Genomic DNA, 56934 nt, shown 5'->3' with positions numbered 1-56934 from the left:
GGGAGGAAATAGACCAGAGATCTGCGTGTTGTAGCTGCCAGAGGTCATGACACCAACAGGCCAACTCCCAAGGCTCAGCTACTGGCATGGAGCCACAGCAGGTGAGCATATCGATATTCAGGCTGGAGGAGGGCTGGGATGCTGGCCCTCCAATGCAGCAGGCTAATCAGGAGGATATAGCCCCAAAGGGAATGTAAAATGTACATGCGACTGAATTCACACTCCAGCTATCTGTGCACCCCGAGAGTAAAATACAGCCAGATCCCCAATAGAACAAATGTCCCTGAGTCAGATGGGGAGGAAGCATGTGTTTCCAGAGGGGACCCTGACCCCACTCAGGAGATGGGCAGAGACTGGAACTCAGCTCAGGGGAAGGTTTGAGGGTTCACACTTAGCAAGAGTTGGGGACCCCTCATTTACAAAAGGCATTGCTTGGCTAAGGCCTGTCCTGCAGGGGGACAAGGCCCTCATGGCTGCCCCAACTGATGAGAAATACAGGGGTGACAAGAACATGTAAAGAGCAGGGCCGAGGGGGCAGTTAGCTCTGTAACCATGCCAGTATAATTTACTATATTTCCATTTTCCTTATGCAGCTTAATCAGCATCTGATCCCTTATATTGTCCTGTTAGTTTAAGTACCTTGTATGAAGTGGCACTGTTAAAAGACCACTTCCCCAGACACTTCATTCAATCCTTGGTTTCACTGGCAAACCTGGGCTAGTTTAAGGACTGAATTTTAAGCACTGCTGGTTTTTCAGCCCGCGTACAGAGAGAAACACACACATAAAGGGATGCATTTGCTATGAGCTAGACTAGAGAAGTTAAATTTAACATTTAATTCAGATCATTTATACAGTCTAGGGCCATTTGTCCTCTATTCTAGTCCAAGCGGAAAGAGAAACTGCCCTGTCCTCGTGCATTTGGATTATCCCCCTGACTAACTCCGCATCACTTCCTAACCTCACTGCTCACCCTTGTTCCATTCACTGCCTCCTGTCGTCCTCTCTGGCCCCAGCGATCGCTTTTCTCTGCTAGCATTTAGCAGCAGCAGCTTGTGTTATTCTGCTCTTGCTATGCTTTGCTCCCTTCTAGTACATCTCCCCCTGCTGGGCAAATGCTAGCAAGACACACCCAGCATTTACATTTACTATCAAGACGCAGCCTGCTCTAAAGGGGACCTGCAAGAAGGGTGGGAAATTGGGCTTACATCCATTACTTATGCTTCCTTGTGGGGGCTGAAGAAGGCCTGACAAGCAGTCATCTCCCCCCACGCCCAATGGGGTTTTCTGTCTTAGAAATTTAGGTTTCATCAGTGGTGAATGTCATGAATGACAGTGAAATGAGCACATCACAACAGCTGAGAGGGCAAGGGATTGTTAGTCAGATTGCTTAACACTCTGGTGTGCTAGTTTTTGTTCATGCCTGCTTTACTTCAATGACTAACATACATTCTGGAGGAACTCTCTCTCTCTCAGATTGAGCAGCCCCACCCCTCTGGAGTGAAAGAACTCACTGTACAGATACACTCACTCACTCTCACACCCATACCCTCCCCAAGAGGTCCTCCAGCAAAACAAGGGAAGAGCAGCTTTGAGAGTCCCAATATTTCTAAGGCTACAGCTACATTAGGAGATAGGGGTGTGATCCCTTCCTCATGTACTCTCACTGATGCCAGCTCTCATGGAGCCAGCACAAGTATAAATAGCAGCGTAGCTGTGGGAGGCACATACCCATACGGCTCAGCCATGGTTCCCCTGCTGCTACCCGCTCTGCTGTGGCTTCACTATTATTTATACTCATGCTAACACATGCGTACATGAGCAGGGGAATCATACCCCCAGCGCATAGATTAGACATCGCCTGAAAGTAAAAACAAAACGAAGTCCAGCCCTAAACAAAACCGTCAAGCCTTTTTCAGACACCGCAGAATAAAAAGGCCCAAGCTCTATTTTTAAAACTCCTAGGCATGTCATCCTTAAAAAGCAAGATCTATGGATTGCTTTGGAAAGGTGCCACATGCAGGGGAGTGGAACCTGAAGCCTTCTGTTTAGCCCTGAAATACATTCACAGGAGACCAGAACAAGCTTCCTCCCCTGCCCCAGTCTGCTGGAGAGATGAGGGGGAAGTTCAGTCTCCGTGACATCTCTGCCCATTAGGATGGTGAGGCTATTTGTGATGCCCTGTCTGTTCAGACCTGTAGTCAGACCACTCACGTGTTACATACAGGATTACGCACTAGCCATTAGATAGTTGCATCTTTTGGTCAGAGCTTAGAAAAAAAGGGTTTCCTAGAAATGCAGACTTGGCCCAACGTTCCAGCCCTCGAGCCTCCCATGGCCTTAGGGTGATTATATCTCCAGAGCCGTTTGGTTAAAGTGCAGCACCGGGAGCAAGACTCTCAAGCGCTCTCTTCAGTTCCACCAGTCTCCTTGTCTGACCTTTGGCAAGCGACCGAATCTGTGCCTCTGTCTAACCACTGAGCTACTTGACCTGCCTCACTGGGGCATTGTGAGACTGCCTAAGGTGCTTGAGCCCGAGTCCTGAGGCCTGCTCTGCGCAGGCAGGGATCTTGCTCATGCCTGTGTGGACAAGCTGGTAAGATCAGTTCCCAAGTCTGGAAACACTTTGAGATCCTTGGCTAAAGATGCTGGAGAAATATTAAAATACACGCACATAGATGCTACTCTAAAGCAAATGTCATGCTAACTTTACATTCAGAAACAAATATTTTCATAATTATTTGATGTGTTTCATATAGTTGTTGCTCATAGCAATGCAGTCATACCTTTCTTCTAGAAGATCAGATAAACAAAACCAGAAATACTGAAGCGTCATTATCTCTCTGTCACAGGCTTTGTTTATTTGATCTCCTAGCCAGAAATGACAGCAAGAAATATTTTTAGTGAGTAAAAATTCTGTGCAAGACTCCACATTTAGCATAAAGTGATGGTAGGAAATTGCAGTGAAACTGACTAATCTAAAAATTAAGAAATATTGTAATTTCAACTGCTTTTATTTCTTAGCCATTTGCATGAGGAGTTACACACAAGCATGACTTGCCCCTAGTGTCTACATGCATGGCTCCCCATGCCTCTGGCTGTTTTTCCTATGTACCTTTTCATATGAAGCCAGGGGTCATGGAATAGAACATTGCTCAAGTACCATAAGCCTTTATTTTTAGAAAGGGAATCTATATATAGACGTAGTAGTAGCTGATGGAAACCTGACAGATTTATTCGCTCAGGAAATTTAACATTGATGAATGCCAGAGTGTTATAAAGGATCTCACTCTTGGGCCATTTCACCCAAGCAAGGGGGCCATGGGGAACATAATTTAAAATTTACATAATTTACCATTTAAATAGCATTTGCTAAGAATAAATCTTAAGTATGATCTGAGCATAAGGTGGTTTCATCAGTGTACACATGCTGGCAGGTGATCAGAAGCTCAACTGGTTAAGCAAGCTCCCAGCTTGATGTACATGACTTTTCCAGACTAAATGAGAGCGAGCCCTTTGTGCATTCACTGGTGTCATCTTCAGAATATTCAGCTAGATCTAATAAAACAGGTTAGAATTGTCTAATCACAGCAATGCTATAGAGACAATTGAATAACTGATCTGGTTAATTCTGTACCTTTTTAAAAATGCACATGACCAGGGCCTGATCAAGACCACACAGAATCACAAGCCAACAACTGCAAAACTCACCTGCCTGAAGTTAAGTACCCTGTTCCATAATGAGGCATCAAAATAAGCAGCCAGATTTTCCAGAGCTGAGCACCCACAGCTCTCAGTGATCTCCAAGGGAGCAAAGGGTTCACAGCATCTTTGAAAATTAGGCCACTTATTTAGGACCCAAGCATCAAAGTTTAGACCCAGGTTTGAAAACATTAGCCACACCGTCCACTTGTATTCTGGTAGAGTACGGTCTAGTCCTTTACATCTCAAAGCACACGTTGCTTCTGGCCTGCTTATATAAAATGGCACAGGATTGTTAGTGATACTAGATACACAAGAGTTTGGCCAACTGGAGGCTATTCTTAGGTCTCACTGTACTTACGTGGCAGGTCTTCCGTCAGTGCGCCCACATTCACTCTGGAGATATTTTCCAGCTGAAAGTCACCTTCCAGGCCAAAGACATTTGAGCTATGGCCAGGTTCAATCACACATATCAAAGTTTTATTTGGAGTTAGGAATTTTTGGCCTGGGGTGGGGTGAAGGAGTTAATACCATTTGTTCTGCCCCAAGACAACCCATCCTCCTTCCCCACCCCAGATATTGCAATCCCATCTTAAGCAACCACTGAAGTACCCTCATCTCAGAGCAGTTTTCTATAGGTTGGCTCTTTCCAGTCCTCTGGATGTTCTTTATCACAAGTTCGCTGTATTTAATTGTAAGATCAAACATAGATTGATATTAGATGGATACATGCTCTCTTGAGGGGACTGTATCTATGACCTGTCTATGATTGACTTCCAGATTTTAGGACCTTACAGCGACAGCATCTGCTCTATCCTTGAACCCAGTCCACTTGGCGTACATTAGTTGAGCTGATCAAACACTTTTACGCTGGATTCTATTCCCTATTTTTGAGAGCATCACTACTCATTAGCTCCAATTCAGGATAAAGAAGGTGGGGGAGAGTTCTCTTCCCCCTTCAGAAAGAGAGAGAGAGAGAAGTTAGAGAGGCAAGGACAAAAAGACCTTGGAAGAAGTAACCCTAGGATGAGCCAACCCAAGGTGAAGGCTTGTTAGTGTCTGAAATTTGCTGCTGTCGAAAAGGCCTGAGATGAGGACTAGGCTCAGATTGCTCAACAAAGCATGGCATGCACTTACCTTTCCCATCCTTTTTCAGGGTAGAACACAGGTTTTGATCACAAGGTCTCAGTCAAGGAAGTACACTGTGACTTCGGGGCCAGAATAGAGGATCACTTTTCTGATCAGCAGTGCTGAAGAACAAAATTAGTAATAATCGCACTTAACCATTTTCAGCACTGAAGTGCTTTCTGAGCGTTTACTCAGTACATGTCTAAACTTTGGTTACTGAGATGCCAGCTGCCACGTGAGAGAAAACCTGCTGTGCCTGTTTAGATTCAGTTTGAAGTGCTACTACCTAATCATGTACAGCAGTCAAAACATTACTGAAGACTTAAATAACTGACTACTGAAGAACTGGAGGTTCATAGATTCCAAGGCCAGAAAGGAGCATTATGATCACCTGGTCTGACCGCCTGTCTAACAGAGGCCAGAGAACTTCTCCAAAATAATTCCTAGAGTATATCTTGTTTTTAAAATGGTCCGCGATGCAGAATCTACCGTGACCCTTGGTAAATTTTTTCAATGGTTAAATCACCCTCACTTTTAAAAGTGTACTGTACACCTTATTTCCAGGCTGAATTTGTCTAGGTTAGCTTCCAGCCATTGGATCATGCTCTACCTTTCTCTGTTAGATTGAAGAGCCCATTATAAAATATTTGTTCCCCATGTAGGTGCTTACAGACAAATCAAGTCATCCCTTAACCTTCTCTTTGTTAGTTGGATCGATTGAGCTCTGTGAGTTTATCACTAGATGGCATCTTTTCTACTCCACTAATTATTCTCGTGGTTCTTCCCTGAACTCTCTCCAGTTTAAATCAACATACTTCTTGAATTGTTGGCACTAGAACCAGACAGACACAGTACTCCAGCCATGGTCAAACCTGTGCCAAAGACTGAGGTAAGAACCTCCCTAACTCCTACTCCAGAGTCTCCTGTTTATGCATGCCAAGCTTTTTTGGCCACAGAATCACAGAGCTCATGTTCAGCTGATTATCCACCATGCCCTGCACCAAATCTTTTTCAGAGTAACTGCTTCCCAGAACAGAGTTCCCCATTCTGTAAGTATGGGCTACATTCTTTGTTCCTAGAAGTATACATTTATTCTGTGCCCTATTAACACACATTGTTTGCTTGTGCCCAGTTTACCAAGTGATCCAGATTGCTCTGAACCAGTGGCCTGTCGTCTTCCTTATTTACCCCTCCCCCATTTTTTTTTTTGTCGTTTGCAAACTCAAAACAGTTACTCAAGGTTACTCTCTCGAGTCCAGCTGATCTAAGATATTTGTAAACTTCCTAATGGAAATCTTTCCAAAATCCTAATCAGTTGTTCACTGGAGCCACCTCAAACTCTCTAACCTGTACTGTTCCACACGACCCAGGCAGGGGAGAGGAAGAATTTTGGAGGAATACCTGATAGGAATTGGGAGCCAAGTCATCTCCTTTCTGCAAAGGATGTATTGAGGGTTATGGCAGACTCCTTATTACATGCTGCACAGTGTCCAATTCTTCTTTGCAGATGCTCTTCACTCCTCTCCTCTGTTCATTTCGTAAAAGTTTTAATAAATCCCAGATGCTCTCCAGAGCAACCATCTGACACAATTACATTTCTTGCTCAGCAGCCTCCAAGGCAACCAGACACAGGCAAACTTAGGGAGAAAGTCTTCCAGTATGTTCCCAAATAGCCATGGTAGCACTGGTACCCCATGAGTAGGAGCAGCATTTTAGATAACTCCTATGCAAGTCATAGTACTGATGCATCCCACCTTGTTTCCGCACTACACTTATTTACTTTAGCTCCATTTCTTTCTAGCCCACAATTTTCCAGTCAGTCTGTTGCGAGAGTGCAGAGCATGCCGGATAAGACTTTTTTTCAGTTCAACAAATCAACTAAAATTCAGGATAATCCCTGGTAAGCAAACATTCACTGCTCTGCACAAGGCCAGCACAAGGTCTATGCTCCATTTAAGCCCTTAGGGTGAATTTCACCCTGGAGGAGCCAAGTTGATAGGAAGGAGGAGGAATACTTCCCAGATGCAGAAATGTTATTGCGGCTCACTCTTTGTTCCAGGTTTGCTTACCAGCAGAACTGGTCAGTAAAAGATAAATGGTTCATTAAAAGACTATCAGTAAGCACAGTTCTAGAATCCTTCTGATACAGACTGATCAGTAACCTGGAGTTGTCAGCCCATGATATTTGTCAAAAGGTTTAGAAACAGTTCGTAATAAATCAAAAAACTTTATTATTTGAAGATGTTATAAATGTACAACACATTACTAGATCAGGTCTTCCCTACCCGCCATATCGGCGGGTAGCAATTGATTGCTCGGGGATCGATATATCGCGTCTCGATGATATATTGATCCCCGAACACGCTTATATCGAATCTGGAACTCCACCAACCCCAACGGAGTTGCGGAGTCGACATGGGGAGCCACGGACATCGATCCTGCGCCGTGAGGATGGTGAGTAATTCGATCTTAGATACTTCGACTTCAGCTATGTTATTCACGTAGCTGAAGTTGCGTATCTGAGATAGATTTTCCCCCGTAGCGTAGACCAGCCCTCAGACTGCGCGTGTGTAGGTTTAAAGACTCAGCGTTCATTCTAATCATGTTCATGGGTCCAACTTAGCCATACTAACGTAGGTAATAGTAACCAGCAAAGCCACACCAAACAAACACTCGTGATAGCCTCTCAAAATACATTTCCGCAAATAACAGCCTGACTGTTTAAAAGGGATCAGATTAGTAACAATGCAGAATTGATTTTCTTTTGGTCAGACCGTCGTCTTAAAGCAAAAATGGGTGACAAATGTTTAGTATTAGCACTAGTTAGTGCTGAATCTTTCTGCAGCTGTGCAGCAGATTACTGACCCATGCTAATAAGTTTTAGAATGAACCCTGAATTCTATAGGTTTGTTGATATTGACCCAAGTTAAACTTCATAAAAGTAACATTACATCTTAAAAACAACTGTGCATGCCACACATCAGTGTCAATTCCATATAAAATCTATGTACTATACCCATTCTATACACAGATGAAATGAAAAGTGTTAATTCATAGTACCTTACAGTATAACTTCACTAGTGCTACTTTGTGGTCAGTGCTGTATGGCAAATCACACTCTTGTACAGTTCATTAAACTATAATAAAAATAAACTTGCAAATTAATAAAGGTCTACATGCCTTTCTTACCTGCTGCAACAAGACAACACACATTTGGTAGGTTTTTATTTTAAAATGTTAGCACAATTTTTCCCCTGTCCAGAACATGATAGATATAAAAACTATAACCAAATTCAATAAGAATTTAATGCTTTTACATTTATTAAAGTTTGTATGCTTCAAACAGGGATCTGCATGTAAGTTCTTTAAGCCTAGAGCAAAAGGTACGCCACATGTTCAACACACTCCTTCTGTTATGACAAAAGGTTGCGATGCAAGTGAACATGACTTTTTAAACCATGTACATGTAAACCTATGCACTGCTTGTTTTTTTCCCCATAGGATATGCCATCCTGGCCCAGATTAGTGGTTGAACTAGTTTGCTAGCGAGTCTAACAATGGTCAGCACAAATGCTTCAGAGGAATAATCTGCCCATCAATGAAGATGCAGTTAGTGGTTGGGTTATGCCCCGAAACATGAGGATTTATATCCCTTTAAAATGATCTTATCTAATATACCTGTGGATGCAGTTATTCCATCAGCTCTTAATATTTACTCCCAGGACTTTATAAACAACTGATAAAAAATGCCACTCTAATTAGCAGAAAAATGAGGTATTTCCTTTGGAGAACACTCTTACCATCCTGTACATACTACTTTTGAACCTCACACTACTGGGAACAATTTATGTGCCTGCTCAATAGGCAAGATATGCTGACACAGTGATAGAATACAATCATCATTATCAGCCCATGGATCATGATGCCAGAAGACTGCAACTTGCTCCAACTAAAAGCATTTGAATGAACACAACCATTTCTCGGATACTAAGAGCCACCTCGAGAAGTCAAGTTTGGCTCCAGGCAAAATGGGGTCAAAGGTTCTGGGGAACAACTGTGCCAGGCTGCAAGTGGCCAAATGTGGGGAGATTGTCTGGAAACTGAAGAACTCTTGCAGCCATGTGTTCTTGCATTCCTAGCAGAGTGCAGGTGTAGTGACTACTGTATTACAATCTGCGTGAATCAGCTTTCCACTTTCATCGATACACACAAAGCAGAAGTGTCCTTGGACCTGTATAAAGGGCAACGATGTGCAAAGCCGCTGTGTATTCTTGTGTGACCATTTCCACCGCCCTCAAGAGACTGAAGAAGAAACAGTGGTGGATTCTTTGGACTTGCCTATTACGGTGGCTCAGAGGAGTCTCATGCTAGCTCGGTCTCACAGGTCAAGAATAACCAACGTTTAAGTTGCAAAGTGGCAACTGGCTCCCCCCTCCACCCCAATACATCCCTTTAAATGCATCGCCCCGTAAAGATAGTATAAATATGAAGCCCTGAGAATAAACTTCTATATAGAACGTTTCTATTAAAAATATCAAAGCTTTGTGATGACAAAATTATAAGTTACATATATATCTATTTAAATAAATAGCTAGCTAGCTTTCAAGAGTCACACATATCAAAAGGTAAGAGATTGTCTCTGTCAACTGAGTGTATAGTATAGAGCTAGCAGAAGAACAATTATAAGCAGTCAATATTGCAGCAGGTAATCCACCTACCTGGCCCATTTCCTCATTTTTCCTTGGTTTTATCTATCTTCCACTTTTTCCCTTGACCTAGTTCTGATGATGCAATGAGACACTTTGCAATGAAGCCAGCACCACTGCTAATCTCTTTGCTAGCTTTAATCGGGACTTCAGACACACAAGCACACGGCTCAAACCTGCAAATCCTTACTCACACAAGTAATCCCACTGATTTTTAAAAAGTGTCTACTCCTATGACTCTTGTGGTTTTTCAGGTTTGAACCCACAATCCTTTCATCGTTACACTGCCTGGAGACCAGCCCCTGCAAATGATGAATCCCAGCCTAATAGTCACTGTAGGGCTCTTTAGGCTTTCAGAATTCTAGAAAGCACAGGAGAATTGCCACAACTGCAACCACAACAGACTTAAAAAGCAATAGTAACCTGGTTGGAGTCGCAACCCATCCAGCTCACAGGACGTGCCACTGGACTTCTAAGATCCAGAGTCACTGGCAGCACACAGCACGTATTAGTGTCAGACATTCACATTAATGAGCTGAATCAACTGATTCAATAAGTGGCATTCTACATTACATTTGAATTGACATTGTTAAGTACATCTTTATTCACACCTAAATCTTGCTGAAAGATTAAATCCATATTATCATCTTCCACTAATCCCAGATATTGGCCACTGGAAACTTGTGTTCTCAAAAGACAAGCAGTGTTTAAAAATTAAAAAGCCATAGGAAAAAACCAAGGCTGGAGGACACTTTATAATAACCAGCCTCTCTCCTACACTTATACTGTACAGGTGTAAAGCTCTAAAATAATAGGGTCTAAAACTGCATATCCTCAAACTTTTTAGGTTTTTTAAAGATGCAGTATTCCTTTAATCATAAGGTTTCTTAAACCATAGTTGCCATATTAGTTTTATTAGGAAAGCAGATACACAGGGCATTCCTGTTTGTATTGATTTCACTTTCTCTACTACAATTATGCTGAAAACTATTTTAAAAGATGTATTGAACCTGTTCTGACGTGTCAAGGGGTGCAGCTTTGATTTACTTGTGTCACTTAGATAAACCTGACATAGAAACAAATACACCCTGTTCAGTAACAGACAATGATGAAACCATGCAATCTACCTCAAGTCCATTGCCATGGGGATAATGCAGAGGTACACAAGCAGCAGAACTTACACAGTCTAAAAGTGAACTATTCTGCTCCTTGAAAGAGAAGGCTGAAGTATGAAGGATATGTAGATAAAAACAGTATGCGAGTTCTTTGTGGAATATCTGTTTATAAATTACTTTAAAAAGTGTCTGATCTTACAGCATGGGAAGTTAATGGGAGCTTGGACACGACTTAATGGAAACATGATCAGACCATAAGTTCTTACAGGACATGCTGCTGTTACAACTTGTGTCCAATACATTCAGAACCACAGTCTGGAACAATTCTTGTTTAGTAAGGAAATCAGCATAATCACATGATGGTGGTTCTACCTAACACCGTCCTGTAGAAACAAGCACTGATTATTTACAAGAACTTGGATGGAAGAGGAAATACCATATATTTCAGTGCCTCAAATGCTTAGAGCTTCAAGTAATAACATCCTCAGGTAGTATTTCAAGGAAACCATTGCAAAAACAGAAAAACTGATCGAACCAACAACTGAAATTCTTTAGCATCAGGAAACTTGTTTAAATATTATTCTTAATATCATATCGATAACCCTTACTCATGTGAGTAGTTGCACTGAAATAAAATAGGATTAATTTGAGTAATGATTGAATTGAAGGATCTGACTCCGTTTTTAAAACCAAAACTGCAATTAAGTTTAGATGCCAAGAATGGGTTGAAAGAAAAACGGGGGTGCTGAAAATGATTACTTTTGAATTTGGAAATCTAAGCGCCTTATAGAAATCTGTTTAAGAGCAATCAGGCTGTTAATGGGATATTACAAAAGCCAAAAATGAAACTGGGATAATAGGTAAAGATAAGATCTGAGTGACTGAATTCCCCACCCATCACATTAATTATGTGAAATTGGCAACTTCTGTGTCTCAGCTGCATAATATTACAGTTCAGATGCCAAGATCAGGCCAAAACTTGTTGTGTGGTTTAGGTCTGAATCTAAAAGCCTGCAGAAAGATCACTTTAAGAGGTGACCTGCAGGGATATGCAGAATATCCTCTCGTAAAACACATACACAGCTTTATGGTGTGTAATGAAAGCTTAAACTGGTTATTTTCTCAGCATACTTTTTACATTAGAAATCCAGGTCTTGTTTACCCTGTCCTTCCTGGCAGACTATATACACTAGTGGAGGACTTGTTTATTACACTGCAGATGCTAAGCAAGTGAAATATGATTGAAAAGGTAAATGATTTTCAGTCCAACTATTTAAAAATTTTATTAAGACCTGTGTAACTCAATTGCAGCATAAACAGTTGGAAGAAGAGATCTGTGTGTGAGATTCAGCCCTTTGTACTTTAGTTGGCAGGCTGACAAAACTCACAATATACATCTGAGACCTCCAGTGAGTCTTCCAATGAAGACAAGGGAAGATAAGACTTGACATTGCTGATATTTCTAAGGTACACAACAAGTAGGAGAAAATACCTTATTTGGAAGAGGGCAATCATTTCAAGTGTGTTTTAGACAAGCAAGCAAGCAAAAACAGTACACAAACCTAAATATTTTTGTATGGATTCTGTTTCATTTTGCAGATGATCTTTCAATTAAAACCCAAGCAAGTTTGTGGCTTTTGGCATTGCAAGCAGAGTTTGAAAAGAAAGATGCCTGCAACACAGAACTTCTTTCCTACAATATACATTTAGAAATGGAAAACTGCATGGAAACAGGTCACCTTTCAAACTTAAGATCTGTTAAACCAGGACAAACCTCTGAACTGTAGAACTTGAGAACCAAAGTTGCAATGGCAAGTTAGGTTTCTGTGAAAGGAGATACTGCATCTTTAATCTTGTTGAGTGAGAGCTGCAAAGGTATGAGTCCTGCAGGACTGGAACAACATTAACGCAGCAAATAAATAGGAAAGAGTAACGCTATTTATTAATTAAAGAAATTTCATCTATGAATTATTCTGTTTAAATTAGAATGCAAGACAGACGAGTCTGGATAAAAACACGTTCTCTCAACATTTGGACTTATTTTAAAAAAAATTCCTAAGTGTCAATTTAAAAAGCATTTTGTATTTTGATATAGACATAAATTAACACTGTAGAGAGATGAACAGTATGATTACTATCCTATGATAGTGGTCAGTGACCTTTTGTAAACACTAGCCAGATGCTATAACCACTGGCTAGTAAAACTGCTGTCCTAGACCTTTTGAGCAAGAAGATTGAAACATGAGGCAATATCATCATTTTACTTTCTCCGCCAATCAGATGCTGAGTTGTGTTCACAAAGCTTGTTCCTGTATTTGGATATATATTTCATTTTCAACCTACCACCTGAAAGCAAAAAAAACCCCCCAGAACAAGTCTTCAAACCTCTACCTCTAACACTAAATCCACAAGGCTATTAACTTCAGGATGGCCATAACTACACACACTCTTATTTGAGAGGTGCCTATGCAAACAACAAAAAGATATTTTGCTTCCTCCGCTACCTTCTTCCCTCAGACCTTCTTTCATTTCCCTCCCAGCCCCCCAAAAACTTGTTTCCTCTTTTCAGGAAACATGAAGCTAGAGACAGCAAGAAGTGGCACAGTGGATCGGCATTCCCCTCTACGTGCGGTTCAGCGTCTGGAAGATTCGAGAGATCTGTAGCATGACAGGTCCCGTCTCTGGATCATTCATCCACTGAGTGCTGTTTAAGGGGTTTTCAAGCATATCTTCAAAGGCTGCCGAGAAAAGGAGGTGGCAAAACTCAGTTCATGATGCTTTATTTGGCAAATATTGAGTATTTTGGATGTTTTACAAAATAAAAGGTTAGTTTAAATTGCAGCAGAAATCGCGACTTGCTTTGATCACCACAACTCGGTCAGGACAGATCTTGGGATGCGAGCCACCCACACAGAGGCCTTCTCCCCACCCCCAAGCTCCCTGGCAACATAACTCCACTGGAGAAGCGCTACCAGCTTCTTGGCTGTGGCTACTGGGGGTGACGAGAAGGAGGTAGTACAAAAGCCAGCTGTGGTACACGCTCTACCTAGGTATTCCTATGGCGCTCATCACCACAGTATCTCAATGGCTCCAGCAATGAGTTTACTCTCCCAATGCCCCTGTGAGGTAAAGCATTATCCCCATTTTACAGGTGGTGAAACTAAGGCACAGAGGCATGCCTCTAGATCGCACAGGGAGCCTGTGGTAGAGCCAGGAAGTGAACTATAATCTCCTGAGTCCCAGTCAAGTGGCTTGGCCACAAGACGATCCTTTCATCCTGGAAAAATTCTCTGGGGCTAGAGGAGGAATAATGTGTGTTATCCCACCAGCAAGCAAGCTCCTTCCTCCACCAGCCTAATCACTGCCCTCTCATCTTGGACTGGAGTCAAGGGCATGCATGCTGCCATGGAGACAGTAGACCTCAACTTCCATGGTGTGTGCAGGGGAAGGGTCCCCTCCATTTGTAGATTTTGGAAGGATGACATAGGCCCAAATGGCTAAAAATAGTTCTCTTTACCTGTGTCAAATAACACCTCTATCCCAAGATTATTCCACTTATTACTTTTGATTGTTTATTTTAACTTATTTTGCATTTCACTCAGCTTAGATGATGAACAGACAAGTCAGAGCCACTTTGTAGTTCTCATGCACTAGCACGTTGCTGCAAAATTTGGGGTGCAAACACGGCAGGAAACAAGAACTTTTCATTCAGTAGTTTACAGATGCTTGGGACATGGGTCTGATAGATATCTAGCTTCCCACTGAGTTAGAATGCTGAAATGTGGAACTTCCTCCCCCTCCCCCAAACCACACACACAAAACACAAGTCTGACCTTTTCAGAAGTCACCTAAAGGTCTGTATAACAATTTACATAACAGAGTCTGGCAAACTCTGGCATAGAGGTTAATGGTCCAATTTTCCAAAGGTGATAAGCACCCACAGCTCCCAATAAAGTCAACGAGAGCTGTAGGTACTCAACACCTCTGAATGCCAGACTATAAATACTTTGCTAAGGTCACAAAGCAGGTCTCTGGCAGAACTGAGAATAAAATATAGCTCATGCTTCAACAACTAGACCATGCTTCCTGCTCGTCTGGGGAGAAGTGAGAGATTAAAAATATATTGAACTAAAGAAGGACTTTTGATCATTTTTTTTCATAACTAGGTATTTTCTAATTCAATGCAAATATTCATGTGAAAATGCATGACACTGGCAATAAGCCAAGGTATCATTAGCTACAGTATGTGCTCTGATGCTCATCCAAGCTTTATACATGTGTACAATGACATTTCATTTTCTATTTTCATATCCTGAGCTGCAGTATGTAACCCTCCCTCTGAAACGAAGATGCCACTTGTTTAGAAATCAGGGTGGGCAGGTTCTGCTCCTGCATTCTTTAAAACACACAAAACTTCACAGTAAACGTAAATGTTCAAAAGATCCACTGCAAAGGAATTCATATGCAACCTATGTTTTAAAACATGCCTTTAAATAAAAAGTCGAGGTAAAACTGAGGCCAAAGATTAAGCATGTTTATATATTGCAGAAAGGCCAAATATCTTCCTACTAAATATCTCCCTGTGTGGAGTTTCCTCAGAGCAACCCACCAACCACAGATTTACATTTCAGTCTCTTTTGGGCTCCTTAGTGATGTGGCTTTCCCATCCACAGATGCTTTTCAACCAAGAAAACACAGGTGCTCTACAGGGCAAACCTCCAAAAAGGATGAAGCATGTGTCCATAGCTGTTATTTCAGCCTTGGAAGACACACACAGAAGTCCTTAGCTGGCAGCTTTCAGTTCAGTTAAACTCAGCCGACCACTGCCCTCTGAGTAATGCGCAGACTTCAATCTATAGAACTGTACTACAGCATGCATTCTCTTCCACGCTTTTTGCAGCTAAGGACCCCAGGATACCAAGCAGAGATCTACATTTTCCCTGCCAAACTCTGGCCAAGTTGGGTGCAACGAGTCTCCTAGATCCACATGGATACTCTAGCCAGCAGCCATGACATTCTAGATGGTTGCAGGTTGATACCATTGCCTTAGAGATTCAGTGTCATATCTGACAGCCCCAGGATTGTTCCCAAGCCCCTGTTGCCCACATGGCATCAGCACTACAAAGAAAGCTGTCAGGCTGCACCCTCCCTCATCTATTCACGTGGCTTTATTTAAACAGAGTATTTTCTGATTGTCAGCAACTGTGGAAGCAATGCTTCTTCATCAGAAGCCAGGACAGTACTTACCTAACAGCGTTTTAGGGTTCGTTAGCCCTAACTGTACCACTGGGTTTTCTAGGATGGCTTGAAAGAGAGGGCTAGTGGTGTCAATTCCCTTCTCTAAATCCTCTGGAGATGGCTTTCTGTCTCCCAGCAGCCATTCACACTGTAAAAGTCAGCAGGCAAGACAAGTTTATAATTAGTTCCATTAAAACGCAAGCTTGTGAGACTTCAATCCCGCATGTAAATAAGGCACAAGATAGAACATCTCAGACAAAGTTTATCATCCCTGCATGCAATTTGAAAGACTAAACCATGTATCTATTAATACGTTAACTACTATTCACTTAGGTCCTGCTCCAAGTCAACTGCAAGGCTCCCATTACTCCAGCGGGAGCTGGACTAGAGCCTGACACAGCAGTAAAAGCAATTTCTGATTTTCAAACCCACATGAGGTGACATTCTGTAGATCACACTGGAAATCTACAGCTTGTTCCAGAACCGTCGTCCTCCTACACCAGAACCCTTCAGGATTCCCAAATCCAAAGTTGGAGGGCAGGCTCACTAATCTGACTGTCAGGAGCACATCTCAAAATCCCAGTGTGGTTACCTCAGCCCTTTTTCCTTCAGGAGAGGATAAAATGAGCATTCCTCTGTGTGCGTGTGTGTGTGTTGGGGGTGGCGGGAGGTTCCTTCAGATGAGAACCTCAAAAACCAATTCCCATGTTCCTGGCCAAAATTCTCCATCTCAACATTTCCACTCTGCAAGCAGTTCTCTCAACATTGTGCAGGATGCTGGCTATTTGCCACTCTCCAGTCCAGAAGTGACTGCTTTCCAGTGCTGTACGTAGCTAGTTTCAAAGATGCACAATATTTAATCATGTTTGCTTCAACTCCAATAACTGCCAGGGCTGGAATATGAAGAGCAAGGCCGTGTAAAATGGGGTGACTTTGAATTAAAAATATGACCCAGTGCCACCCGGTTCAGTGATCAAGAATTCTCAACTGATCAAATGATCATCATAGCAATTAGGAATGAAAATAACAGAGGATACTCACAGCTGCATTTTGCTGGTTGTTGTTTACTCTGAGTGCATCTATCACTTCTTTTTCATCAAAGCCCATCTCCATCAAGGCAATGACAGCCTAAATCAGAAACACACAGCTTATGACATGCAGCATTTAGCTTGTCCATGGCAGCTACAACACACACAAGGAATGAATCGTACCCCTTCTCCTTCTGTAGGAAAGCTCTTCCTTCTCCACATACAGCAAAGGAGCAGAAGGCGATGGTCCCGGTTTTAAGAATCCTGACTGGCTTTATTAAGTCAGATTCTCCTCACTAGAGGAGTCAACGGGATTTTCTGTGTGACTGAGAGGAGAATATAGCAGAATGTATTCCCTTTTAACTGTTTTATTTCCTAAAAGGCTTTTATTGAGTGCAAACTGTTGGCAAGCAGAGATTCAAGAGATTTGGAAGGTCTACCATCAGGCTACAAGTAACCTGTTTCCAATCCAATGGCACAACCAGGCCCTGATCCATGACTCAAGTCCTTAGACACTATTGTAATAAAAGCGAATAATAATAAAATAGCAGCAGCCAAAGCCTGCTATTAAAATAAATGTCAAAATCCCACTTATGTCACCAGAAGCAGGATTTGGCTCTAAAAATGCAGGATGGGACGTAAAGCCGGAACTCCCATGTCTAACACACACTCCTTCTGTGACCATGAGCAATTCACTCATCTCCATTGCCTCTGTTTTCCCTCTCCTTCATCAGTAAGAGCACTCAGACCTACCTATCTCACTAGCGTATTGTAGGGAAAAATGTTTGCAGAGCTGTTTGAAATAAATAAAATAAAATAAATTGAGATATACCTATCTCCCAGAAGGGACCCTGAAGGGTCGTTGAGTCCAGCCCCAACTTCACTAGCAGGACCAACTACTGATTTTTGCCCCAGATCCCTAAGTGGCCCACTCAAGGACTGAACTCACAATCCTGGATTTAGCAGGCCAATGCTCAAACCACTGAGCAATCCCTCCCCCAAGATTAAGAGTACTAAGTATTACTGCACTGTTCCAATGCACAGGTGAAAAAAAATGATTGAATGATCCCTCATTATAATATTGTTCCACGTCAATATCCTTGGGACTCAGAGGGGGAACTGATTCCTCTAACTAGAAGCCTCTCTCTTTGCTGGTAATTTGGCAGCAGTCTCCACCCTTGCACTTCCTACTTACACGGAACATCTGCACAAATGCAACAGCACCAGTGTAAAATTATATATAAGGAAATGCAGCCCCAGCACGCAGGAAGTGAACTTCCCCATACCTAGCTCCTACACGTCCAGGGATGGCTCCAGGCACCAGCTCAGCAATCAGGTGCTTGGGGCGGCCAAGGGGAAGGGTAGCACATCAGGCTCTTCAGCGGCAATTCAGCAGCGGGTCCCTCGGTCCCTCAGAGGGAAGGACCTGCCGCCAAATTGCCACCGAAGAAAAAAGCAGTGCGGTGGAGCTGCCGCCAATCACGATCATGGCTTTTGTTTGTTTGTTTTTTTGCCGCTTGGTGCAGCAAAAACCCTGGAGCCGGCCCTGTACACATCAAACAAGCACTGGAAGAACTAGTTATTTTGCCTTTCTTGCTCTTCTCTGGTCACACCCCTTAGTTGCTTGTATCAGGACATGTTAATGTCGGAATGCCTTCTTTTTAAATGAGGTTTTCACAGTGTTAGTTCAGTTATAGTACATGTACCATTAGCAGGCTGTGGCACTAATTTTAGATTGGGCAATGTGGCATTTAGGAGAGGGTTGTGATGGGTCAGAAGCCAGGGTCAGAAGCCAGGATAGAGACTCTCTTAAGAAATAGGTTAAAGTCTAAACCACATGTCAGATGGGACAGTTTGCTTTAACTCTCACATCCAGTTTTGAAAGTAACTTGTTTTGTACTGAAGGACAGAAGTTACTTGCTTTGAATCAACTTACTTCCATTCCCCCTTTACCACTATGCATTTGCAAGGTTAGATTTTGCTCTCAGTTACACAGGGACAAATTAGGTTGATCTCAGTGAGTTCCAGCTATGTAACTAAGCAGCACTTGGTTGTAGCCCATGGTTTCCTTTCAGGTTCAACAAAAGTCTTGGAATAAGGACAAGGAAGGCTGCTGTCTGCATCAGTCATTTCTAATACCCCATCATACTCCTCTTCAGATAATTTGGTTTTCATTTCTGTATCTAGAGATGGGATAGTTTTATTCCTGTTTCCTATTTGTATGCAACTCAGAAAAGTAGAAAGGTACTTATATCTATTGGGAACCGTTATCTTAGGAAACCCAGCCACCATCTAGTCTGCCCTAGGCAAAAGGAACCCAGGATTCTATCCTAAGGGTAAAAACCTGGATCCACCCAGGGGGAAAACTCCCATTAACTTCAGTGAGGCCAGGATTTCACTCCTGTGGTTAAGGACTTCCTATACTAACTGTTCCTACAAAGCTAAATACTCCAGATGTTATGGTGCTACACAAAATGATTCCTAAACACTGATATGGAACTAGTCTACTTTTCATCACTACATTATTTCATTGCAATGTAGGCAAATTGAGATTTCATATACAGGTGACCTTCCTCATGCACAGAAAGAAAATAATTTACAAACAGACAAATTGGATCCAGGTTATTTAGTGACTGGGACATTAAATGGTGTGCACAGTTGAAATATATATTGGAAGAGGACAAGCGTATTTAGCTTGGTCTTTTTAAGAAGGTTAATTGCCTGTAATATTCATGATTTAGATTAGACTACTAAACAGCGGAATGAAAAAGGTAAGAAATGAGCAGGCAGAATCTGAAATGTATTGTGGAATATTACAGAAGAGGCAAGACCCAAAGAAACAACTGCACATTTAAAGGGAAGCAGAAAGTAGAGTTTGTAAGCCAAATTCTGTTCTTAACTATGCTAGTATAAATCCAGAGTTCACTGAAGTTACTCTGAATTTCCACTGGTGCAACAGAAATGCAGCCATGCAAGTTCTGACAACACAGCCATGACGTGGTATGGAGCCAGACAACTGGGATGCTGGGGATGGGAGACAGGATTTTAAACCTTGTACTTCATGCTCTATATCCAAGGCTTGTGGTTTTCTGGCAATAAAACACATGCTGTCACGTGCATTTGCGAGTTCTAGTAATTTGATTTAGTCCTGGTGCACATTAAATATTTAGAACTGTGTATCTGAAATTTTTAAAAGGTCTTTTTCAGAGGTAAGTAATTTTACTCATGTCTTAACATTAGCTATTAAGCTGTTGATGGATCCTGTCAAAGTCTCAGGAAACCTTTAGTGGTAAAACCAGATTATCTTGAATTCTAAACAGCACCTCCTGGTGAGTTTAAGGGGAAACAATCACATAAATTGTTCTGAACAGGTATAAATTTTCTATGCATGATATTTATAATAGTTCAGATAAACAATTTGAAGAGATGTTTCACCATCACTTCTGCAAACTCTTCAATATTCAGTTTAAATGCTCTTTTGTACTCTTCTATGGTAAGAGTCCTCAGGGCACCATAAGTAATATCCTATGGTGCTTCTTCACCAATACACACAACTACATTATTTCCTTTGGCTTCAGTGGTGGGAGCAAATCATGATTACAAACGGCTACAAGAGATTAGCCCCAGCACTGGGGCAGACCTAACAACACTGGTAATTTACATGCACCTGTGTTAGAGACTGTAGTGTATAGGTACTGGGTGGTATCCTTTTAAATATTTTAAGAGTCCTCTAAGGGTCCTTAATATCTTCTGCATTTAAAAGCCTCCAGAACCCTCCTAGAGCAGCAGTGTATATAGGTATCCATACCTGACATTTTGCATATAGTTAGTAAACATGGTTATTTGGAGTCCACTGTGTCCCCATGGTTTCCTTCATATTACATTTGTACGCTAAAGAGTAAAAGACAGACAAGACATACTCGTGGGTCAGGACGAAATTCTCTTTTCCTGCGGATCTTCTTGAATATTTCCGTCAGCTCATCCTTGGGCTCTTCCCCATCAGCTTCCAAAGTAGGACCAGCAATTGCTCCAGCAGAGGAAGCGCCCACTTCAGAGGCAGCTTCTAATGAGGTTTGACCTGGAAGCGGTGCATCAACCGTGGGGTCATCTGCGTGTTCTATCAACCATTCCATGGCCTGCGTCACTGACATGCTGAGACACAAAGTTAACGGAAACCATTATGGGGAGTCAGCAAAGCTCAACAGGTATGTTCTACTCTGCAGTTCAGAGCAAGCCTCCAAGCCCAGCTAGACAGACTCCAACTAGCTTAACAGTGTGAACACCTTGGCTTCAGCAGAGACACTGGCTAGCCACCTGAGCTCAGACCAGAGGGATCAGTTGGGCTTGAGAGCTGGAGCGGCAACATCTACACTCAAGCCAATGGAATCTGAGAGGCTTACTTCCAAGCTGCAGGGGGAACAGACTCAGTGAGTAAATCATCCTCCCACAGGTTTGGCTTTTGTTCCTAGGACTTTCAGCATCACCAGCTAGTTTGTAGCAGGATGTTCCTGAAATATCACGGACACCACAAACTGATTTCTCCTGAGCTAATAGTGAAAGGAGAGGTGAGGTGAGGTGGAGAGAGGAAAGCCAGGGTTCAAGATGAGCTGAAGCAGCAAACTAGCATTTTTAAACATGCTTCTGCTTCCATTTCAACATAGAAAGTCACTCTTTCCCTTACAGGTCAGAAGAAACTCTCGCTTTGCAATTCACAATGTGATCTCTGCCCAAGTTTCCACAGAACCTGAAACCATAGCCCAGAGAGGTGACCTGCCCTGTTCATCTCTATTGAGTATTAATTGATACCCAGTGACTATAATTTAAAATGTCAACACTGGGAACTGTTTCACTGTCAATCAAAGCATGCAAATAAGGAGAGGAATAAGCACATCACACTTACACAATTTACCCTGAATGACAGCTCATTTTGGTACCAGGAGTGGATGATGCTTGGGTGAGCACCACCCCTTCTTTCCCCCACACTTATCCCTGGAGCCCAAAAGAGCATCTGATCCCCACCAAGCAGAGCCTATGAGCTTTTGCACTCTACTGAAAAGGAGCCAAGCCCAAGGAGATCACTGTGATCATATTTTGAACCTTGGCATAATCTGCTGTGTCTCATGTCATTTTGGTATCTGAAGTAGGTGAAGCTTGAGATAGTACCACTCTCCCATTTGTGCCCTGGGGAAAGCAGAGAAAGGAAAAATCCAGAGATGGGATTGGCACAATCACACAAGTAATTTTATAACCAAAGAAGAAAGGAACAGCCCTTGATATCACTGTTTGGATGTGGGGACAGAAATGAATAATTTAAAATGGTTTTAGAAGTCAGCATGAAATGTTTCTTCTGCAGTTTAAGGATTGGGTGTGTTTTTTTCCTCTCTTTTTTTTTAAACCGAGTGTGAGAATTTAATACTCATGAATGATGCCAAATACAGAGACCCCCATTTATTCTCAGAACAAGTCCAGCACAGTGAGCAGCAGAGTAAGGTTCTCTCACTTGACACCCACTCCCCACCCATATGGACTTCTACCCTGAGCAGGGTTGTTCCCTGTGCCAGTGCTTTGTCCCATCTTGGATTAGGTGTTCCAAGAGGCGGTTTACAGCAAATGCATTATTAGCCAAATAATAATGTGCACCAGTTATTTCAGTAATTAGCAATCCTGTACACTGAGGGCTGCGTATAACTCACTGGTTTAACCGAAGGGCTTTGACAGCTCGGCTCTCTGGAAACCCCATTTCTGTAAGCTGGCGCAGGGCTATTTCATCCACTCTGTCTTCCTCGTCCTCATCCAACATGGCTACAGAGAAAAAACAGATTCAGGTAAGGATTTCAAGCAAAAGTAAGTCCCTGCTCCATCTGGAAAGATGTCTGCTAAATTTGAATCCTTAGTCTTCCCTTTCCCACACTAACAAGTCAGAAAGTGAAAGAAAAACCTATTAAGTCTTCTAGTTCAACCCTGTTAGCTCAGCTAACGTTGGATTGTTCCCAGGGCTTTGTCAAGAACAGTGTTCAACGTCTCAAATGGCGGGGAGTGGGTTTCCTCAGTACCCTTAATGTTCTATTCCACTCGGGACTGAGCTTTCAAGCATTTAGACATGAGCAGTCCTTATGCAAACAAGCATTGCTGCTGACTTCTATGAGACACATTAAAGAATTACTTGAGAGAGAGAGAGATGTGGTGGGATCAGGCCCTAACAAATCCCAGAGTCAGGAAGTTTTCCATTATATGCACCCTACATTTTCCCTTTTCTCCATTTAATCCTAACTCTTAGGGTAGGTCTACACTAAAAAAAAGTGTGTTCTTAATGTGGGTTAAAATAGCCCTGAAGACATGGCAATTTAGGTTAGCAGTTTGAGTTCAAACCTATGGTCCTCTATAGCCTTTACCTCTAGCTGCTAACCCAAGTTAAAGACAAGTTACCAAGTCTTCACTACTATTTAACCCCAGTAAACTAACACAGGTTAGCCAACTGGAGTTAAGAACACACTTTTGTTTTGTTTTTTGCAGTGTAGACATACTCTTTTAGTGTCCTACACCCCAAATCATTCCTCACCTTCCCTAGAGCTTCAGTTTGAGTGAAGTTTTCCAGTAGTTATACTGTACTAGGAATAATTTCACATTTACATGGTACCTCTCATCCCAAAGTGCTTTTCAAACAAAAACCAATATACAAGGGATGAAATCCTCCCCAGTTCAATTCAATGAGAATTCTGTGGAGCTACCTGCAGCAGGGGGAGCTTCCCAGAGATGGGTCTGAATCAGTCCCAGGAGCGGTCCCTGCAAGGAAAGAGGAAATCCCGTCCCTCCCCAGCATCTGGAGACCAGCGCATGGTAAGAGGCTCCAGGCCGGCCCTTCCCCTACACTAGCCAGATTTCATGGGCGAGATTAGATTTCACAGTCCATGACACGTTTTTCACAGCCATGAATTTGGTAGGGCCTTAAGTATAGGACAGGAATATTTTTAAAAATAAGACATCAAATTGAGACTGATTAGTAAGAGGGAAGAGTGTTACCTACTGAATATCCAACAGCACTTCCTTCCTCTGCACCTGAGTATTCCTGAGGCTTTGGCTACACTGGCACTTTACAGCGCTGCAACTTTCGCGCTCAGGGGTGTGAAAAAACACACCCCGAGCGCTGCAAGATACAGCGCTGTAAAGCCTCAGTGTAATCAATGCCGCAGCGCTGGGAGCGCGGCTCCCAGCGCTGCAAGCTACACCCGTAGAGGATGTGGTTTACATGCAGCGCTGGGAGAGCTCTCTCCCAGCGCTGGCGCTCCAACCACACTCACACTTCAAATTTCAAGTGTAGCCATACCCTCAGAAGAGTCCCACTGATGTATTGACCCATCCCACCTCTGCTCAGCTTGGGAGATATGAGGGAATCACAGCACAAGGTGGGTATGGCTACAGGCATTTTGTAACAGGATGAATAAACATTTTGGGTACTTCTTGACAAGACTAGTCAAAACATAGCTCCACAAACACATTGAGGACACGTTCTTACCATTTGCCTTCTTAAATAGTTCAACTGCATCTGGGTTCAGTGCTAGCAATTTCTGTGCAACTTCTATAAGTGAAACTAAGATCTTCCGAAGCTCTGTCTGGAACTGCAAGAAAGGAAACTGTCAAAACATTCAGACAGGAAGCTACCAATAGCCATTGTCACTTAATACATCTATTGTTAGAGTCTCTATGCTATGCCCTTGCCCCCTGTAGAGAAAGTTGCTTTATTATGGCTTTGCTTTCACTATGTTTAGCCTATCAAAAATAGGTTGGCATGTTTCCCATGGAGTGCTACATAGAGCAAGAATTGCCATGCAGGAAGGGTTGTTTATTTCTTCCATTGCTTTAGTCCCATAAGAAAATGACACTAGCTGAGAAAGCTTATTTCTTAATGGAAACAGTGGCCCAACTCTGTAAGGAGCTTTGTGTGGGCAGACAGAAGTCAGTGGGCCTCTGGTCAGATGCTGTGGAGTTCCTTTTAGGACTGGGGACCCCTGTTTCTATAAAGGGATGAGCTTTCCTGGCTAGTGCCATTTTCTTTCTACGACCAGCTTCTTCTGAGACTTGTCATACCGATGTGTCACGGCTTCCCTTCCTTCATCTGGAAACATTTTTAGTGTATCCCATATACAACGGGGCAAGCTGCTCACTAACCATGTTAAGTTTTCCATGCTTCATTTTAATTAATAGTAAGTACTAGGGACATTTGACTTCTCTCTCTTATTTTTTTTTAAATAGTCAATAAATAAAATCTTGAAAAATTAACAGCACGTATTCTGCACATAGGGCTTTGCTACTTCATGCACATGGCAGTATCAAACCTGAAGAAGCAAATCACACTGTCTGCTGAACACACATTGAACACATACTCACAAGTTCCTTCAGCATTTTGAAAGCTGCACAGTGCTGGGGCATTTTTAAACTTTGAAAATAGAGACAAGAGGAAAACTAACGGCCTCAAACTCCACGTATAATCAAAAGTTTTATGCAAACAAAATGCAGTCACTTTATAAACTATTTATAAATGGAATCTTAACATAATACACCTCTACCTCGATAGAACGCTGTCCTCAGGAGCCAAAAAATCTTACTGCATTATAGGTGAAACTTATATCGAACTTGCTTTGATCCACTGGAGTGCGCAGCCCAACCCCCCTGGAGCGCTGCTTTACCGCATTGTATCTGAATTCGTGTTATATCAGGTAGCGTTATATCAAGGTAGAGATGATCATTTATTAACCCCTTAAGTATGTTAGGTATTATAAGCATATCAGCATGAGACATTATAGATGGTTATAAGCAAACTACTGACCTTTTAGATTAACATTCGATTAACCCATTTCTTAAAACTTTTATTAAGTATTCATTAATTCTTTACAAATGGAACCTTAATATAACCCAGAATGCAGTAGAAACTTAGAATTAAAAAAGTTTATTTTCTGCGGGGAACAGTTTATAATCACACTGGTCTTTTAATTAAGATTTTTATTAGAATCGTGTAGGTAGCTACTAAGACAAAAGATCAGGTATGATTTTTTTAAAATTCCTTTGGTGAAAAACATGGAACAAAACAGGTAAATATTTTGTACAGATATAGGGCAGTTTCACTATTATGACCATGTATAAGAGAATACCTTAAAACCAGGGAATGAAGATCATACTTTTCTTTAAAAACAAAAAAAAAAAAAAACAAAAAAAAACCACATTCCCCTGCAATATTTCCAACCAAACCGTGCACTGCTGTGCTAGTGCATTAGAATCTGAAAGGGCCTAGGCTTTATCATTCAGTGAGAAATGCAAAAAGTAAAACACAGCATAAACAGGGAAAACCTTAATTTGATTCTTAAAGTTCAGTTTTAATTTACCTATGCTACTGGTATATTAAGCACGCCCCCTGGTATTATTTTTAACCTGAGACACGGACCATACATTTTCACCTATTTCAAAAGAAATAAGCAACAGGTCCAAGCTTCAGTGAAGTCGTCAAGACAAGATTAACTAACCTATGGATGTGACTGAGAAGGGTTAAATCAGGGAGGAAATCTAGATTTGGCATGTGAATTAAATGAGATAAAAAGCACCATACTTACATCCCTCATGTTGTGGTGGGCCACAGTGCGATCTACATTGTGAGAGGGCAGATTTGCTGTTGCTTTGAGAATAGCATCCTTATCGGGAGCTTTCTGTTCCTGCTTCCTCTAACCAAGAAAAGGAAGGATGGTCAGATTTTGTAATTTATTATCCACTGAAATACAATAATAAAAATTATGCTATAGCCGACTGATTTCATATTCTTTTGTAGGCAAACAAGTGATGTAAAGTAACTCATGACTAAGGGAATTGACTAGCAGTGCAACTGGTTAATTGCACTAATACTTTGTAATCACAGGGCCAAATCAGACCTGCAGTGTCACATATATTTTTCATAAAAATAAATCAGTTTTCCCACATGCTCCACAAGGCCACATAGTGCTTTTCACTTAACTATCCCCATTTTGCAGATGGGGAAATTGAGGCACGGAGGGGAACTGACTCATCAAAAGTTACACAGTGGCAGGAAATAGAATCCAGGAATCTCCATTCCCAATCCCATGCTCTAACCACTACATGTTTGTAACATTATCCCATTAAAATATGACCATATAGATAATTGTCGCAACCACTGTTATATATTTGCAGAAAATCTTGTACAAAGGTTGTCAAGTGAGGCGTCCATGAAAAGGTTATGATTTGCTGGTTATAGTTATGCTATCTGGCTGCATGTATCATTTTTGTATTTGAAGTTATAATTATTGTCTCTATACTTGGATTTCAAGTATTTGCTCCTGCGGTAATGCCCACATGGTAGCTAGCCAGCACATACTGGAGGAACTATTGAAATTGAGTGGCCCACCAAAAGAACATTTAACTGACCCTGGACCATGGGAGATGACCATCTACATTCAATACAATTTCCTGCTGGGACTAGGTGAAATGCATGGACATGGAACTTGCCCATGTGACTCCAAACTCCATCCTGTTGTTGTAATTTTGTACACTAAGAACAATTGGATGCCCTCCACATGGCAAAAGCTATAAAAGGCCCTGGAAACATCTCCATTTGGTCTTCAATCCTGCTTCTTACCTCTGGAGGAACTTTGCTATAAACTGAAGCTCTGAACAAAGGACTGAGTGGAACAAAGGACTGAGTGACCCATCCAAGCTGTAGATATATTCCAGAGACTTGACTTAAGCCAGCCGTTTATTCCATCACTGCTACAAGCCTGAACCAAGAACTTTGCAATTACTGTATTATTTGATTATTTTAACCAATTTTAACTCTCACCTTTCTTTCTTTCTATTTATACATAACCCTTTAGATTTTTAATTCTCAGGGACTGGCATCAGCATGATTTTTGGGTAAGATCTATATATTTACCTGGGTGTGTGGCTGGTCCTTTGGGATCAGAAGAACCTCTCATTTGATGAGACTGGTTGTAAAGAACCACTCGTCTCTGAATCCAGTGTTTTTGGTGGTGATATAAGAACTGGAATGCCCAAGGAAACTGCTTTTATGAGTTCTTGTTAACCAGTGTTGTGAAACAGTTTACTTTTGTGGCTGGTTTGGTATAGCTTATGAAAGAATCACCACCAGATTTGGGTTATATTTGCCCTATTTCTCAGCAGTTTGTTCTGAATTTGGCATCCTCCGTTGTGGCCCACTGAGGCATAGTTACAGTGGTGTAGTTGGCAGGATAGGCTAACTCAGTGGCATCCCAGCATAGCAGGTGACACCCCAAAGGGCTCAAACCCATCACACTGTTCCTTCCCTGCAGAGCACGCTCTTCAAACGTATCTGTCTTGTGTTCAAAATGAGTAGGGAGATGTGAGTTGTGTGAACACCTTTTGTGCCATTTAATACTGAAAGTGCTACATTGTTTGTAACTACAGTATGGGGAAATACAGTGCCCAGACTAGCTCCAAATTTTCAACATACAGTCCAAAAATGGAAGGTTTGAAGTCCAAAGACACACATGCACAGAGGACATAGTGTGAGGAAGAGTGTGTGACATGCAGCACAGCAAGACCCCACAGGGGCAGTGCACAGGGAAATACAGATACCTACAGGAAGCAAATGGCAGAAGAGAAAAACAGGTTTGCACATACAAGCAGAGACCTCCAGCAATTCACAAGGACAAGCAACGGCACAGCTCAGTACATCTGCAGATGATGGCAGCTACAGCCCCACCTGGGCAGAAATGTCCTTTTGGAGAATGTTGACCCACTGTAATAACAATTACATACCAAGGGGATAAAAGCAACCCACTGTTATCCCAGTTGGAGATAAAGTTCTAGCATGGGCCATTGCTTGCGCCCCAGAACTGGAAGCCAGCCCTCCAACTCCAGCCGACACACTTGTGTTAGTGGTGCTTGCTCTAATGCTCTAAAAATAGCTGTGTGGATTCTGCCCCCTGGATCTGAGCTCCCTGCTGGTGCTGCAACATCTCCACAGCTATTTTGGCTCGCTCCCAGCTCCACTGTACACAAATTCCTAGAGACTTGGTTACTGGGCCAGAGACCAGGTGTAGCTAAAGACAGAAATTAGAGCAGCTAGTCACAACTTTCTAAAGGGCAGATCTATCTGAAGGTACAACATTGTACAATCTAAAATAGATTTATTCTGTTATTAGACATTCAAAGATCAACCTTACAGCATTTCCACAGAGCGTATCTATCCTGTTTGAGGCAAACATTACTGTTAATTTACAGTTCTAATGCTTAAGGTGTTCTCTGGGAAGTTTCAAAGGAACATAAATTAATTTCAGGAGGATTCATTTAATTTTTAATTAAATGGATGCACTTGCCTCCATAAATAAATAGTGAACACCCACAGCTATGCTTTTCCAAGTTGTTAATAAAAAGGGGGAAAATGCAGACTAGAAAAACCTACAAGTCTTCTGAACTTACTTTTTCCTCTGCTGATACTTCTGCCATTTTGGGAGGTGGAGGGGGAGCTCGCTTCTTTACCAACAACAAGACATCTAGAAAGAGAAGATACTGGAATATGTTAGAAGTAACATGCAATGGGCCACAGTCAGGCAATTTAGAACAAAAAATCTACAAACTGTAAAATGAAGGATGTCTGTTTTAGGCTAATTACTCCTATATTCCCCCTGCATGGTCCCTTGAGGACACCCACTGAGGGCTTCCAGCTCCCAGATGCACCTCTCTTAAGCAGAAACCTGTATTTCTCTCCCTGCCAACTGGGGTTTTAAGGCTGCATAGCCCCCCACCATCCACTGTGATGACCCTGCAAGCCAGTTTGCCTGACAGACTTTGCCAGCAGCCCCAGTGCGTTGCTCTCCCCCCTCGAGGGCCATGAACAGCATAATGCCAGCAGTTACAAGGTACCACTCAGATCTTTGTGAGCTAGAACCTTTATTCATAAGGTAAAAGCATTACAGAGTAAACAAAAAACCCAATGAAATTTCCTATATGCATGCAAAAAGCTTACCAGAGGTCACCCATCAGTCTTATGGGGCCAAAATCTTCCCAACCCTTCCACAAGGGTTGGGGCCCTTGGACAGAAGGTCCTGTCCATTTGCTGGATCAGAAAGAAGGCCCAAGTCAGGTTAAATGCAGCTTTTTTATGCCCCAAACCCTTTCTTTATTGGTCTCTGAAAAACCCACTTTGCACCAGTATATACCAGCCATCCCAGAGGGTGGCATCTCTTCAAAGGCATTTCACCTAAGTCATCCCTTACTGTGTTTGGTTCTTGTAGGAGCTGTGACAACCCTCCCCACTGGAGTTGCATACAACCCCTGCCCCACAGTGATAAATACAATATAGTCCCCAGAGAGATTGCATGTGGTTGCAACATTAGTCAGATCAGAAATTGTAAAATGAAGGTTTTAATAGAAATGGAGTTTTGTTTGCATTCTTTGCACAGTTTCAGGGATTTTCCAGATTTAAACATTTTTGGATAGAAACATTCCCCTTCTCTGCTTGCAATTCATGCACTCCAGCATTATGCTAGTGCAAGCAATCCAACTGCTGCATCTCTATATTAGGGCATAAAAGTAAAAAAATTAAACTGACAATAAATCACTGAACAAAGTTAAACTGATTGGTCTATGGGTCAGGCAGAATGACATGCAAAGAGTAAATAAAATGCTGACAAGTTAGATTTGAACAATCCTTTTAGTTGTAATCATCTGAGATATTGCTGGAACATGGCTTATTTTAATATGTGCACTTCAAAAAAAAAAATCAGACCTTTGCAGCCAAATTCCGACATCATTTAAACAATGGTTTTATCCTGGATTTATGGTTCTAATAGAATTCAGAACATGGTTCATCATTAGTTACACTTCATTGACATGTTAAACGTGCTTATCCATAGTGCTGCTCCCCGCCTCCCCCAGGAAAGGAGCCCCTTATGGCCCCAAGTCCCCTAAAATGGATTGTGCTGTTTGCAAAAGTGACAACAATTGCTCCACCGTAAAAATCCAGTAGCAATGAGTTCCCTGCCAAACCAGAGGCTGGAAAGAAAACCTTGAGCCAAACCACCTTTGGTGTTCTCTACACTGGGGATTTGCCCTAATTATAACCATGAGTAGCCAGCCACCTATACAGCTGCACCAGTACAAACCTAGTATACACATGCAAAGCCACTACCTGCAGTGGTGAAGATTACCCCTACTTGAAACTGAGGTGCAAATGACAGCTTAAAGCAGTTTACTCTGCTTAGACTAGGTGTCTGCATTGGTGATTGACCACTAATGGCTATAACTGGAGCAAATCTTCTGGACAGATAAAAGTAAGTCTGAAAGATCTCAGGTCACATCACATGCTTTCCCTTTAGGCTTTTCATACTAATATTTTGCGCTTACAAAAAGAACCTTTCTTCCAAAGGTCTCAAAGCGCTTTAAATCCATTGGCTTCAGTAAGTCTCTAGTACCCCTGTGATGTAGGTCATTAATATATCAATTTACAGGAAGGGGGGGATGGGGAGATAGGCACGTTGAAGCCTAAATTAATGGGAGTTTCCGAAAATGTATGTGCTCAATATGAATAGAACCCAGCTACCTGACTACTCTAACCTTTAGACCCGCCTTTGTATCACATTAAGCCTTTTTGCATTTTAATTCTACAGGCTAAATACACACCTGGAGCAATTCCACTATAACCAGTGAGTTATACTAGGTATCCATTCTGATCTACATCTGCAAATCACATTATAAGCCTACAGCGCTATAAAACTGAGACGCTGAAATAAAAATCTTCAAAAACCAACATAACCCAACTATTTGACTTGGAGACCTGATCTCATAACGGTGGTTTCTTCCTTTTTTAAAAAAATCTATTATTTTTATTTACTTACAGCTAAATATTAGGGCTGTCAATGAATCAGAGTTAACTCACACAATTTTTTTAATCATGATTGTTTTGAGTTAATCGTGATTAATCGCAGTTTTAATGGCACTGTTAAACAATAGAACACTAACTGAATTTTATTAAATATTTTGAATGTTTTTCTACATTTTCATATATATTGTATTCCGAGTTGTAACTGAAATCAAAGTGTATATTATTTTTTATTACAAATATTGGTACTGTAAAAATGATAAAAGAAATAGTTTTTTTCAATTCAACTCATACAAATGATGTAGTACAATCTCTTTGTTGTGAAAGTGCAACTTACAAAGGTAGGTTTTTTTGTTACATAACTGTACTCAAAAACAAAACAGTGCAACACTTCAGAGCTTACAAGTCCACTCAGTCCTACTTCTTTTTCAACCAATTGCTCAGCCAAACAAGTTTGTTTACATTTACAGGATAATGCTGCCCTCTTCTGATTTACAATGTCACCAGAAAGTGAGAACAGGCATTTGCATGGCACTTTTGTACCCAGCATTTCAAGGTATTTGTGTGCCAGATATGCTAAACATTCGTATGCCCCTTCATGCTTCAGCCACCATTCCGGAGGACATGCTTCCATGCTGGTGACACTCGTTAAAAGAAAAATGCGTTAGTCAAATTTGAGACTGAACACCTTGGGGGAAAATTTTATGTCCCCTGCACTGTGTTTTACCCGCATTCTGCCATATATTTCATGTTACAGCAGTTTAAGATGATGACCCAGCACATGATGTTCGTTTTAAGAATACTTTCACTGCAGATCTGACAAAACGCAAAGAAGGTACCAACATGAGATTTTTAAACATAGCTACAGCATTCAGCCCAAGGTTTAAGAATCTGAAGTGTCTTCCAAAATCTGAGAGGGATGAGGTGTGGAGCGTGTTTTCAGAAGTTTTAAAAGAGCAACATTCTGATGTGGAAACTACAGAACCTAAACCATCAAAAAAGAAAATCAACCTTCTGTTTGTGGCATCTGACTCAGATAATGAAAATGAATGTGCGTTGGTCCACACTGCTTGGGATTGTTTTCCAGCAGAACCCATAATCACCATGGACGCATGTCTCCTGGAATGGTGGTTGAAACATGAAGAGACACATGAATCTTTAGCACATCTGGCAGGTAAATATCTTGTCTACAACAGTGCCATGTGAATGCCTGTTCTCACTTTCAAGTGACACCGTAAACAAGAAGTGGGCAGCATTATCTCTTGCAAATGTAAACAAACTTGTTTGCCTGAGTGATTGGCTGAAGTAGGACTGGGTGGACTCACAGGCGCTAAAATTTTATACAGTTTTATTTTTGAGTGCAGGTTCTTTTGTACATAATTCTACATTTGTAAGTTCAATTTTCATGATAAAGAGATTGCACTACAGTACTTGTATTAGATGAACTGAAAAATACTATTTCTTTTGGTTTTTTACAGTGCAAATGCTTGTAATCAAAAATAAATACAAAGCAAGCACTGTAAACGTTGTATTCTGTGTTGTAATTGAAATCAATATATTTGAAATCAATATATTTGAAAATGTAGAAAACATCCAAAAATATTTTAAAAATTTGTATTCTATTATTTAACAGCGCGATCAAACAAAATTATTTTTTTAATCACTTTACAGCCCTACCAACTATCCAAAAGCCAATTCAAAATAAAAAGCATCCATGGGGTGGTATTCATAATGGTCTAATTTGTGTTTACCACCCTCAAACACAATTGCAAAGGGTAAAAGCTATGCACTGTATGAACCTATTAGACTGATCTGATTACAACTCTAGTTCCTTTTTTGTTGGTATTAAAACAGATTTATAAAATAAAAACATAATTCAACCTACTGGCTCATCTACTGTGTGTATAATTCATGTTTTTATTTCTTTTAAAAAACCAACGTTGCAGCAAGCAACAAAAACATATAAGATAGTCTAAACACTTTCTATTTCCTGTACCTTTTAGCCATTTTTTCAGTGCCCTTGTCTCAGAACCCAGAATAGGCATTAAGGTCAGAACTTGGCATGCACCTCACAGTTAAATACAGTCTCATGTTACTAGGCTTACAGGCTATGATTGCATGAATGCGGTTTAATCATAGAGCTCTCCTACCTTTATCTTGAATATTTTCCTCCAAGACCGTTTTTGTATCTGTCAGCACCTTCTCTGAAGTAGCATGGATCAATTTATGATGCGTTATGCTTTTTGGATCCTCTAAGCTCCCAGGTACACACTAGAGAAAATGATAAATACTAAGCATCAGAGGACAGGAATAATAAGCCTACTGCATGAATCACTGTACCTCGTATTGAAGGGAGTTTCCACATTTGAACTGTGCCAGCATTTACCAGTCTCTTAATATAACAGTCAGTCATTCTCAAACTTTTGTACTGGTGACCCCTTTCACATAGCAAGCCTCTGAGTGTGACCTCCCTTATAAATTAAAAATACATTTTTATATATTTAACACTATTATAAATGCTGGAGGAAAAGCGAGGTCTGGGAGGAGGCTGACAGCTAACGACACCCCATGTAATAATCTCACGAAAGACTGACAGCTCAGACAGTAGCAATTAGGCCTTCAAGTTAAAAGGCTGAAGAAAACGAACACTGAGCTTTTAAAACATTCTTGCAATACTGAAGGCTGCAATTGCCGTTAGCAGGCATCTCCTTCACAAGGAGCGTTAAATGCACAGGCCTTCTGCCTAAACTAGCAATCGCTATTTGCTCACACACGATCATATGTAGGGATACTTTGCACTTCTGTTGCACCTGTCAGAGGATCTCACAGCACTTGCAAACACTAAGCACCACAAGAACTCTTTGCTGTACAGAAGAACACACAAATATAGAAGGAATTTCTGTGTCTTGCCCCAGGTCCCTCAGTGGTATCAATACCAGAGTTAGCCTCAAGACTCCCTTTTGGCTGTAAGCCCCTAGACCAGACAGTGTTTTCTGTAGCTTTTCTTCTTGATCTGAGAAATATTCACAATATGTCCAGTTTTTCCTCCTAGTATTCGATATATAGAAATGCACCAACCACTAAAAACAGAAGTAGGATACTGGATCATTTGAAGATATTTTTGCAGCATATGTCACTGTGTTCTCATTACGAAACCAGAGACTCAAAACCCCTGGGCTTGCCGTAGAAATGCTGTCAGAAGTTAGATTATAGCAGTGCCCAGCAATGCCAGCGTACTTACAAAACCTGACACAAAACCAAGGATTCTCCTCTTTCTCAGGAAAAAAAATCTGATTAGAATAAGAAAAAAAACTGTTCCCTAGCACCCAGTATATAAGCTAAGACTGTGCATCAGGCCCACTGCACGTGTAACTTGGCAAAATTCCACTGAAGTCAATGGAGCTCTGCTGATCTACACCAGCTGAGGATCTGGCCCTTTTTGTCCAGGTATCAAAGAAAGACTGCACAGGATTAAGCTTTTGGTAAGCTCAGCAAATGTAAGCATCTAGCCTCTGAACGTACGTAGTCCAGTGAAGCTTTAGAAAGGAGCTTGGCGTTTTACCCTGCTTGGCTATTTTAGCATTGTGATACAAAATACGAATCCATCCACAGCTTAAACTGGTTCATCTTCACGCGAGAATGGTTCAGTGACCCAAAGTGATAGACTCCCAGAATAACATTACATCAGTGCATCTAGAGGCTTCTCATTTGTTCCAGGGGAAATAGGGAATGTAACAGCTGAAACGTTGGAAAGGGAGAAACTAAAATCACTGAAGCCACAAGATTGATAAAGTCACTCATCTCACCCAGGCATCTCACTGAGGCCAAGCAAAACACTTACTAACCACAACCTTGAGCAAGACCTTACACAGTTGCTCACAAAAATGAAAACAGAGCTTTCTGAATGAGATTCTTTTCAATATACATTTTTATCTAAGTATTTTTACTCTGTTCTCTGCAAGTGTCTTTCCCTTCTAAAAGAAGGTATTTACCATTGACTTAATGGGTTCTTTGGTACTTTGTAAAGATTAGTATTAATGACAGGTTTAAGAGTAGTAGCCGTGTTAGTCTGTATCCGCAAAAAGAATAGGAGTACTTGTGGCACCTTAGAGACTAACAAATTTATTGTAGCATAAACTTTCATGGGCTACAGCTCGCTTCATCGGATGCATGTAGTGGAAAATACAGAAGGAAGATAGATAGATAGATAGATATATACACATATATACACATACACACACACACAGGGAATATGAAATAATGGGTGTTACCATACACACTATAAGGAGAGTGATCAGTTAAGGTGAGCTGTTGTCAGCAGGAGAGAAAAATAACTGTTTGCAGTGGTAGACAAGAAGATATTGCTGAGAGTTTGTGTGTTTTTTGCTTTCAATAAATTTTTGTTTGAAATTCTGTTTTGCTTTTCTAGTTACAGCAACAGTGTGTGGGTTGTTAAAATTGGCACTATACACCTACAACCGGATTCCAGAGCCATCTGGTTGCAGCATGCCATTGTCTTTTCCTATCATGCTACCGAACATATGGTGGACAAAGACTGACCACCTTAAGGATTTAGCTAGAGACTGATCTGGGAGGCATCTGACCTGCAAGTAGGCCACAACCCTTTGGGATCCATCACAATGATGAAGATATTGCTCACCTCTTCAAAGTGACATATCCCCTGTGTTAGACTTGTGTACCCTACTCTTTGCTTAACATCTGCTCATAGGAATTATTCCAAAATGTCTGCACCAATTATAGTGTCATTTCATGAACGGCCAACTTACCAACTGCTCAAGTGCAATGTAATTATGCCCACTTGTTTGTGGTTGAACAGACTTTTCAAAAAAATCTCTTTAAATACTGCCAATTTCAAAACCAGAACTGGGCAAATTTGAGTCCTGAACTTGCAAGGTGTCATGTGCAGGTAGACCATGGCACCAAGCCCCCATTAAAGGTTGAGGGGCTCCTCACAGGGGCAGGCATCTTCCCACACAGAGCAGCTTGTAGGAGGGGGGCCTTGGTTCACAGATAACTGGTGAAAAATGCTTCTCTTTTCTTGGCACAAACACTTGTGACAGAAACCCCTCCGAGAGTAAAGATAATTAGGGATTAAGAGCTGAGAACAGAACTAGTTAGGAAAAGACATCAGGATACTTAATGACAACTTTGAAGCTCAGTGACCTTTTGGAAGCTACCGGACGGGAAAAGGGGGGAGAAATGGAATGCCTTCTTTCCTTATCCAAAGTAGGACTATGTAATGAATGTTACTTTCTACCACTCACAGTAACAGTGACTGCAGGGGCTTTGGGGGACAGATTAATTAGCATCACATTAGAGGTGGCTGCATCAGTTATCTGAAGGTGCTACCAAGATTCATTACAATATGCTTGTGATCACTAGACAAGATTTTTCCATTTCCATTTTTCTTCTTCATAAGATTATATATTATCGATAATGGTTATGCAAATCCACACCATTACCACTAAGAAGCAGACAGAATGAAATGAAACACCCTTGCCTAGTTATCGATTGTCTTCTGCCCCAACTCACATTACCTACAAGCACTTCTTCAATTAGGCTTCCTGAAAATTAAAAGGTCTTTTGGATCTGCACTTACACATGCAATCATTGTGCTACTCTGCTTGGCAATCCTCACACCACTCTTGTGCTTAATCACTCAGTTGGGCTGAATAAGGATAGCAGCATGATAATTCTCCATGAGCTCTGCAGGATGTGGTAGTCCACACCTATTCTATAATGCAGAGGCACCCTAATTTTCCCAACCAAAGGTTGCACTAGTACCTTACCAAGGGCCACACCCACCCTGGATAAAATGAAGCTGTTCTCCAAATACAGATATGGCTGTGGAGACTACAGGGCCTAGCATGCTATGAGCTGAGCAGATGACCCTTTGCAACAAGTTGGAATATTGCATGCTGAGACTTGTAGCTTTCAGGGGTTCCATATTTTAAAATAAAACAGCGAGGGGACACATTATAAAATTTCTGTTTACTACATTTAGCTCACTGACCACCCTTACTGGAATGGAATCACTACACATCTAAGAAACAAAACTCTTTACTTAAAGTTATTAAGCAATATAAAGTGTAAACATAATTATAGGCTTCTGGTATAACTGCTTGCTCTCACATTGTGTGTATATATCTAGATATCTATCTATCATGTGCGTATATATGTATACACACACACACTTTTATTACTAAGAGGCACAAAGCTTCACATTTCTGTAACATTTTGAAGAGGAGAAGTGCTTTGCAAGAAAATATCCTTTACTCCTCTGAGAAATAGACAAGGACTTACTTCCCCTGCCCCATTTTCAGTTATACAACCATTTAGCGTCAGAGTCAAGATTAGAACGCAGGAGTTCCTGGCTCAGACAACTTGAACATGCTGTCTTGGCCCAGGAATTGCTTCTTCTGGGGCAAACCATGGTAACAGTCTCATGTACTGAGATCCTATAGGTTACTGTAAAAAAAAAAACAAAAATCAAAAAACGAGGAGTCCTTGTGGCACCTTAGGCCTGGACTACACTGGGGTGTGTGTGTGTGTGTGTGTGTGTGTGTGTGTGTGTGTGTCGATGTAAGATACGCAACTTCAGCTACGGGAATACTATAGCTGAAGTCGACGTATCTTATTTCGACTTACCTCCCATCCTCACGGCACAGAATCGACAGTTGCGGCTCCTCCGTCGACTCCGCTACCGCCCCTCGCTCTGGTGGAGTTCCGGAGTCCACGGGAGCGTGTTCGGGGATCGATATATCGCATCTAGACAAGACGCAATATATCAATCCCCAACAAATCGATCGCTACCCACTGATCCAGTGGGTAGTCTGGACATACCCTTAGTGACTAACAAATTTAGTCAGTCTCTAAGGTGCTACAAGGACTCCTCGGGTGTTTTTGCTGATACAGACTAAGACGACTATCACTGAAACTTACATGTTACTGTATTTGTCACATTTTACTGAAAAATAGAACAGTCATTATAAGCTTAGAATTTCAGTCCAACAGACCCGCCAACAAACTGACCCATTCACTTGATGAACAACAGATCCAAAACCTGTCACCAACAAGACATGCATGGTAAATAAGTAAACCAGAATGAAGAAACTCTCTGTTTCAGCCAAATTTCATCCAATGGCATCTTTACATACTCTCTCTTCAGTGTAATCAGTTTCCTAGAGGGTAAGGGACTGCGAGGCACGTGAAAGTCTAATGGATTGAAGGCAAGGAGATCATGAAACCCACATTACTGAACCAATTAAGCAGTAGTGATGTAGTAGGTAGTAATCTTCTGACAAAGTAGTACCCCACTGTCAACCTCAAAGAACTTGTAGTCATTATCCCTATTCTTTGTTAGTTCTGAAAATACAGAAAACCAAGGAACAAACAAATAGTGCAGTCGCTTGTAGGCAATCATCCGAAACCACTTCAGCAACTTCTCACAAGGTGTATCTGCCAACCCATACAATATTGTGAGTATACGAGCTAGAAATATGTAGTCTGGGGGATCCCATGAATCCTAACTCCTGTAGTTAAAGGTTGTGCAGCAATTCCCACATTAACCTCATTCCCCTCCCCGAGCTGGAATAGAAAACACCCTCTATCTACAGGACATTATGGGGAGGAACATACAAAATCTGAAATATTCACTACAAACCGCAGTATTTACCTGGGCCAGCAGGCTCAGAGGTCAAATAGTGTATGAAGCCTCAAGATTTTAATGGCACCCACTAGGCACGTACTTATTACAAGCCCCGCACCACCAGCAAGGCCATGCGGCAAATAACTACAGTCAGAGCGCATTTAATGGAGGACCCCCGCCCCCCATAGAGTCAAGGGAACTTTTCTTTTTTGGTGGGGGGAAAGAGGCAGAGGGCACTGTGAGCCCCCCCCGGCTGGCTACAGACAGTGGGGGTGGATGATACAACTGAAGCTCCCCGCCCCCCGGGCCCACTGCCAAGGCGCTGCAGACCCCCCCGCCCCCCGGCAGTCTGCAGAGGGGGTTACAAATACCCAGGGGGCCCGGTTCCCCTGCCACCGGGGGCGGGGCGGGCCGGGTCCCTTACGTGCTTCAAGCACCGCTCCTTGAGCTTCTCCACCGTCATGTCCTCGGGCACCTCCTCCAGCCACTCCGCGCCCTCCACGGAGCAGACATGGAGCCTCAGCACCCGCCCGGCGAAGATCTTCTCCTCCTGCACGAACATCGCGCCCGGCCGCCCTCACCAGCCGGCGGCCATGGCTGCTGCTCCCGCGGCCCCGGCTGCCGGGAGGGGAGCGGGGCCCAGGCCCGGCTCCTCGCTCTGCGGCCCCCGCCTCACACACGCCCTAGGCTCCAGCGGCAGCTCCTGTCAGCGCCGGAGCCCCCCCAGCCGCACAGCGCCGGAAGTAAGGGGTGCCGCACTGCATGCTGGGACTTGTAGTTTTCTATGACCTCCGCGGCCTGCGGGCGTTTCACACAACACCGGAAGTGGAAGACGCACTGCATGCTGGGACTCGTAGTTTTCTCCGCCCTTCACCGCCTCGGTCTGGAAGTGCTGGCCCAGGTGCTTGTTGGAGGCTGTAGGTTCCCCCTCTACCTCCCTCTCCAGCTGTCAAGCCTCCAGGAATTAAAAATTACTTTTAATTAAAGAATATGTCATGAGATGAAACCTCCAGGGATATGTCCAACTAAAATTGGGAACCTTATTCCAGAAGGGAGCCCAGTGCACTCTGGGAGCTGTAGTTTTTTACCCGGGGAGGGAGGAGGGACGCCTCCTGGTTTCTGATGGGAGTTGAAGCCCGCACCCAGAAAAAGGCATGGTGCATTGTAAACAGTTGCAGTCCCAGTGCATTGTGGGGTTATACTTTCCTCAAACAAAGTGCACTGTGGGAATTGCACATCCTCTCTCTGAATACAAGGGACTTTTTTTTTTTTAATTAATTTAGTTACAGTTGCATGGTAAAAAAACAAACAAACCAGATGACTGCAAACTGGTTCTGTCGTTATTGAGATGTATGATGACCAAGCCATAGTATTTTCACTTAGTAACATATGAATTCACTGTGAAACATTACTTTGTGCTAAATACAAAATTTATGCTGTTTCTAGTTCTTGTTTGGCTTCAATTGACACCTGAATTTACAGACACTTCCCTGGGTCTCTCTCACCTAGAGGGAAGGCTGCCTCCATTTATAGCAAAGGTTGCTTGCAACCTGACCCTGTCACATGGTCCCTGAACTCAGTTGCTTCATTCTTAAAGATCTGAGCAGTGACATACACATGCATCCCAGAGCCACAGTACTTATACTGTGGTCATGTCAGCTGATTAAATGGAGTTAAATTCACCTCCATGCAGAGGACCAGTTTGGAGAATTTGCACTGGACTGAATTTTGTCAATGGTGATTATTCATAGACTGAAGTTTCCCCCTCTGTAGAGGGCCCCTACAAAGCTTATACATCACTTCAGTGGGATGTAAATGGTCTATAGGCTTTGAGTAGGCCATCATCACGGGGGTGAATTTCACCCACTCTGGATCTGCAGTTGCTATCCTTGTACTGGCCAATCTCCCATTGACATTCATGATGACTTTTACCAGAGGAAGCACTGCTGGGTCACATCCACTACATGTAATCTGGGAGCTGGGAAGGGGGCCAGTTGTACAATACTTAATTGTGTGAAACTTCAGTTAAAGTCAGCTGGGTGTTTGCTTGACTTTAAGTCCAAAGTCAATGAGCACTGAAATAATATAGAGTTTTGTTCATATATGGCCTTCTGTATCTATTGGGTGTCTGGGAAGTGGGCGGGCTAAAGGATCCTCCCCCAGCCTAAGGGGAGGAACCACAGGGCCACAGAACCCACTGAGTTTGGGTGAATACAAGGGACTGCCAAGTGAGTTGCAAGTGTGTAGTGGGATTTGTAGTCCCTGCCAGGAAATTAAATGGGCCAAGTACATTATGGGAGTAGTAGGCCCTATTTAAAAACAACCCTACATACATTATGGGAATTGTAGTCTTAGTCAGGAAATGAAGCCCAAGTGCATTGTTGGAGTAGTAGTCTCTGTTAGGGAAAAAACCACAAGTGCATTATGGGAGTTGTAGTCCTGGTTACGAAATAATCCACTGTAATCTGTCTATTCTACCTCTCTCAGTTTTTTCTCTCTCACAACTACAAGAGCCCGTGGCAGGACTAGCAACCATGGCAGGACATGACTCTGGAACACAGCACAAGTTCACTGGTATTCAGAAATACTTCAATTCCTACACCATAACAGGCAGACGGAATTATGTAATAGCTACATATGCAAGCATTGCCATGGTCATCTTATATTTCAAACTAAAGCCTAAAAAACAAACTCCAGCGGTGACAGAAAAATAGTGGTTGCTGGTATGTGTGTTAGTATTGGATCTCATCTTGCAATGGAAACAGGAATTGATGTACTATGATGTATATTTCAATAAAACAAACAAAACATAAAAAAAAACCTACACGACAAAAAGTCCCACAGGCATCCACCCTACCACTAATTGGCTGGGTTCAAAGTTAGGACCTAGGTGTCAGAGATACCCTAACACTCAGCCCTTCCAGTGGTTTGCACAGGGTTGTGAGCTCAATCCCTGAGGGGGCCATTTAGGGAACTGGGGTAAAAATCTGTCTGGGACTGCTCCTGCTTTGACCAGATGACCGCCTGAGGTCTCTTCCAACCCTGATATTCTTTGATTCCTCTTGTTGATATATGAATAAAAGAGATGATGTCATTTTAGGAGAATTCCACATGACCATGTTTTGTAATGAAGATGGTAAAAGAGTCTCTGTAATTTCAGAATAAGTAATTTCACCTGTTTGTGCCTCTGTTTCTCCATCTACAGACTGGACAGACAGCGAGGCAGGGTAGTTCAGTGGCTAGGGCTCTAGCCTGAGACTTTGGAGTGTGTGGTTGAATTCCTTCCTCCACCATGTACTTTGTGTGTGATCTGGGCAGCCCACTTAGTCTCTCTGTGCCTCTGGTCCGCACCTGCAAATAAAACAATACTTCCAAGCCTCACAGGGCTGTTGTAAGGACAGATACACTTTAAAAAAAATGTGAGGCACTAAGATATCACAGTAATGGGGGCTGGATACTTACCTTATGTAGACACTTATCTTCCTTTCTGAAGGATGCAGGATGTTGTGATCTATGGAGTCTGTATAGCAGCTAGATGTTATAAATGTTCAAACATCACCCTTCCATTTTATTACTCAATTGCCAGATATTTTCTGAAATTTTGGTTCTTACAGACTCCCAGAACAAAATAACCAGTCCTTAGGTAATCAGATACTATGGTGATGAGCTCAATATAAATGCCTGGATAGGCAGATAAATGATGGATTAGATAAACAAAAAACAACATTTTTCAGATAATGATAAAAATTATGCTAAATTATGATCTAAACACATCTAAGCAGTTCAAAGGAAATACATGGCTAAATACATAAAGCTAAAAAAATGTTACATTAAATCAATTGACTTCAGACCAATTTAAGAAGAAAAGACAATTAGAAACACATATAGGTTATTAAATGAAAAAATAAAAAGATGAGGAGTATGAGACAAACATAAGAAAGTCCAGTCAATTATTTCCTTTTGAAATTATTGTTAATGATACCTTACATTTGCACTATGATATTCCCAGAGATGGGTAAAAGACTGAAAACAGTAGCTGTGCAATAATGGATATTATTTTTGTGTTCTTCCATTTCAGTAGGCACATCGGTTTCCTGTTTTAAAAAACCCTGATGTATAGGTAACTAGATCTTTCATCAACATTTGGGCATCTACTTCTACAAACCCTCTGGAAGTTGTGGGACTTTACAGGAAGTTTTCAATTTGGCCATTTGGGGGAGACAATAGACTGTATTTAGGATTTGTTAAAAAGGAAGGCAGGATTACTGGAAATATGAAGTGTGGCTGACAGGCAGATGAAGCTTTCTGGAAAAAAATAAATCCAAACACCCCCAGTGGCTTGGTGGGTTTGTGCACTGAACATTTATTTCTCAAGGTGAAGGGTCTGGTCAATAATTCTGAAAGGCCCATTGTACCTCACCAATTGTACACAGGCACATGACTACTGACTGTGGGGCACCCCACTTCTGATTGCACACCAAACCTGTATCAGTTCTTTCAGCTTGACTGATGAAATGCACTAAGAGCTAGGGATTTTATTATTTGTCACTATTAATTATTATTATTATTTCTTTTGAAGACAATTTTGCTACAATCACGCCCCACCATGTCCCTGAGAGTCATAATATATACAGAGTAGGGTGAAGGTGATTGTAGCAAAAATCAGAATGCTAAACAACTGTATATTTAGGATGACATGGTCTTGTCTTGAAAAGATTATGGCCAAAGCAGTCTTTATACTGTTTTATTCCATCTTCACTCCACCTGACTCCCATCTCAAGATCATCATCATAAATAAATACAATTATAAAAAAAATACATGCTGCACTTACATAGTACCTTTTTCCATGGTAGAATATTGATGTGTCTAATGTAGTGTATCATAGTGCAATGTACGTACCCTACCTGCTGTAATTTGGAGATGTTCAATTTTATGAACTTTAAATTTTATGAACTCCTCAGTCCCCAATTAGTTCATAAAATAGGGGTTCTACTGTATTCTGTATCACATGCATAATTAAAGTATGTGGGTAAATTTATAGCCATTAAAACAAACTTGATTGGCAATCAAAATTAACTAGTTGTTCCCCAATACTATCATGTCCCTCAAGCCAATAAATACCCACCCAGCTATTAGCCCTAATTACAAAGTCAAATTAAACAACTGCATCTTGCACACCATCCTAAAGCCTCTGAGATCTCAGCTTTAACAGACCACAAGAGGGAGCAAATTTCCCCTTAGATGATTCCCTGCCACCTACCATCAACTCTGGGGAGAGATTTCAGAGTAGCAGCCATGTTAGTCTGTATCCGCAAAAAGAACAGGAGTACTTGTGGCACCTTAGAGACTAACAAATTTATTTGGACATAAGCTTTCGTGAGCTACAGCTCACTTCTTCGGATGCATAGAATGGAACACACAGACAGGAGATATTTATGTATTCTCTATATGTATAAATATCTCCTGTCTGTGTGTTCCATTCTATGCATCCGAAGAAGTGAGCTGTAGCTCACGAAAGCTCATGCTGAAATAAATTTGTTAGTCTCTAAGGTGCCACAAGTACTCCTGTTCTTTTTTCTGGGGAGAGACTGCAAGAGCCTTCCAGCTGATGAATAGATTGTCTTCCCATATTAAAGACCATTACTTTACCCATCAGCTATTTGAATATGCTGCCTGGTTTTACCTTCACATCTGTTGACAGGGATCCCCGCCATTATTAATGGAATAACAAAAGAAAGAGAAGAAGGGCTGTGACATTGCAGTATGATATCCCTCCTTCCCATACCCAGGCTAACCACCCTTCACCCGTGGCTGACAGTGCCAGAAATCCTTTCTCATTAGCGATTATCTCTGCTCATCGATACAAGTCAAATAACCAAATAATAATAGGTACAAAAGCACTTTGTGGTTTTGCTTGTGGTTCAGCCTGGTGCTTTTACCTGGGCAATTCTTACCAGAAGGAGCTCATTTATGTTCTCTTTTCTGGGGAGGAGGGGAGGAGGAGTTTGAAGTTTTGTGTATGTTTCACTGCCCCTCTCCATGGTGCTGAAACACATGCCCCCCCCACCCTTAGCAGTTTACTCATCGCAGCACATTTGCACCTTGATCCAATTCCTGCTGAAGTCAGTCTCAGTTTTCCCATTGACTTCAATGGGGGGTAGATTAGCCCTTTGGTTCCCAAGACTTCCTGGGCACCTTGATGTTCTTCCATTAGGATGGGACCCTTCACACCTACTTTCTACTAACGTAAAGCATTCCCGCACTTACACATCTGTGCATAGCTGCTGCTGTGGTTCAGCCTTTTCTAGGCCTGTTGTGGTTGCCAGCAATAGAATCAATCTCTCTCCCTAAAAGAACCATCAATCATACTTTTGTTATCATTACTATTATTATTTCTTCAATGGGACTTGTATGGATTCCACAGTCCTGGGAGAAGATGAACATTTGGATTCTGAATGAACAATGCAGCTAGCTGAGGTCCTCGCAGCTCCTCTCACCTAAGCCAAGAGGAACCAGTATATTTTGTTAGGAGATGTTTAAACACAGTGAACCACTCAGGCGATTTCCACAATGGGCTAAATTCAGCAATGAGCTCTACACCAGTCTAAGCTGTGTAGACTTTGACACAACCTTGGTGCTGGACTGTGACGACCCACCCCTTCCTTGGCACACACCTTTTTCAACACCAGTGTCGCTGGGTCACCAGTACAGTCGTTTACACTTCTAAGCTTCCTCTCAGGATACTTTCCTGTGGCTATCAGGTGATTCTGGCTGCTTTTCCTAACTGTATTTCAAGGGCCCGAAGCTGGGAATGGGGCATGAATCACTTGATGATTACCTGTTCTTTTCATTCACTCTGAAGCACCTGCCAGTGGCCACTGTCAGAAGACAGGAGACTGGGCTAGATGGATCATTGGTCTGACCCAGTATGGCCATTCTTATGTTCTTATGGCTCTCTTCAAAATCCCACTGATTTACTATGCCTCTGTCTTCTGGGTTTAAAAGCTACTAAACTTGTATGTGACCAGATTAAACATAACAGTAGTGAGCAGCGACCCTTCTACTTCCTTCTCCTAAAGGGAACGCCTAAGCTTAGAAAAGTCTGGCAGTGGTTCCGGTTCCCAGTCACAGTTTAGCTCCTTAACCCCCTCTGTGATCCTGCTCCCTCTCTGCGCAGGAGCCAGCCAACCACCCTTCAAATTCAACTCCCCAAAGTTCCCAACGAGAACAGGGATGGAGCTCGCATCCCGGACTCTGAGGCTCTGTGTCCGGGCATCCTGCAGCATAAGTTCTTCTAGGTTTCGGCCAACAACATACCCCATCATACAATTTCACTTAACAACATTTATCCTAGAACAACATCTCTTATCAAACAACTTCAGGTGAACATATCCCCTTCTCCAGAAGGGCTAAGGTGTGTTTGGAGAGGAGCGTGGAACCACAGCAGAGAAAAGGATTTTTTCTGGCCATGTTCTGCACATGAACATTATATACCAAACTGAAGCTGAATGGTTTATTTCCATGCTTTGAGTGCAGCACCTGTTTGCTTGAAAAAATGTGCCCATAAAGTTGCAAATACAGGGCAATTTGGCTACTGGTGGATAATGCATCATAAAGGCTAAAGAACTGTGAGCATTTAAAAATAGTCTGTTTAAAGGAGGGACATTACCTGCTTTATTTGCCCTTTAGTAGAATAACTATATAATATGTTTATTATGTTAATATCATCCAAAGCCAAACAGTGCACAGTGCGTTACCTGCTTTTTATTACCAATATGCCATACTTAAAAGACCAAATGTCTGAATGATGAAAGGTGGAAACCAAAGTCTTTTTTCCTTTGAGAACTCACATCTGCCATTTTATGTCTCTGGCTCAATTATTTTAGGTGATTGCTTCCAGCAGCACGAATCTCCTTGTTTTCAGAGACTGGGCCAAATACTAGTCTCACCAAAGAAAATTGCAAAGCTCCTGTTGATTTAATGTGACTCAGATTTGGCCTGGGGGCTGCTCTAAATTACATCAAAGGACCAGACATGTACAGAGGGAAGTGCAAAGACCACCCACCTTTGCAACCCCCTCTTGAGCTATGCCATGTGCTTCTCAATGGGTATCCAGGCCATAATTGCTACACATCTTGGGACAGATTCTCTGATGTTACCTTACAATGGTCCCAACAGAGATGAGGGGAGCTGTCAGGGAGTTGGTTATGTCTCCCTTATTCTCTTCATGGTGCCAAGTGCAAGTCAGAGCAGCATTAGGGATGCTCTAACATCTGCAAACTGTTTCTGGTCCCCTAGAGATGACACACTGGCTGAGGATACCTAGCATGCATTTGCTATGGCTGCTCCCTTTCCTGACATACCCTCTGTTCCAGATGCCCCAAGAAGGGCAGTGTAGGAACCAGCTGGGAACTCCCATCAAGGGGCTTATAGTGAGTCTGTGCAGGGGTGAGAATTGGCTCCTTTCTCGTGCCCTCTCACCCCCGTCCACCTCCAGCAAGAGAGAGTGTTGCTTGTTGCTTGCTCAGCAGCAGATCCCTGACACTGCCAGCCCTTCAGCCACTCAAGCACACTCCTTTGGGCTAGGCCAGGCTTTCCCTTGCCTTGCCAGGTGCACCCCAATCGCTGAATCTCTTTGAATCACTCCCCTGTCACTGGCTACTCATAGAACTTCCAGATCCTTTGTCCCCAAAGGCGCAGTGTGCCCTAATTTACCAGTTTCACCATAAACCCCCACTCCTGCGAACCACACATCACTTGTGTGACCACCTACAGTAAAGGAAAAGTAGATTTATTTAAGAAAGAATAAAGAAATAACTAGAAAGAGGAGAGAATGGTGGAAACAAGTGGTCACAATGCAAAACAAAACACAGACCGTGAATCTGGGTCTACACTTATCAGTGGTTCCTTTCCTATCCAATACAACTGATTTTCCCCTGAAAGTACAGTCTTTTGAAGAGCTGGCTGATTTCAGACAATCCAGGATCCAAGCATCTATGAATGTCCCCTCTCATCCCTGCTCCCTACTGAGGGTTTCCTCAGTGAATCGATCCAGAACATCCTTCCCCTCACTCTGTGATACTGAACAGTCTATTGTTTCTATCCACAGACAGGGCGAATCCTGTCTTGCTGCAGTGTTTCTATTTTACCTTTAAGCAGTTTCGACTCTTTGTCGTGACCTCCGATGGTTTCCCTTCAATGTGTTAGTATTGCTAGAGGCTAAGCAATGGAACCTTAAATTGCATCATGGGCCAGACAGGGCAGAGTGACAACTCCCCGTGGCATGAGTGGGCCATGACCATCAACTCCAAGACCAGAAAATATACCTTGAATATACACACAAAGTTCCTTAAATACTACCCGTACATACATCTTGGTATGATTATGAGTTTTGACAAGTTATGAGCTTTCTGTAGACTCCTCATATGATATCCCTTATGGATAAATACCCAGCAAGATATGCGTTGGGTGTAGTGAGTTTGGCAGGTATGAAGCGAAAGTTGTTTCCAAAGAACAGAAGACCCATTTCCAAGGGTCTCTATGGCATACACACCTACTGCAGGAAGATCATTGTTTATTTCAAGACTTCGGCACTGAGTATCTTTCCTGATGGCTTTGAGTGAAGAAATATGTTAGTGGAAAGGATAATGAAGCAAATTTGTCTTCCTCCAATCAAACAGATGCACGCCTCGGATGGGATAAAGAACCTTCCCTTCACAATATTTTTCTCCGTAATGTGTTTTGACAATTTAATTCAGAAGTCATAGAGTAGCGAGGACACAGTCACCTGCGGGGGTGGACATCAGAGGGTTCAGTTGCCTTTGTGATGAATTGGTGATAGTACAGAAATGACAAAATAACACAGGGGGACATGGAGGAGGCTGGCAGCAAAGCTGGCAGCATGCATAGGATAAATCGAACACTACATTTCATTCAGGGCTCCTCAATAGTCCTGTGCAGCACAATATAATTTATGAATTGCAATTAGCATTTTATTATGGATTGTGCCCCAGCTGCTTTCTGTATCGCTTCGTTTCAGATTTTGCAGAAGTTGCAGAGTAAAGTTTTCGTAAATACAAAATACCTATTTATTGAAATTAAAGCAATAAATATGCTTTGGATGATGATATCTTGCAATTACTTTACACAGGGTCTGAATTCCTTGCAGAGGTGGCTCCCCAGGGCATGCAGGGTTGCTCTGACTATGCTGTTTTGAATCATACGCATTACCATTGGCACATTGGATCTGAGCAGCATCTTCATACGCTGCTGTCACGTAGTCAGCAGTTTCTTATATGACTTCTCAGTGACCCTGTGTTGTAACAAAAGGAACCAGAGAGAACCACAGGATCTGCCTGGGTACAGCCGCCTCAAGAAAGAATCTCTATATTCATTACCACTGAGTCCTGTCTGCTCTCTGTCATGAAGGAGATTCTACCCGCCTTCAGGTATCAGCAGCCTCCATTGGTTGGCTGTGAACTTTATTTATACCCTCTGTCTGTCCTGAGTCTTGCAGGAACCCTCTCATTTGGCTGTGAGGTTAATATATTAAAGACACATGGGTGAGTGGAAAGTGCCCAGATTAATTTCTCCATTTTTGATTTACATTTCAAACCATCTGGAAAAGTCTGTCTTCTTTGTCATCTTCATCAACTACGACATGGGGAAGGGACATGAATTTCATTTGCTCTTAACTTTACATCTCATCTTGGGAAGCAGGGCATGTTTCCACTAGCAGTTGATCTTTATTTGGTAATATCAAGAGGGTGGACTCACCAATTCACTCTTTCTATGTGATTTCCAGCCATGGAGGGTCCTGACATTTGCATCCCTCTGTCTGCTGCTCTCATACATGCTAAAGAATAATTCCTTTCTTGCTCCCCTCCTTCCTCTGTTTTTCTACTGCACCTGCCAGAGAACAGTAGACTGAAAGTTACACACACACAAAAACCATGTTCATTTCAGTCTGTGACTCTGTTTGCACATGGAGGAGGCAGGGAGCCCCCAGGCAGAAAAGAATCCAGCAAGAGTCTTAGGGGCTTGATGAGGTAACCACTGGGTGAGATTCTCTGGCCTGTATAATTTAGTAGGTTGGACCAGATGATCAGAATAGTTCCTTCTGGGAGATTCTTGTGACCCAGATCCTCAGTTTATATAAACCCTCCACTGAGGATCTAGCTCCTATGTATCTGAGATATCATTACAGATATGGTGACTAAAGCTGGTCAAAACGTGGAATTTCTATCCCCTGGGACATCCCAATAGTTCAAAATTTGTTTCCATTCCAAACTGGAACAAGAACCAAAACCAAATCAAAATGTCTCACGAAAGATCTTTGAAAAAAAATCTCATTTTGGGTCAATCAAGATATTCCATGTAAACAAAATCAAAACCTTTTTTTTTTCCAGTTCGGACTTTTTAAAACAACATAATAAGTAATAATACAAAAAAATTAATTTCCAAACAAATGTCCTTTGAACATAAGTATTCCATTTGACTGAGGTCAAAGTGTTCTGCTTCAATCTTACCAAAACACTTTTTATTCCGAAACCAAATTTCATTGAAAATCCCATGGAAAAAATTGGTTTTGATGAAATAGCATTTTCCCAGGGAAAAACATTCCTTGAGAAAATTTTCTAGCAGCTGTAGTTGTATGACTTCGTGTAGTGCTCAGCGCAGTGGGGTCACAAATGACCTGTGTGTGCTAGCATAGTGCAAATAAAGAATCAGCATGATGATTATACAATTATTTTTACAGCCCATTGTCTGAAAACCCTTTTTTATTTGCCTTCATTGTGTTCTGCCTCAAACTGTTTGCCATCTCCCATTCTGGTTAATCAGTGAAGGGGTGCAGAAGTCTAAGCTCCAGCCTCACTTTGACTCAGAGCACCTAGAAGCTGGCTTTATGGCTGTAGTGATGTAAAACATATTTGTACAGTGATATTTAACTCCCAGAATCATTCTCAAAGCCCTCTGATTGTGTTCCAAACCATTCTGCAGGGTTGTTGTAAATATACAAAGTCTTTTGTGCAGCTATTTATGAAAATTTCTCTCTCTGCTTACCATGGTTGGTAATGACCTTGTTTATGTATTGTCTCTATACCTTGATTCCAACCCTGACAAACACAGTTCCTATTATCCTGTTTAACTACTCTATCAGTATAATACTTAACATACTCTGCTTTCCAGTGCAGCTCTTTAATTGGCAAGGAAGGTATTAGATACTGCAGTTTGTGTGTATTCAGAGAATGTTCAAATCTCATGATGTCTTTATTTTAAAATTCATGGAATTTCTAAGTACCAACTTTTAAGCAGTGACCAAATAGTCATTTTTTTTAAACAAGCTTGTTTTCACCCTTCCCCCCATCTGGGTTTATCTAGTCAGAATTCCAGGCAACACAGATAATTTTATATCAATTTCTGCCCTTCTCATGTGAGAGAAGCTCCTTTCAGCAGTGTGCCTTATTACATTAGGAAGAGATTGTTTAAAGAACAGCTGGGATCTAGTTAAAAACATGCAAGAGGAATCCGGTAGCCTTTGTAAGCCTATGAGCTGGAGTCCGGGCCCTCTGTGACACCCCATGTGCCATACCTAAATGCTTTTTTTTTTGGTGCTTGGAGGAGGCTTGCTTCAATGTGATCAGAAGAAGCATGAGGCTGCCTGACCACAATTGGGTTTAGTGTGCAGGTGTTAGGGGCGTGTGCAACGCAGGAGGTCAGACTAAATAGTCAGTTAGTCGCTTGTGGCCTTAAACTCTATGACTGTATGAACCATGCTGACTGCCATGGATTACTCTTGCCTTGCAAGTGAGATCAGATTCAGGCCCCAGACATTTCAGGCTTGAAAGGGGGAATACAAAGTGCTAGAGGATGTTGCTTGAACTCCAATCTTTCTATCCCAGACCCACTGTTGCATGTGGAAACACAAGGGTTAGAAAGGAATCTAAATAGCACAGGGGACTGTGTCTGGCACTTTCCCTTCCATCTCGCCAGCTGCCATCCAGTACAGGATGGTTGGGACCAAAAGTTATTTCCATATGATGGCTGCTTAGCGACATGGGCTTTGTGGTTTTCAGACCTTGTCTGTAGACATGTATCCACATCACCATGCTCCACCAGCCCAACTGTCTCAGCAGAGAGGCCACGGATTCAATGGGTCAGAGGGATGCGACACCCCTCTCACCTACTTAGGGGTTTCCTCCATCCAGGCCAGAATTGAGGCTGTGCAAGGTGGCACGGGATAGCTTGTACTGCTGCTGCCTAGGCTGTACATTGTGTTTGGCTACAGAGGAATTCTCACTCCAGAACTGCCACTCTTGTTATTTTTCACCAGCATCCAATTCACCTGAAAGAGAAAGAAAACCCCTCAAATGGATTAATAACCCTAGCTCACAGGAACTTGGGGTGTAGGGGCTGGTAGAACAAATTAGCAATCAATGAGCTACTCAGAGAGTAAGCACCTTCTCAAGGTGAGGAAGGGTGGCAGAACCAGGTCCTCAGTGTTTGTACAGTAATGTAAGTCAGAATTACATTAGTATTAACATTTTTGCTTTTAAAGATCAGGAGAAAATACATTTTGGGCTAGATTCTGACCTGGTGTAAATGAGCTTAGCTCTATTGACATCAGTAGAACTATGCTGATTTCCACCAGCTGAGGATCTGGTGCAATGATTTATATCTGGGGGAAAAAAAAGAAACGAAAAAGCTTACAATTGTTCTGTAGACTCCCCACCCCACTTCTCCATCATTTTATCTAATCCAGTCAACTGCAGTTTGTAGCGTGACCATCACCATAGTATCTAGGAGCCACAAGGGAGGTTGATTATCGGAATTCTTCTCTCAGCTGGTAAAGGAGGTGGTCTTGTTTCCTCATAAAGTTTGGCAAAATGTCACAATTTAATTGTTGGAAACAAGAGCATGAAATATGAACAGCAGCAGCACAATAGGATTTTAATTTGGCTTCGGGATAGAAGTGGCTTGCTAGCAGAATGCCAGACTCCAGGGGAGCCTGTAGTTTGCCTAATAGTTTGCACAACTGGGCATATTCAGGGACTTAATTGGGCTTAAGCTTAAACTTCCCCATAATGCGAAGCTAACTGCATGCTCTAAGCATTATTATTAAACAGCCCATTGCATGTTTTAATGATCATCCCTAGAACCACCGTAATAGTGATCAGCGAGCTTAACACTAATGACGAACAAGTAAACATCTGTAAAAAAAAAAAATACAAAAAACCAGCTGTACCATTTACCCAGCACACACAGAGCCTGGACAAGGAGATCAATCAGATTTCACCAAAGCCTCTGCTCAGCTAACACTCCCATTTGCCCAGTCCATTTCCGTGCCATTGCTGGGGTCTCAGGCTCCCTGGTGCCTCTTCTCCTCCTCTTCTCTGCCTGTGGCACGTCATAGGCTAGTGTCCTGTGGGCTGATACTTGGGTCTCATTCTGGTTGTTGGGTTTAGCGTGAGGGCGCTGGGTGGGGGTGGTGGCCTGTGATATACAGGAGCTCAGCCTAGCTGGTCTTAAACTCTCTGACTCTGTGACCTCAGGAATTGGGCTGAGGTTCTGAGACCGACGACGTAAGCTAGAGTGAGGCCCGGTCTTTGCAATGCCCAGCGGGTGCTTCAACCAGCTCTGAGGGCAGCACAGATCAAAGCAATACTGAACCCCCGCCCCCCACTCCCCATTTCACTGTTTATTGCAAATGCACCACGAATCTGGACTGGCTTTGCCTGTCTCAGGCTACCCAAAGAGCAGCCCGTGCCAGCTACTGAGATGAGGTGAGCAAAGCTTGTGCACACGCAGCCCTGGCTCTCCACTGCTCCAGTAGCCTCTCTGCATATAAATACAGCTCTGCTCAACTGGAACACCCTGTACAGCTGGTGCTTTGCCAAGCTGTTGACCTGCTGCAGATCACTGAGGGGATTGTTCTCTCTCTCTTTTTAGCTGACAGCAACCGGAGATACTTAGCACCCTTCCCCCTCCTCCCTGCTGCAGTCTCTTCTCAGGCTGCCGGTCACAGGCAGCTGTCAAACCCAGGAGGGAAACATGATGTGTGGGCCAAGTGGGTCTTTATTCGGCAGCCTAGTCTATAGGTTGTTATTTGGGGGAGCACGGAGGAACCCCTGTAGGATCAGGGTGCTGCACAGTCATGTACCAAAAAAGACAGGCCTGGCTGCAGGGTGCTCCCATCTACCTGACAGACCGGGGGACAAATCAGACAAACAGGGTGGGAAGGGTGGGTACAGCACCAGAATGAACAGAAGAGCCACTGGCCCCGCTCACCGGTGCCTGACAGGAGTGACCCCGGGCACACCGTCAAAAACAGGTTTGGAGGGGCGGGGAAGGGCAGCGAGGGAGAGAGCACAGAGAGGCTGAGGGGAGAAGCGGACGAGCAGGCGACCCAAACCCCCAGACAGACGAGGGCCATCGGCACGACAGAGTGGAAGCAGGACTCAGTGGCTTGATAAGCTAGTAGAACTGATAGCTCAGACCGCCGCCCCTCCCATTGGTGACTGCATGCCGGTGATGGCAGCCATTGCTCTCGCGGACAAGCGATGCTGGGGGAGTATTTTACATGTTTTTAGCTGCCCATCGGTACAATTCAGGAGCTGGAAGCAAGGAAGAGAGCCAGCACTATGTGGCCAGCTCTCTGCAGACCACCAGCAAGACGTCCTGGGACCGCGGTATGAGAACTACTGACTTACAGACCTGCTGGTCTGGGGCGCAAGGCCACAAGGCCGCCAATTGAATCCAGATCTCCCACTTGGCAGTGCACACCCAGGGCTCCACGCCCTTGATTGCCAGCCAGCAATGGCCCTGAGCCCCGCTAGACACTGAACAGGTCCTGCAAGATATTGAGCAGGCTCAGTTCCCCATTGACTTCAATGGGAACTGAGGATATTCATGGCTTTGCAAGAGAGACATGGAGTACATCCCCAGTTTGGGCCCACTGGGTCTTTTCCTTCATAAATCAACCTGCAGAACAGTCTCCCTAGCCCATCACTTGACTCATACAGAGCATCAGGAACAGACTTGGCTAAATTCCCAGCTGGCATAAACTAGCCCAGTACCACGGATATGAGCAAAGCTGCTCCAATCTCTGCCATTGGAGAGCTTCTCCTGTGCTGGCCAAGAGGAAATGACTCGATAACCCAAGAGTCCATCTATGCCTCCTGATGAACTTCTCTGAGATCCACTTCAAGAGACCAGTTAGACAATAGCTGTTTTGAAGCCAGAGCTCACCTGGGAACTGGGGACCACCAGCTATTGAGAATGTTTTAAAGTCCTCAAAACCATTTACCTTTGGGACATTAATCTCCGTCCAAAATGCCATCAGTTTATTCAAGGAAGGGGTGTGTGTCACTGTCTTCCTTGACATCAGGTTAAAATATGAGCCATCGCTAAATTATTCAGTTTGTGAGAGGGGCTTTTGGGATGGTGTGTTGCTCTTCTGCAGTGTAATTAATAGTCTGTAGATTAAATATGAAATCGTTCCTAGTCATTAATAATTTAGCCACAGCGTGGCGATCTTTAGAGAGCAGCAGCACTTCATATTCTTCTCAAGTACATTGCTTGAAATGCTTTGGGGGAAGTCAGACACCTTTTCATCCGTCTCAGTTACAATCACTAGCTGCTGATTTCCTTGAATGTTATTTTGAAAAGGTAGAAAATGCTTTTGGTCCTTTCCATGCAGGTGTTTAAATAGCATTTTTTGTCTTGAAAAAGGAATGGAGGGCACTTTGCACTAATCACAATTTGCCTTAACAGCAGCATCTTTCATCCAAAGATCTCCCGTTGCCTTTCATGCCATGGGCTAGATTCTTTCTTGGGTCTATCCCAGCAGAAGCAAGGAGTCCCTACAGCCCCTGAGCGAGGGCTGAAGAAAGGGCTATATCTGAAAGCAGCTGTCACCTCCCTTGTGCACACAACTTCAGCAACCCAGGAGTGTAACCTGTTTTAGAAAACCAGGGGCTGCTTTCGGGGGGGATGTTATGGCTTTCCCCTCGCCCTCCCTCGGTTCTTGTCACGCAGGCAGAAAGCAGAAGACCAGAGTCTGAAGTGCAGGCAATGTGATATTTATTGGGGTTAATCAAGCAAGCATGTCCATAGCTCAGTATGCTTCAGAGCTTTCCCTGTCCCTCTCCTCTTTCTTAGCAGGCAGAATCATACCTGTAGTGCACGCCCCTGGCACCACCCCTTACAATGTATGGTCATGTTCCCTTTTGGAGGGTTGTGAGCCTGGGGACTTCAGTACCACCTCTTTTGTGCCCCATGGGAGGGGTAAGGAGTGAGGTTATGTACTGACCAGGGTCACCTTTTCTCTGGCTTTCTAGTGTTTCTTATGCCTCCTCTCCATCCCCCTTTGCGCCTCCCGACTTGTTACTTGACCTTGCCTTGAGATAGGAGTTGAGGCAGTCTTCAGGAGCACACTCATATATATTACAGTCCCATCATACCCAGCAACACTAACTCTCTTTCTTAT

The 56934-nt window shown here is 42.6% G+C and overlaps 2 protein-coding genes across 2 annotated transcripts; one reads left to right on the top strand and one right to left on the bottom strand.

Moving 5' to 3' along the window:
• Positions 1 to 7960: 7960 nt before the first annotated feature.
• On the bottom strand, positions 7961 to 40132 carry UBAC1 (UBA domain containing 1). The gene is made up of 10 exons (XM_030535308.1): positions 39870 to 40132; positions 33927 to 34047; positions 29376 to 29449; positions 26519 to 26626; positions 24430 to 24532; positions 22610 to 22718; positions 20837 to 21068; positions 16930 to 17016; positions 15898 to 16036; positions 7961 to 13388 (listed from the first exon to the last, which is right to left on the bottom strand). The coding sequence occupies exons 1-10, from the start codon at positions 40005 to 40007 to the stop codon at positions 13273 to 13275; spliced, it is 1227 nt and encodes a 408-aa protein (XP_030391168.1). The 5' UTR covers positions 40008 to 40132; the 3' UTR covers positions 7961 to 13272.
• Positions 40133 to 41961: 1829 nt separating this feature from the next.
• LOC115636086 (ATP synthase membrane subunit DAPIT, mitochondrial-like) lies at positions 41962 to 42230 on the top strand. Its single transcript, XM_030535778.1, has one exon. The coding sequence runs from the start codon at positions 41980 to 41982 to the stop codon at positions 42157 to 42159; it is 180 nt and encodes a 59-aa protein (XP_030391638.1). The 5' UTR covers positions 41962 to 41979; the 3' UTR covers positions 42160 to 42230.
• Positions 42231 to 56934: the final 14704 nt, after the last annotated feature.

This window comes from Gopherus evgoodei, chromosome 16 (genome assembly GCF_007399415.2).
Source record: "Gopherus evgoodei ecotype Sinaloan lineage chromosome 16, rGopEvg1_v1.p, whole genome shotgun sequence".
NCBI lineage: Eukaryota > Metazoa > Chordata > Testudines > Testudinidae > Gopherus > Gopherus evgoodei.
This window is presented reverse-complemented; position numbering and strand designations above follow the sequence as displayed.

Excerpts from the sequence above, each read along its gene's own strand:
- UBAC1 (XM_030535308.1), bottom strand. The coding sequence starts at position 40,007 with ATGTTCGTGCAGGAGGAGAAGATCTTCGCCGGGCGGGTGCTGAGGCTC. Across the intron at positions 22,719-24,429 it reads ACTATTTAAGAAGGCAAATG|CCATGTTGGATGAGGACGAG; the intron begins GTAAGAACGTGT and ends TTTTCTCTGTAG. Across the intron at positions 13,389-15,897 it reads GAACCCTAAAACGCTGTTAG|CCTTTGAAGATATGCTTGAA; the intron begins GTAAGTACTGTC and ends TTTTCTCGGCAG.
- LOC115636086 (XM_030535778.1), top strand. The coding sequence starts at position 41,980 with ATGGCAGGACATGACTCTGGAACACAGCACAAGTTCACTGGTATTCAG.